At 36.9% G+C, this 72,089-nt stretch overlaps 4 protein-coding genes across 4 annotated transcripts; 3 read left to right on the top strand and 1 right to left on the bottom strand.

The window, feature by feature from the left end:
- The first annotated feature begins 12,259 nt into the window (after positions 1–12,259).
- Positions 12,260–16,921, top strand: LOC148847964 (RING-H2 finger protein ATL2-like). Its single transcript, XM_088947951.1, has 3 exons — positions 12,260–13,079; positions 15,552–15,649; positions 16,080–16,921. The coding sequence occupies exons 1-3, from the start codon at positions 12,921–12,923 to the stop codon at positions 16,432–16,434; spliced, it is 612 nt and encodes a 203-aa protein (XP_088804077.1). The 5' UTR covers positions 12,260–12,920; the 3' UTR covers positions 16,435–16,921.
- Positions 16,922–18,898: 1,977 nt separating this feature from the next.
- Positions 18,899–22,658, bottom strand: LOC148847963 (TraB family protein). Its single transcript, XM_088950707.1, has 7 exons — positions 22,091–22,658; positions 21,394–21,509; positions 21,167–21,255; positions 20,970–21,044; positions 20,518–20,625; positions 19,617–19,712; positions 18,899–19,291 (listed from the first exon to the last, which is right to left on the bottom strand). The coding sequence occupies exons 1-7, from the start codon at positions 22,510–22,512 to the stop codon at positions 19,025–19,027; spliced, it is 1,173 nt and encodes a 390-aa protein (XP_088806833.1). The 5' UTR covers positions 22,513–22,658; the 3' UTR covers positions 18,899–19,024.
- Positions 22,659–35,286: 12,628 nt separating this feature from the next.
- On the top strand, positions 35,287–36,303 carry LOC148847962 (ethylene-responsive transcription factor ERF027-like). The gene has a single exon (XM_088948255.1). The coding sequence runs from the start codon at positions 35,347–35,349 to the stop codon at positions 36,043–36,045; it is 699 nt and encodes a 232-aa protein (XP_088804381.1). The 5' UTR covers positions 35,287–35,346; the 3' UTR covers positions 36,046–36,303.
- Positions 36,304–69,753: 33,450 nt separating this feature from the next.
- CBF4 (C-repeat-binding factor 4) lies at positions 69,754–71,015 on the top strand. The gene has a single exon (XM_088950055.1). It carries the CDS (start codon positions 70,142–70,144, stop codon positions 70,826–70,828), a length of 687 nt encoding a protein of 228 aa, XP_088806181.1. The 5' UTR covers positions 69,754–70,141; the 3' UTR covers positions 70,829–71,015.
- The last annotated feature ends 1,074 nt before the right edge of the window (positions 71,016–72,089 follow it).

Here is a 72,089-nt window from a genome sequence, read left to right as displayed (position 1 = left end):
CCTGGTAATTTATTTCCAAAATAGGCTTTACACATCCTAGCGCAAGGCATTATTAATGAGGGAACTGTTGTATTGATGTGTTAGAGGGAGTCATTCCAATACAAAGTGGTCAGACAAACCTGTTGACTGTGAAGTGTTGTATAGTTTGATCTGAAGAAGAGAATTTGAATTAAGTATGTGGAACTGTAGAAAATATTCTTCTGCTAATGGTAAAGGTGCTAATGATGGCAAGTAGACTGAAATGTGCTTTCTTTGATGTTATTGTCGCCCCCTCCCCTGAAAACAGCTTTGAGCATTAATGGTTCTAACTTCTGACATGGAAGCAACTCTACCCTCCACCTCCACTTTCAGCGTCATTGTCATCAGCATCAGCATCTGTATCACAGTTGGCCGAGCAGAACATATGATAAAATAAAAAGATAACAAAGGTAAAAGACTAAAAGGCATACGCTAGCATTTTTTTTTTTTTTTTGAGAAAATAAGTGGATACATGAACCTGAAGAGCCAACTTCTGCTCATTTGATATTTGGAATCTGGTCTTACATACTACCCTATTGAATATAACCATGGTTAAGCAATTACCAGTAAGCAGAATTTACTATCAACTATCGAAATCTTCCATTTCAATGGAAACTGTGTCTTAGGCCTTCGCTTAATTCATGCTCATTTTATGACTGCTATTAAAAATAGCATTTTAAGAACTATCTTTGTTGGTAATTAAGAAGATCAATATTAAGCAGGTATCTTTTGAGTGGACCACGAGGACTGTCAATACAAAAGAAGCAGGTGCATGGAAGAACACTACTCTATAGATCCCACCTAAGCTAGATGAAAAGTGGAACTGGTCTCATTACAACCTTTTTCTCCTACAAACCTTGTCTTGAACATCTCCCATGCATAAAAAGGATAGTATTCAATCATATGATGAAATTGATTTTAAGCATGAATCTCTCATATCAGCCTCATTGATTGGTGGGCCAAGTATGGCAAGTTGGCAACAAGTTATAATTTTGATGTTTGTGGTTCTTGATCTTGGTAATTTTATCTACCTTTTGAACTAATTAATCAATGAGGTGAATCCTTTCATTGATGAATATATATGACGGGTTCACAACTAGAAACCCAAAGAGGTCTTCTCACAACCTTTTCAGCTTTGCAAATCTACGGCTATCACTGAAAATAGTTTCTTGGGGGCAATTCCAAGTTCAAAGACTGAATGAGCACCTGTTCCAATCATGCAAAGCAAGCAATATATGCTTAATACAATATCAAAATAGTTTACAATTAACTAAAACTGTAAATTAAGGGACTAACAACCAAGCTTCAGATCCTGCAGTTTTATGGTTTTCTGCACTGAAGATAGATGACATGGGCAATTTATACCATTGATCTGATACTTTCTTTTCCACACCCTCTGTGTTTTACATTTCTCCATATTGCCCATATCCCTTGAATTATTTCACTGTCCATTATGTTTGGGATTTAAAATCTAAATATTATTCCTTACACAATTTTTGTTTGTTGTCTGTTTTTTTACATAATGTTTATACATGTATTATTCCCCTTCGTTAATTTGAAAATATCTGCACCATTGCTTTGGCTATGGTACCAATTATCAATCTCAGTTTCATGCCTATAATGTCTTGATGAAAACATGGAATGTCTTTGCATTTTGGGTGTTCTTTTATTTGGTCTACTGCTTATGAGGAGTGCTTGTGCATGAATTGATTCCCCTCCAAAAAGAAGGAAAGAAAGAAAACAAAAGATCATAGGGAAAGAGTGTGTTATTTGCTCTTTAACCATTGTACAAGGATAATTTGACTTGACAAACACTACAAGCAAAATTCCAGTTGTGTTCAACTCTTGCTTATGATTGCATGTGATACTCACTAGTGCACAGTTTATTCATTTCTATTCCCAATGGTAATTAATCATATGTGACTTGGTGATGGACTGTCAGATTTCCAATAATGGTTACAGTGCTTCCATGCGAAGGTTTTGTTGATATTAAAATTTCTTAAGATAATTTATATGGAAGTTGATGCGATTGTATGGTTTTTCACATTTTACAGGAGCAAGTTGCTTCTCAGCAACTTACCAAGTAACCATTCCTTTTCCTTTCAGAAATGCTTAGACATTTGGAGGAGGAGAAGGTACCATATCTGAATCAATGAAACCTATGTCATCTCCATTATGTTGTTACCATTGCACAAAATTATGCTTTCATTGATTTCTTCTCAAAACTTAGATGAGCTTCAAATGTAATGTAATGAGAATTAGACATGGGAGTAGGTGAATGATGCATATATGGCACTGCTGAGGGAGGATTTGAGACAAAGGCATAGAGATTTGAAACTAGAAAATAGAGGATTTCAGGTTGGTTAGTTGTCTGGAAATCAACTATAACTATGTTTCCATATAACTATATAAATCAGTACTTACACATGTGCCATTGTAAATTGTTTCTCTCAATAAGCTAGTATTTTCCCCTTGTATATGATTTGGATAATGCAGTACAAGAGGTCAGACATCACTTCCTTTGTATGATCTTGGTTCATGAGTGAGAGAGGGGGGGGGGATGTATGTATGTATGCATGCGTGGCATGGTTTACAAGGTCATTAAGGAACTAAAAGGCCTTGTATATGGGTTTTCTGTGAGACTAGGCAACCTATATTCACTTGTTCTCTCAGTACTCTGTATGTGTTTCTCTATAGTTACTTAAGTGGTGAGTGATATTGAAGCTAAAACGTCATCTCGCATTGGAATGTAAAGAGATGCATACAGGGGCAGATTACTGGTGTTGAGTGAATCAATTTATGCCATCTTTGACAATTGTTGACTTAAGACTGCACCAGCAAAACAGCCAATTGTCTGGCCTTCTAATAATCGATGCTGATGCTAAGCCTTCTTTGTTACAGGCAAGAGATTAATTAAGGCTTGTGTGGCATATCATTCCTGTTAATGTCCCATTAGCAGCAAATGATTTCTGGGCAAGAGTTACATGGACAAATTGTGGTGCCAGTGTTTGATTGCACGGATTCTTTTTTGGGTAAAGACTTTGGTGGGGGATTTTAATGTTTTGGGCAGGTGGGTAAGCAATTTATCCACCCCCATGAGAGTATCGGTTTTCCGGAAAATCCGGAAATTCATCTTTCCAAGGACCCATTATACTGGCACTCAAACATAGAGAAATTGGTGAATTGCCCATTTGATCAACTTACCCCCATGAGATAATCTCCTAGGTAGACGAATGAGGCCTAAGTGCGAGGTTCTGCAGAAAAGTTTGACTATCATGCATGCTGATTATTGATGCAGGTAATCTCCTAGGTAAGGTGATACATTTTAACTTCAATGCAGAAACAGAGTGTATCAATGGCTATGACCTATGAGGTGAGAGATAATCCTTTCTTCAGTACTTTTTTCCTATTAATTAGCAGAACAAAGAATAAAAGATCTCTTTTAATGATGCCAGATAAGAGAGGAATAGGAGACCAACAAAGATTTTTTGAGTTATCTGAACTTTTGTTTAGGTAAATGAGTTGACCTGAATGGGGGACATAACACTCCTCTAATGAGGGCATAGAAATTTCTTAAGCTGTAGTTAGTTAAATCCAGTATCAAAATAAGCCAGTAAATTTCTTCCTGATGATAGGGATAGATTTGAGACATACATTTAAACACAAAGAAGAAAGAAGATTCAGTAACATACAAAGGTAGAGAGTACGTTTCTTGCTTATAACCTTCCTGGACTTTCTCTATATCATTCCTTCTCGACCTATTGACAGTTATTATATTCCTCGTGGGAGTTTTTTTTTTTTTTTTTCAATTAAGGAGTTAAAGCAGTTTGGTTTCGAATATTTAGTTCGTTTGATTAGTTTCTACTAAAATCTTGGAACTGGTGGCACTGAATTTCAAAACTCACTCAGAAAACATGTCTCAGGTTAAAACAAAACAGTTCATACATGTAAATTGAGCAAAACTTACCATGAGGTCTTGCTAGTGAGTGTTATATTCCATGGTAGAGTTAGCATTAACTCTTAAATTATTCCCATCACAGAGAGGCTTTGGAACCATTTTGAGGTGGGCATACATGAGACCGACCTGCATTTCATGAATGAAAAAGGATTGGATGTGTGCACAAGCTTGGCCCTGCTCTGTCGTTATTTGTGGATCATGTTATTCAACCCATATTTACCTGCAATTTCTAGCCTCCACAAGCTGTCAGCCTCGTTATTGAATTTCCATAACCATTTTCCTAAAAGTCCCGTGTTTACTTCTTTTTAATCTTCTCACACCTAGGCCATCAGATCATCTGTCAGCCTCGTTATTGAATTTCCATAACCATTTTCCTAAAAGTCCCGTGTTTACTTCTTTTTAATCTTCTCACACCTAGGCCATCAGATCATTTTGGGTAGCAGATTTTGTTCCAATTTACCAAGTGAAACTTGAATTTCTCTTCATCCAACCCAAAGAGGGAATACAACACTTTTTATTAATGTGAGTTTCCACTTTTCCTCCTTTTGTTAACTTTTGATGTAGCCAGTCTTATATCAGATTTTTTGGTCTTTGGATCTTATATTTTGCGTCAAATGGCGGCCCTAAGTATTTGGTTGGAAGTCTTCCAATTCTGCACCCCATTTCATCAGCTAGTTTTCTGCCATTTCTCTTGACCCATCATCATCATTTCACTTGCTACTTCAAACCACCTTAGCACATTTCCTAGATGAGTTACTCCACAAAGGTTTTACAAAAAAAGGTGTCATCAGCAAATTGTAACAAAGGAATTGGGTTTCATCTGCTGGAAGTGGAAAGGGACTCCCATCCAATTAGCTTTCTTAAGAAGATCCCTGTAGCCCCAGAAAACTGTTTCTGAATTTGATAGCCAACCCACTACCACCTTAGAATCTCCCTCAAACTATCAAAATTTCCACTCCTAGTTGATTGGAAACTTGTATTCCTTGTACTGATGCCAGTATCTCAGCCCTTGTAGAATCACCAATTCCCACTGGTCCTGAAAATAAGGATAGAATGTTGCTATCCTTATCTCTTAAGATCTCTCCTACACCCGAAGGTCCTGGATTACCTTGACTGCTACCATCAAAGTTCAGCTTTACTGCCCCCTCTTTAGGAGGTCTCCAATCTACTTGTTGTCTATTCTTTGTAGGGGCTGTGGAGGTCACCTCTGCCCAACTTTTCCAAAGATCATCAAAGGAGTAATCTCTAAACAAATATGAAGTTTTCAGCCAATGAATTGTCCTTGTTAAAATACACTTCTTTACTTCATTGATTCTTCTTTCCTTTTTCTTGGAATATTCTAACATTCCTCTCCTCCTAGATAGTCCAAAAAAAGGCTGCTCTGATGCACTTCCACGTTAATTTCCCTCTCTTAGTTGGCCACCCAAAAGTAGATGGGTCAGAAAGCAAGTTACTTCAGAGGTAAGTTCCACTTGCACCCAAACAACATAAATACCCAATTCCAAATATTAGCAGCAAATGCACAAGATGACAACAAGTGGTGGGAGTCCTTATTATGCACTTTACACAAAATACACCAGTTTGGGGAGAGACAAAGATAAGGTCTCTTCTTTTGCAGGTCATCAATTGAAGATAGGAAAGTATGTTATGAGAGAAATATAACCTGGGGATGGACTGCTAAATAAAATTCTTCTCTGGTTTTTGAATTTATAGGATCAATTACCTGCAGAGAGAACTTATCAAAAAAAAAAAAAAAAGACCTGCAGAGAAAAAAGTGTCACTGAGATCACGTGGAAGATGGAAAATCTTGGAAAACCAGTGTGTAATGGGATCCTAGAGAGAAATAAATAACAAGGGCAGGACCACTGGTCTTGTTCGTAGGATATTTGTGAGAGCAAGGGAATCTGTTCTGTTGGGGGAGCCTTATTGCCCCAGGCTGTCGTACTTAGTAATTTTTTTTTTCTGTTCCATGAGCTTAAATCTGATGACTACAGTAAGCCTCTTGTCAACTTCTTGTGCAACTTTCCAAGTACCAAAATGCTAGTTCTTGGTCCTTCCCCTTCATCTTCCATCTCAAAACCCTTGATTTTTTTGATAATAAAATAAAAATTGCATCAAAGAAAAAAGAGAGTGCAAGGTGACCAGAAGTCACCTGAGAAATAAAGAAACCAACTCTTCTCTCAAAGAACTTCCCAGTCAAACCCTCAATTACCTCTACTAAAAAAAAAAAAAAAGAAAACAGCTCTTCAACATCAACAAGAACTACAACCACCCAACCGATAAGAGCACCAAAATCCCCTAAAATTGACACAAAATCTCAACTAAACTTCATCATGAACTATGCTTGGTTATCCAACAACTTCATAATCTTGTAAATGATTCCCTTTAAATTTTTTACAAACTTTTCTTAACTTTCTTCACCTTTTCGATATGTCCAACCACAAACCAGGCAAAAGCTTTTGAAATCCAAACAGTTTATTTTTCTGATTCCTGAAACACCTAACAGCATTGGGAAGCTTCTCAGAAATCTTCCACTCCTTGCAACTAGCACTGCTTCTCTCTAACTCCAAGACCAAATTCTTCTTAAAGGTCTGATCTGCACCTGACACTCCACCATCAGGATCAGGATCCCCACTATTGCCACTGAAAGAGCTCACTCTGTCCTGATCAGTTTCAGAACTTGAATTAAAACCAACTGCAACAGGATAAAGTTTATCTATTTATCTGTCCTTAGATGGCAAACCATAATTTTCCTTCAGTTATTTATTTTCCTTGCAAATTCCTCATCCAAAGGAAATACAAGCCCAGAGATGCGCGACTTCAGTATCAACCACTGTCTCCAAATCAATTTATCTTTCAATCACATGAGTCTCGTCAATAACTAAAACTTCCTCATTTGAATTGAAACCTTTATCTGCTTCATTTTTGGCCTCAACAACTTATTGAACTGGCTTAGCTCTCTACTTTTTCTTCCTTTTATAGACTTTCGAACTCAGAGTCTCACATTCAGTTTGAAGTAAAGGATTGTGGTGGGTCTGAGATTGATATACAGAGGGGGTTCAAGACAACCCATCTCTTCTCCTACACTCTTACTACCCTCCTCTGATTCTTTCTGACTCCCAACAGTTAAAAGTTTAAACTCCATCCCCCAACAACACACATTGACCTCCCTCTCTCAACTCCAGCACCCAACCCTTCTGGAATTGCATGAAACCCACCCCTTAGACCACCATACTTCACAAAACTCTCCTATTTTTCTTCCCCAACCCCCTCTCATCCTCTCCACTTCTTCCTGGTTTCCTACACTTAACACCCCTCTTTCCCCTTGCTTATTCACACAACATTCCGAAGAACCTCTTACCTCAGTGGTCACAACATTGAAGTTGACAGCTTGACCAGGGTTTCAGAACGAATAACACCTCCTTTATCTCCTCCCTCTGCTGAACATTCATAGCACAGAAAGGAGCTTGACCGCCCTCTTCAACATGATCAGCTTGCTCTTTAATGGTAGAAACCTTCATACCCTCATCACCTCCATCAGAATATGTCCCTGCACGGTTGTACCTTGTTACAACCCAGATCCACTCATCTGTGTTACGCAAAAACTTCGACCTATAATCCTTTGCAGATCACGATCTGTGAATGACCTCATTCTTTGATTCTTGAACACCAAATTTAAGGATTCATCTCTCCCTTTGATTCCTCAACAGCTATGCCCTTTTTTCATCTCTTTTGATAATGAACCTCAAATCAAGGAAACGAAAGTGTTAAGACTGTCATTATATATGTGTAGTTAATAGGTCTGTGTTGACAATTTAAAGCATAGGCCATCAACAGTTAGGCACCTGCCTTGTGGTTTGCCATGCCTAGCAGGCCCTGGACACCAGGCAGGTGCCACATAAATGTTAATCATCCAGGCGTCCATGTGAGGTTACCCTAAGGAAGTGCCTTATTGCTTTTGTCAGCTAAAAGTACAAGGCACTCACTGTTTTAACCATGAAGGCATCTGGATACCAAATAGACTAAGGATCTATGAATACAAGACACTTACTGTTTTGACCATTAAGGCGTCTGGAACTCTTGATACCAAATAGACTAATGATCTTGTCTATCTGTTTCACAATCAGTGGACTGTCGCTGCTTATGTTTTTTCCCCTACTTGGTAGAATCTGCTTTATGAGATCCCTCCTGTCCCCTCATTCATGGAGCTTGGTCTTGCCCCTCTTTTGCCTGTGTCACTATTCTTTCATGTGCTTTCCTTCAAGCAGGCAGCAGAGGTCCTGTACTAAGAATATGATAAAGTATTTTGAATATTAGACCAAGCATCAAACCAGAAATGTCCTTAGTTCAGGGTTTTCAGTTTTACTGGTGGTTCAACCTCAAAATTCTCTGTTTTCCAGTTTTCAATGAACAGGAAAGGGGGTTCAGTTCTGGTTCAACCTGGCTCAAAATAAGGTTAGGTCCAGTTTTAGAACATCGATGTGATCCCTTTTATACTACTGTTGGAGTATTTGGAAGGAATCATAGAATTTTGAAAAGAAAGGTAAAGTGCAAGCAAGTGCTGATGCAGGCAATTTCTGAGGGATTGATCTTATCTCTGGAAGATCTTAGTGGGTTGAATTGGAGGGATACTGTAATGGCCCTAAAACATGCAGTTTAAAGGCCTTTTATGGGCTTCAGCCCCTTTATGTACATCTTTTTATTTCTAAATGTTTATAAGACCTTTTATTGTTGTGAAAAAGAAAACCTATCTAATTGCATGGGATTGACTTTATGGGCTTCACTTCCCCTTTCTGCACACCTTTCATTTTAACTTAAACTGTTCTGTTCTGACTTCTGATAAATATCGTATCATTGTTTTGGTAGGCCAAGTGGTTTATTGTTGACAACGTATAGTAATTTTCTAAGCACTTGTGGTTTAGGTAGTGAAAAGCTTCTCATCTGGTAAGAGAGAAGGTGGAGACTGTTGCAGCCTGTGTCTCACCGAAAGGAGAATGGATTTACTGTGTTGGTGAAGACAGGTTTGCGATACCCTCATGTTAGGCGTGGTTTTGATATATAATATATCCCTTTTTTGGTAGTTAAAAAGAATTTTGTTAAAACAGAAAATTGATTACAAGCTGTTGGTCATAGGATTTCAGCAAACCAAGTGCTACAAAAACAATGTTACAGAAGAACCTGAGGATCAAAATTTTTTTATAAAGCTACCATAAAAATGCATTTTATAAAATCCCCGATATCATCCCAAAAGGCTAAGCTTGCTATAATGCGTGGAGCGTGGTATAAACCTTCATGTGGTTTACACTTCATTCTTCCTCCATGTCTGGTGTATTTACATGATGTTGGGTACTTTGGTTGGTCTGGAGTAGGGTGCAAGTTAGGAACAATTTAAAGAACCTACATAGCATCATTTGGGCCCATTATTTAAAGAACTTCATTCTTCCTCCATGTTTGCTTGATACATGTTTTGTGGGCAAGCTTTTATAAGACTTAGTATAGTTGTTGATTCCCTTGCTTGCAGATGACTGGTTTGCTTGTCTAGCATTCCAAAATTTGAGCATGAACCATATAACTACATCTTCAAATGTTTTCTGTTTATTGGCAGGTAATGTGGTGGTTACATACAGTGAAGACTGCACAATGAAAATATGGAAGCCGTGAACCTGGTTCTCTGATTCCCCAAACTTGATCCTCTTCTGCAAAACTAAGTATAGGCTCATTTTTACTATACGTTTTTATTATAACCATGGGGCTTTGCTTGTTAATGGAGAGCCAACGGCCAACCACTATGCACTTTCTGAAGTTTAGGAAAGAGTTTCTATTGGCTGTACCATATAGAGAGGTAGGCTGGTAATTTGCCTTCATTGAATTGGTAGAAAAGCAGAGCTTTTGAACATATTATATCATATGTTTGGAAGGGCCATTTCCATGAGGAACCAGTCACAACAAAAACCAAATGCCATCAGAATCAGCAATCTGAATTCTGACATAGCAACCAAAAAGACTGGATGATTGGCAAGCCCAATACATTACTTTATATATTAAAGTTATCAACTATCTTAAGTCATTGCTTTGAACTATATTGAACTGTGATGTAATCCAGAAATCGTGTTGCTTTGAGCGTCAGGCTGTCGGCACTCTCAAACCTTAGTGGATTGTGGGATCCATCATCCATGGCAGATATGGGACTGGAGTGGATGCCTATCCAGAATTTATTTGGCAATGTTACAAGTTAGAACAATTCGCGATTGTGAGTCGTGACCATGCATTATATTGTGCAGGTTTGCATAAATATTTTTGTCCCGTAGAGTATGTAAACTTGTAAGCGTCTAATATAGTTTCCAGATCCAACCTCTTTTCTAAAAGCGACGCCTGCTATTTGTTTATTCTTTAATCATCAGCACTCAGCAGTGAAGCTGTTTTTGCTTAGACGCTAATGTTTAAATTTAGAGTTTCTTCTTGCATGTTGGAGCCTGAATCATGCCACTTTATTTATTTTGGATTGCTTAGGGTAAAAGCATTTAATAACATCTTATTAAATTATGTAAACAAAGCTGTCAGACTTGGACCTGACAGTGACAGACCCAGAAGGCTCACTGTCACTGGGGTCATGGTTTTACTTTTACCAAATAACTGGACGATCAGATACGGTGAAAATAGTTAAATAACTGGGATCTGGAAACTAAACGAGATGATCGGGTCATTGCTTCAATTCAATTGTTTGGTCCGTTCTCACTTCTGAGTTTAACCACTGTTATTGACGCTCGATCTTCACGAATCATGATTGATCGAGTGATTCACTCCAACTATTAACCTGTCTGTTTCTGGTCCAGATAGGTCCGTCCAATGCTGAATCTTGTATTGGATATGGTGACGCACTGATCTTGAGTTATTATTCGTTTCGTAATGGTACCTCTGAACTGTGATTGATTAACTACGGATGGCGAAAACTATGTTAGCTAAGCTTTAAGTGCCCAACATCACTGGAGTTGGTACTTGAACAATTTGGCCTTGGGCCAAGGTTGTTAGTTGGGGTCGGCCTGTAATCGGGAATAGCTTCTGACTTTGTCAATATAGAATATACGAATTGGCAGTTGTCCGTGGCCTTTCTATAAAAAAAAAAAAGAAAAAAAAAAGAAAGAAAAGATATCGTATTTACAGGAAAAAAATCAAGCAGTTTTTGCCAGGCAGGTAGTTAGAACCCAGAAAGATACAATTGTAATTACTGACCCACTCTTCCTTCCTTTTTTTTAATGCTCTCTAAAACTAAAAGTAGAAAAAAGTGAGAATCAAGATATTTCATATTCTGAGTAGAAGAATATGAAAAGAAATAGCATAGAATGATAGAATGTAGAAAAGTGAGAATCAAGATATGTCATATTCTTTATCGGGTCATGCATGACTGGATTGCCCCTCTGTGAGTGCAATTGCCACCCTTTTCTGACGTGGCTAGATCCCAATCCTTTAGTTTCTTTTTAAACTTGTTCTTTGAATATTCCTCTTATTAAATTTGTGTCCAATTTGTAGTCATCCAAAAGTTGATAAGTTTCTGTTTAGAAGGAATGGAGTTGGATTGGAGGGAGATATTTTAGTATTATTTGCGCTTTCACCTTTCAGCTTATTTCATCAAAAAAAAAAAAAAAAAAAAAAGTCTTTCAGCTTCAGGTCAACGTTTTTGATGTGCCACGGTTTCAGGTAGGGTGCAATCAAATTTGAGCTTTCATGGGATGTTGAACAGTTTCGCCTCCCAAGCCTGACTCGAACTTTCAAGCAAAACTTGAACTCATAGATCGAGCTCAAACTGGAAAATACTTTAATCGAGCTGAACATGTTGAAGTTTGGCTTGTCTCGGTTTGATTACACCCTTAATTTCAAGTCAATGCTTTTAATTTGTGACATGTAGAAGTGGATAGGAACCTAGATTTTTACAAAATATTTCAGTTTGGCTTGTGAAAAGCTTGATTTGACTCAGAATGTTAATAATCAAATTGAATTTGAACCTAATGAAATAAATTTTTATATGACCACCATCAAGCTCAGCCTAGCTGGAGCATATGGCGTTTGAATTGAATTCAATACAAACACGTGTCTACCTCTCGAATCAAGTTTGAGCATTATGTTATTTTGGCGAGTTGAACTTGAATAGAAAAATATTCCGCTCATTCAGCCCTATTACTTATATGCGTGACAAGGCCATCTCCTTTGCCACGTCGGACCATCGGTGACTCATCGGTGGGGGCCGGGGAGGCTCCCATTTTACCTCTTCGTTTCTTTCGTTTGTTTAAGAGAAATAGAGACAGAGACGGTGAAGTAAATTCGGAAAAAACAGATGCAGCAGCACCTCCTAAATTTAAATCTTATCCAAAAGAAAATAAAAGCTGAAAAAGGAGGAGGCATGAAGAGCAGCTGGGCTGGGCAATGGGTTGATCGGTGAGAGGAATCTTGTAAATTCTTTCTCTGTTTATTTTATCTTAATTCTTTTGTTCATTTTCTTCTTTCGAGTTGTCCTTTGCCGCCAAGGTTGCAACCTTTCATGGCCGTCTGATTCTAATCCCAAGTTGGTGGGTCCCTCTGATTGTGACCGCACCTATGCGAGGCTGCAAGAAGAACAGGAAAACGAGACCAGAGAGTTTCCCCCCCTCTCTCTCGCATTTCTCTTCTCATCCACTCCTTCTGTTCCTGGCCCCCTCCAGAATCAACTTTGAGTCCCTGCAAAGCGATTTGGATTCCAAATGGGTTGTTGGTGTATGATTAGTTCCCGTATTCTTGAATTGAAGCCTTTTGACCCCTTGAAGAATTCTGATCTGGGTTAGTTGCAGTTATTGCTGTTGTTGGTGTCTTCCTATTGATTTATTCTTCGTCTTGTTCTTCGTCTTCAAGTGGCGGACGGTCTTTGTTCTCCTGGGTTTGGACTTCTGAAGTGAGCTAAGCTTAGCGAATAGCGATGTCGACTGCTAGTATGAACCTTATTACAACTGTAATCGGGTTTGGGATGAGCGCGACTTTTATTGTGTTTGTATGCACAAGACTAATATGTGGAAGGATCCGCGCAGTTGAATCTCGCCCAGTATTCGAAATGGACTCCAGGACTGATATTGAGCAGGTATGCTGGATTCTGGTATTGCTATCTTCTTTCTCATGATTTATGGTGGTGGTCTCTGATCTGCGTATCCTCCTTTTGATCTCAAGATTTAAGGTTACGGTTTTCATTGGATATGGCCTACTCAGTTGTGTTTGAGCGGACTCTGTTCTTATTTGTAGATCGATTAATTTGATGGGTTACTCTGCAAATCATATCGTTGCTACATGGTGGCATTTGCTCTTCGCTAGAGTTCTGTTGGTGTGATAGTATCACAGGTCATGTCTTTGTTATGAAAAACGGTTCGAAATATAAGAAAAAGATACAACAGCATTATAACATTTCCCTTTGTTTAAGATAAAGTAGTTTCTTTCTTTGTTAATATTTAGTTTTTTTTTGGTGCTTCTTTGTTCTACATTTTTAAACTTTTCTTGCTACTGTAACTTTTTCATTTTATTATTTGCATGAATCTAATCTTATGACTATTTCCATTTTCTTAGAAATTTATCAAAGCTTAAAATAGAAAAAAGATCTTGATTTTACATCAATATCCTACATCTAAGCAATTGATACCGCCAAACTTACCACTTCTAGGTTATGATTTATGATCTATAGCTGTTATAATCTCTCTTCAAAGTCGATTAACCCTCATGCTGATGCTGAAAAAAAGTCTCTGAATAGGTTTGGTGATGTAAGGGTAATCTCTCTCCAAATAAATCTTTAGTTTAGTAAGAGTAATGTAAAAAGGAAAGAAAACTATAAGGTATGGAAATGGGTTCCAGTCAATTTAATTTGATTCGTATGAATTGACAAAATTGAAACATTTATGAATTGAATAATGAAATTTGAACTATAGTTTGTGGTTTTTCCCCAATACAAGGATTTTGAAGTAAGATTTGAATCAGAACTCTGGGGATTCACTAATTGAATTGTGAATCTTTTCATTGATTGCAAGATTTCAACAACATTGCTGCCCATCCACCATGGTATGAATTTGAAGTATCCATGCATCATTGAACTGCTTGTTTGATACATGATGTCAAGCATAAATAAGGTTGAAAGGTAAGACTGCAGTTCAAACGTAAAAGTTGTGATCTGATAATGAGGTTTTTGTTGCTTACAAAGATATGTGATCAGTGATTGCTTGTGTAAGTGGTTCTTATTCAATAAACATTCAATGCATTCTTATGTAATAAAGGAAAGTTTCATTAACATAAAAAGGAGTATTCAAGTAATAAGAAATCACCATGGAAAAAGAGGAAGTATAAGGTAACATGTACATCAATCACAGCCAAATGAAAGAATCAAGTCTCCCTACAAATAAAAAAAAAAGTCCATCACCCATGCTGGTTTCAGTTATTTGGGGTTCAAGACCCAAGATCAACATTTGATGCAGTTCTAGAGGTTGACGTAGAAATTTGTTATCTCCATGCAAAATGAAGTGTCCAATGCTGCCATCTTTACAACACATACTCCACTATAGAGCTTCATTAACAGTCAAAGCCAATAGAATCCAGGATTAAGAATATGGAAATTCTGGTTAAAGCAGTGGCTCTTAGCAACAAATTGAGTTTTTTTTCCTCTTCCATGGTGATGATGCTAGATCTAAAGATCATTCCATAATGCTTGAGGATAAGGGATGCCAGGAAGAAAGGGAATGCCAGGAAGGGGAGCATCAGGATTTTGGCCAAGTTGTTAGCAACCCTGTTCAGGTAATTGGTAAGGAACATCCCTCTGAAATTACTCAAAGTGGGAAAGAGGATGATGGTGAAACCATGCTCAATTGATGCTTCAGGATATCTTGGTTCTTGGAAGAATTGATAGATAAGTGGAAAGAGAAAGGGGGACAGGGAAAAGAAGCTAAAAATGTTTCTTGAGATCAAGGGAGAAACTGCAAGGGGAAAATTTTCATCTCAATTAATTTGCTACTTCTGAATCTTATTTTTTCTGGTTGGTCTAATTGTTGGGAAGGCTTAATGTGGAGGTGTTATCCAGAGGTTGAGCAGAATCTATGGTTGTAAATATTATCTTTTATTGGTGGAGATGGGTAATTGCAGTCAAAGTTTTGTAAAAGGTGGTTGTAGGGATTTATTTTTCTTTGATGGAATCTGCCTTAGGTTTTGGTTTTTTGTTGGAGGCAGGGGGTGTTTATATCAAGTGTTCTGCAGATGGTTGAGAGGGAAGCTTTTGTTTCTTTCTCTTTTTCTCCTTTTGGGCTTTGGGAGTGTAAGTTTGGGGCCCTTTTATTTTGCTAAGGATATTCTATTTTTATAGTGCCGAGTAGCCATTACCAACAAAAATGTGATTAGAGTACCTCCATGTTCCAGGGATGGCTTCTTTATGTATGAAAATGTATTCCTTACCATTGTTTGTTTCAGAACCCATAAATACAGTGGGTTGGCTTGACTGAGATCATACAAGTTTCCATCTTTCTCTTATTACATTTAGAATTTCTTTTGGGTCTTATAGTTTTAATCCTTTGGAATTTGTTGACAGCCAGAACATAGGATCAGTGGGCTTGAACCTGTTGTGGTTGCTGCCATCCCCACAATGAAGTTTGACAGGAAGGCTTTCCGTTCTGTTGAAGATGCACAGTAAGTTTATATTGTATATCCAGGAACTCTCTCTCTCTCTCTCTCTCTCTCAAGTTTCACATGGTCTTCTGTAGGCAGAGTTTTATTCTTTCTCAAGCGCAGAGTAAATGAGTTTGCAATAGGGAGGCCTGAAAGGCAAAGGTTGTAGGGAATACATGCATTTAAATTTAATTATCTTGTACTGTCTTCTACTTAATGTTTTCTGCAATTGGAATGAAAGTTTTATTTACTTTTGGTAAACTTAGTATTATCATACAAGGTGGTATTCAGTGAATATGAAGAAAGGCTTTAAATGGCCAAAACCATGTTAAATATGGCTCATCAATAGATGTTATATAGAATATATACATTCCTGGTTCCTGATTTTTATCCTTTATATTTGTAATTTTAATCTAGATGTTAAGAATTCATTATGCTTATGCTACTGCAGGTGTTCGATATGTTTGGCTGAGTATGAAGAGAAGGAGATATTGCGAATTATGCCCAACTGTGGCCACAATTTTCATTTAACCTGCATAGATATCTGGCTACAGAAACAATCAACATGCCCAGTTTGCCGATTTCCTTTAAAAGAATCATTTGAGTCAAAATATGAGGGATCACCAACTTTCAATGTACTCCATGAATCAATTGATGGTCCTGAGGTTGTGAGTGACAATTCTAACGGCTGGCTGCTACCTGACCATGGGCATCCATTGGGAACTGGAAGTAACCAAGGTAATCATGAATCAATGTCCAGAAACCTAGAACTTGCTCCTATTGGAGAACTAGAAACAAGGCGATAGCGAAAGTGAGGAGATAAGTGGATTGGTTTGGGAATGGGTTATTACTTTGCTTCTTGGAAGCAACGTATGCATATAAAGAAAATTTTACATACTGATGGAAGTGTTCTGAATCCTGATCATGGTCTTGAGGTGTAGAAAGTTCCATGAAGTGAATGTGCAGTTGAGATATCTTAAAACTTCATGGGCACTCCATTCTTTACAATTTCTTACAATGAACTATTTGAGATTTTCTGAATACTAAATAGTTGCATGCAATGTTTTAGAAGATATGCTTTAGGCACACAGGCGAGATTCAGTTTGTGGCCTCATGTGAACCAAGGTGTGCCTCAGCAGGCTTGTAGTTGTATTTAATGAGTTAATCTTGTATTTGATGTTGTACTTATGATGCTTAGAGTTTAAACAATTTGTGTTAATAACATGGAATTCTAACCAACTGAACTAACAAGTTTTCTGAAATATTTGATTTGTTTCAGACTTTAGATTTGCATATATTTATATGTTGGAACTTTTCTTTGATTTTTCTTTTTTGAAGTGGTGCCTAATTTTGTTCAAGCAGGCGCCCTACAATATGTGTTACACTTCAAGCTCTAGAACCTAGGGATGCTCACGGTTTGGTTAGCCGAACCATGAGCAATTTTCGGAAACCGAATTGGTCTTATCGGTTTTTGCATTTCTCCGAACTGGTTCCACCGGTTAACTGGTTGACTGGTTTCAGTTTTTGATCGGTTCGGTTCTTTGGTTTTTTATATTTATAACATATTATATTAACCGCTGAACATAGCATAGATTTAATAATTGAACATGCTCTTTAACCCATAAATACAGTGGGTTGAAAATCTCTGATGCAATCGGTAGCGATTTGTGAACTGAACATAACATTCACAAGAATCAGGTTCTAATTCGATTAGGTGTTGCCCACATTGTGTGCAAGCTCAAAATGCCTAAATTTCTACAAGTTGCAAGGAGTAGTTACAAGGCTGCACCAGTCTTGATGGGCATGTTCTTTATGAAGGCCAATGCATTATTGTACAAAGAAAGAATATAGTCAATTACATTATAATACTCTTTCTATATGAATAACAAACCTTTATTTTTATAATGATATGTTAAAAATAAAGCAATAGCCAAATTTGTATTTGATGCATCTTATCTTTTATCTTACCAATCTTCAAATTTCCTTTTTAGAAATCAGTCATTCATCATTTATTGTGACAAAATAGTACAAGGATATACACCACCAAGATTCATGGAATGTCATAAAAATTCTATATTTTTCAACTTTTCTTCTTAACCCTTTCTTGCAAAAATAAGAAAATTCTGCAAGAAGCATGTAAAGACAGCAATACCCAGTCAGATGTGGTAGTTGTCCAATATTATTATGTAATGAGACAGAGAGAGTAAAGAGGGATTAAAATGGAGAGATTTTAGGTACAAATGTAGATACAAGGTAGTTTAGAGAGAGTGTTCCTCTACTTATTCAATATCTATACATTTCAGATTGGAAATTTAGACCCACCTCATGCAAACCATTGGCTATACGTAGGAGTCCTATGGGCGCTAATTCATAATTATTTAACAAAAAATTCAAACACACACACAAGCAAAACTAGAGGGAGCGTGGGGTGACTTCGTTTTATATATAAGGGCAACATATAAGAGCAATGCTTCAAAGTATATGGGTTCCATCAATCATCATCAACCACAAGGAATGCTATCACAACCCTCAGCCCCATGTATATATTCTTCCCTTGGTGACAGTGATATCTGTAAACTTGAACTCTTGCATTTGCTTAGATGTGATAGAGGAAAATATATCATTTTTGGCATTGATACTTCAAACATGGACCACTCTATCAACCAAGAATGTCCCTTTTCTTTTATGCATTGATGTATTGATTAATCATGCATGGGTTAGAGGGTAGTGATACATCATCATCATCATCGTTATCATTGTCATTATCATCTAAGCCTATACCAACCATATGGGATCGACTACATGAATCATGTTTCACCAATGCATTCCACTTGTACCATATCCATTGTTAAATTATGGGTGTTTAAACTATCTCTTATTACTTCTAATTAAGTCTTTTTTTGACCCCACCAACTTGTAGAAAGACAATTACCCGAATGTGATAGCTGTTCAGCAGGCTGTATAACCAATTATAACACTTTACATCGGTCATAAAATATATGGGGCCCACAATCATTCAATCCTTAAGTATGGACCCATGTGTTTTATTACTGGTATGGGGCATTATCATTGGTTCCACATGTCAGTTAATTCAAATTTATTTTGTGGGCTGTATTCCTCCGGCCGTAAAGGAGCCGGTTTTTTTTTTCAAACAATGGGGTTCGATAAATCTTATATCAAGGTAAAAAATTGCATACTTAGAATTTTGTTAGTGACATATGCTGGCTGTAGAATTGAAAACTATTCCACCATTGCAAAAAAAAAAAGGAATAAAATCTGCAATTATTTCTACCTTTTTCTTTCCTCCTTCCCTTTTCAATTACCATGTTTCCATGTAACTGTGCACTTAAATCATACATAAATTAAGACATGTTACCGGGATCTGATGTCTATATTCTATAATCCAGTCTTTAGCTGTTCAAATAAAGCCCACAACAGAATACCAATTATAGTGTCTCTTATCAAACTTTTAAAAAGTGTGTTGAGCCATCCATTATTACTGCTACCAGGTTGCCTCTTGCCCACAAGGTCACGGAACCGCAAGTCTCCCAGATCTGATACTAATGCATATATGACTCCATTCATGTGGCCTTTCCCAATAACTCCTACTACTCTCTTGCTACTATTTACAGCTTTGCTCCGCTTCAGGGACCATGCTAGATACTAAAAGAACAATAGTCAGTTGAGGTATGCAACATAAATTGAGATGCCACGATAAAGTTAGAAAAAATTGCATTACTTCAACTACATACAGAATCCACAGAAAACCAAAACAGTAACAACTGCAATGGGATGATTTCAAGTAAAAAGGAGTTTCATATAGCAAGAGAATTTTCTTAACTCTTACAAACACTTCAATTTTATAGAAATGTATTAAATACCTGGAAGGCTGAACTCTTTGATCACTAATGGCGTATTATTCAGTGCCAACAGAAAAAACTTTGATTTTTAGTAGTTACTTTATTCCAGAAGAAGAAGAACTACTAACCGTATCACGCTCATGTATGAGAGGTTGCAGGAGCGATGGATATGAAAAACTTAGCTGCTCATACAGCTGAAATGGACCATCATCAGTTTCTGATCCCTGCCACAGAACACAATTTTTAAGTGTAAAAGAAGTTAATGTAGGAGAATCTGGGTATGCTATTATGCTGCAAAGATAGTTCTACGAGCATAGAAACTTTGCACATCACATTCAAACTAGTTCTCTCTCTACTCTATGGAAGTTAGTTGTGTTTCCAATTTCCAATTCCTTTAATGGTGTTATTATACATGGAAATGATCAATCTGAGTTATCCTTTATGGCTTATATTATATTTGAGGTTGCTGGTTTGCAATGTTAACACTGATGTAACTCCTTGAGAAACTAATTAAGAAGATCTCGCAACAAAAATTGGATATGAAATGTATAACTATATATTCAAAATACTACATTCTGTAAAAGTGAAGTCCTAAAATACATTAGATATCATGACCTTGACATGGTCTTTTTTCCTCTGTTGAGAACTGTTGACTAAGTTAGTTAGGACTTTACTATGATCTCACAACTGTGATGTAGACATCTTTCCGGTTGACATACAAATTTGAAGCTTTTGAACCAAAACACAATACCAAGAGAAAATATAGAACAAGGTATTGCACCATAATTTGGACTTTACATACACCAGAAAAAAAGTTCCAAACATCACTATATGAATTAGAAAAAAGACAGAAACAATCTAAGAAATGCACAATGGAAGATTCTTCAAGAAAATATAAACATGCTTAAAAACACATTTCAGCTTCTATTTTTTTTTTTTTTTTTTGTAGAAATTTCATCTGCAATTCTTGAAAAATTAAATGCGGGCAATTTTTTGAAATAATAGAAATAAACATCAGTAAAAGTTGACCTTCAATTTGTTCCCTGATATCTCAGATGGTGAAGTGATTCCACGAAGAACCGAGGTTACCAAACTTAGCTTCTCATTCAATTTGAGAGAATTCCAAGCCCTTTCAAGCTGTAACAGAAGAAATTAATCAATCAACAATTAACTTATGAGAAAAGAAGATAAGGACTTAATATAAAGTTCATATCTGAAGAACTTCCTTGCTGACCCTCCAATTAAACACAGACCTGCGATGGAAATAAAATTCAAGACATCATTTGATCTGTTTTGTTTTTTTCCTTCACTGGCGTGTCCGTGTTTATTTGGGGGGTCTCAAGGAATTTATACAACTGTGGTTGCAGCAGATGTGCCTTCTTTAATAATTAATATAGCCTATAATCACTCAATATATCAAAACCCATTTAACCAGAATGGATGAGATAACCACATTTAACTTGGACGAGGAAGTAACATACAGTTATTTCAATAGGTCGATCCCCCAACACTAATTGAGCTCCAACCACCTCAGATGCTCTCCGAGCAGAACGAAACTGGTCATTAGGAAGAAAATGCCTTTAATGGAAATTAATAAGGAATAGCATTCCATTTTTTTGTTTAATATATCATTGTATATGCTACTTCAGATAATTTTCTTTCTAATCTAATCTTTAACCTCATCCCCAAAAGGTCTGTCCACTTTTGAAGAGATTTTGGAGGAGAAAACCGCCAAAAGCAGCCGTAGTGCGAGAGCAGTTTGACCCCCTGCCAGTGTAAAGACAGCTGCTTGTAACTTCGGTATTCAGAAGCAGCTTGATGGAATTCTTTCTAACATGTTAAGAAGAAAAGGAAGGAAAAAAAGTACATTCTAAAAGCATACTTTAGCCTAAAGTTGGCACTTACCCAAATTTATGCTCCGACCAACAGCTCCAAAAAAGCCAGCCCCACTCAGGGAAAACATATTCGATCTTAATTGCGTACTAGGCTCATCCTCATTGGAAGTATACATGATTCCAGCTCTGAAAATGAGCTCTGCAACAATTGAAGTTAAGCTGCGGGATTGAATCTGAACAAAAACTGCAGAAGAGATTGAATTCGAGGGACTTAACAATCTCTACTGAGTACATACACATCATCAAATTGTTTGGCATCATTTTTATTAGTGGAATTGTTAAGCATTTGAACCGTTGAGCAAAAATATAATTTGCTTGTTGAAAGAATATATTTTTTGATGGGTATGATGGGTACCACTGTATCAGAACAATCACCTCAGATTACAACATGACTCCTTTAAATACAAGAAATTACTATTTCAGTTCAGCAGACGTCAGGCTCTCTAATTCAACACAAATGCAAGAAATAATATAATTATCAATTATTGTTCATCTAGGTTTCCCCCCTTTTTCTTCCTGAAACATACAGAGTGTTAAATCCGGTATTAATGAATCAAATTCGAGCAATTGTCATGGCACCATCAAATCTTCCTTGCCATCTGTCTAACAATTTTTAGTTTTTGGAAGACTACCTAAGTTGTAATGTTGCATCCAAAATTGCTCATATTCTCAGAAGAATAGAAAAGTTAAAATTGAACCGTTCTTGCCTGCTCCTGCAGAGTTCCACTACGACATTGTCCGGCTTAACAGCTCTCACAACACGCTCAACATCAGTGGCGGATTCTCGCGAGATATGTGTCGTCCCAATTAACCAAATCACCTCCGGCTCCACGAATTCAGTTCTCCATTTTGGCACAGGACCGAAACGCCTCTTCTCAATGAGGACCAGGCTTCCGTTCTCGACCAAGTCCAGCAGCTCCGGATACATTTCAGCAACGACGTTTCGGGAGTCCTCCAGAACTTCTGTTCTGAAATCGAATTCTGGTGGAGGAGCTTTGATGGAAACCCTAGGGATTTTAGAAGTTGGGACTCTGGGAAGACTACAGTGTTGGCGAGGTTTGAAAAACGAGAAGCGCAGGAGATCAGGATTCATGGGGAAGGGAGAGGAAGGAAAGATTAAGCTTTCCATGGAAGGATAGATAGAAAGATTGACAACTTTGTGTGGTTGGTCTGCGGAATTCTCTGCTCCTTCGAAAATAAGAACATGGATTTCGTCCTCATCAGAAAATCCCTGCTCACACCGCTCACACCGTCCTCACAATAAAAGAAGTTTGTGGCTTCGGATAACAAGTACCACTCTTTTTAACGGTTTTAACGACTGCTATAACGGTTTTGTTCTTCTTCCGTACCATAGCCGGTAACCATACTCTTGAGAAGCGTAAAATAAAGGCTTTTAGCTACTGATGGTTAAAAAGCCATTATCTTTCTGAAATTTACACAGATTAATTCTTGCACATATTAGTGTTAAATGTGTTTTTATTGATCATATTTTATAGATTATATAATTGTTTTGTATTCAAAATTTTGATTTTCTTGTAGAAGTCATTATTTTGACGGTTTTAAAAAACAAGGATAATTTTTTAAACAAAACTGATAACTCTGCTTCTTAATTAAAATAAAAACATAAAAACATTCATGTGGGCACCCTCTTGATAGGCCAAGAAATTTTGAGTTCCAATTCTTTAACTAAGTGATTATATTCTATATATCTTGAACATCAAACCAGTAGTTGATATCTTGGAGGGGTTGTAATTGGTTACTTCTCCCAGCAACTAAACTATTAGGCTGTGTTTGGTTGCAGTACAAATTTATTTGAACTGATGCAAAACTATTCTAATGCAACTGTGCAAATAATTTGGGTGCAAATTTTGATTTATTTTTATTTCAAATTTTACTTTATTTTGTTTGATTGCAATACAAATGAAGTAAAGTAAAATATGAAGTAGAATAAAATAAAATCCAAAACAAAATTAAATCAAAATTTGTATTATTTTCCTTTGCACTCCCATGCAATTGCACTACAACCAAAACTATTCTAATTAGCTTTTTTTAACTCCAATTTTACTTGCAATAGGGGTTTCTTAGCTTATATTATTTTCTTTGTTTCTATCTTGGGCTTGTTAGATCAAGATGGATAGATGGATGGGCTAAACTTTCACAAGTCTTGACGCATGGATATTTAAAGAAAATTAACCAATTAAAAGAAAGTGATTATTTAAGAGATAAGATACCAAGTTTGTGAGCCTGGAGTCCAAATACTTAAAATCATGATTTTCGAATCGCCGTTGATGTAGACGATCGGACCATTCGGGCAATCAGTTCTGTTTTACCCCAAATTAGTCCCTGACCAAAAATTGTTGAATCAAGTAATGATCCGTTGACTTGGGGAATTGAACCGTCAACCTGTTCAACGGTCTTTGGCTGTTTTTTATTTTAATTACTTTTTTAAAATTTTTATTTTTTTTATTAGAATGGGCTGTCTATTCGAATTGGATGGTCAAACTGTTGACTCAAAAACCGGTGGCCAGAACAATTCTGATTCTGGGTTATCTTTTAAAACATTGCTGAAAATCCACCCTAAGTGTGCCTGTTTGTTTGAATTTGCTCAGACAGAAATGTTAAAACATTAAAAAACAAGTAAATAGTTTCAAATTATTATTTTTTTAAACTATGTGGCTTTATCACATCCGAACGAGATTAAAACAACAGTAGATAAAATAGATTATAAAACCAAATAATACATGTACTTGAGGTAAGTTGGACTTTGAGAATAGGGTAAACCTAAAAATTGTTTTGGCTGTTAGATTTTGGTCCAAATGGTTAAACCATCTGATTGGGTCTGAGCCTAATAACATTACATCGAAGTTTATGCATAATTACATACAAGGACTACAAAATTTAGAATTTGTTGTTTGTTTTCTTGTTATTAGTGCCAAATTCCAACAAATAACAGCTGCTATCATTCTTTATGGTGCACATAATTTGTAGTCATTATAAAGGCCCGTTTGGGAGAACAGAAGCATTGATTGGGCTGCTTTGGAGATAAAAGAAGCTTCAGCGGAAAGCCACGTTTTGGGCTCTCCGGGATTTTCACCAGACATGGGTTATGTGCTTTAAGCTTTCTTTATTTTCATCTTGTTTTGTGCAGCTTTTTCATTCATGGAAATGGATAAACTAACGTTATTTTCACCAGTTTGGGCTTGGACTGGGCCAAGCAAAAATTAGATGTATTGTGCAGGCCCAGCCCATATCTCAGATACAAATGGGGGGAGGGGGGGGGGGGGGGGCTGCACTAGAATTCACAGTCACACCAACTTTTTTGCTTGCGTAGCTTTGCTCATACTTAGGGTGTCAATGGATCAGTTTTGTATTTTCGTCCAAATCAAAATAAATTGGATAAACCAATAAGATATATGTTGAATTGGATCAGTCTAGACTTAATGGTTCAAAGTATTTATTAGATTGGACCTGATCCATACCCATCAGTAATGGATTTATATTAGATTGGATTGGATTGAACCAATATGCAGGCCATTGATAGAAGATAAGAATACAAATGTTAATGGACCAATTTGGGGTTAGAACCAATCTGAACAGATTGGACGGTCCAGAAATTGAATTGAATTGGTCCAAAATGGTTCAAAGTAGTCATCAGATTGGATTAGACCTGGTCCATCTATAATAGGCACATACTGGACCGGATCAGATTGGACCAAATCCGGTCCAATCGACACCTCTACACGTACTATTATTACACTTCAGATGTCTTTTGGTTTCAAATAAAATTTTGTTTTGAAGTTTGAAATGGATACTTATCTTTCTCCATCTATCCATTTATTTTATATACGTACATGCACAAATCATTCAATTCAGCCACTTCAGCAATATCAAACGGATTGCAATTCAGTCAATTAATACAAAGCATTTCATTGATACCCATGCGGCCATACCGCGGCCACTCTATTAACAAGAAGCCCATGAAATCCAATGCTTAGTTGCTTACAGCATGTGCCCGCCTTATTCTTGACCTTTTGCAAATTGCAATATACATAATAGAAAGAAAGAAGGGAAAGAGCCTATTTTGGCTTTTGCAAGCAAGAGAAGGGAAAAAAAAAGTCTCTTTTGGCTTTTTGCAATAAAGCTTTTTTTTAAAGCTTTTATCGAAGGAAGAGTTTTCTTTTGGCTTTTGCACTATACACAACGTTTTTATTTTTATTTTTTTTTTGGATTTTTGGATACAGATAAGACAAAGTGGCAGAAGAACCTAGTTTTTGCATTATAAACACAAGGATAAGAAGAGCTGACTGACCTGGCCACTCCTTTAGGTTGATCTTCATTGATGTAACAACCCTCACTTGTTCAATCTTTAGCCTCAATATTCTTTCCTTATCCTTTTATTAAGTAGAACTGTAGAAGTATTGTTTTGCCCAATATATAATCCAATAAACATCCAAATAGGGGTGCAACTGAATCAAGGTTTAATCAAACAGTTCGAGTTCAAGCTTGATTAGGCTTGATTCGAATTCGATTTCAATCAAGTTGAATGCAGTTCCAAGTCTCAGGTAAATTCGATTAATTATTCAAACTCAAATTCGACCAATAAAATGTTGAGCTCAAACGCTCAGTTGCCTATATTTTGAGCTTTCAGGCCAAATTTAGTCGAAACCGAGTCAATACATGCCAAACCAAGACATTCCCTCAGCTTGATTCAATTGCACCTCCTACATGTATGAAATGCATCAAAATTCCAGCAAAATCACAACCATCGATTATAATATTTGTTCAACTGAAACAAAACCAAAATTTGGCCTCTGCCATGTGGCGGCAAAGAAGCATGTAGCTCATCCATTTACAACACCCGTAAGAAGAAGCAATCTGTTAAAAGAAAGACATGGATTGAAACAGTAAGAGAGACAATTTATGCATTCATAATTTAAAAATGAAAATGACACTAAACCTAGTGAAATGGTGAAAACAAGATTCATGTAGCTGCTGTTACTGATGATTTAAAAAGAAAAAAAAAAAACAAATTAATTCAGAAATTTGAAGGTAACTGTTAAGGCTCAGTTTGGAAGGAATACAAATACAAACTATGTAGAGCGCAAAACCCTGTATTTTATATATATTTATGCTGTATATATTTATATTTGTACTCCTATTTGTGCTCTACATATTTTGTATTTATACTCCATCCCAAATCCCAACTGAGCCTAAAAGAAGTACAACTACAATAAATACATAGTGGTTTACAGGTATGAATTTGACAAGCACAGGATGCAAGACTGTCTAATGATATGTTCATTATTATCAGTGGTGTTCTAACTTCTAACCAGCTACTATCAAAGTATCAATGGCAGAAAATGACTGTCACTTCAGGCATGATGGACCCAATAGACCATTCACCACCAACCTAGTTGGCTAGCATCTTAGTTCTGTGGATTCCATTCTCCATTCCCCAACTGAGTGAAGATCAGATAGTGATGCTCACATGGCAAGAGCTATATGGAGCCCAATAAACTCCGTGATTCATGGGCCAGAACACAGAAGTAAAGGGCAATCAGAAATATGAGTTAGCTTGCAAATTTTCCAGCCAATGAGCAATAGACACGAGGGGGCTCCAAAATAAGGTCGTTACCATGTAAGCATTCCCATCTCATCTTCACTCTTCTCTCAGAGAAGAACAACAATTAATGGATATTATTCTTCTGAATCATCTAAACTCATGAAAATGGTTTAGGCCAGGCTTTGACTCACAAAGTACTCAACAATTGGGGCTATGTTTGGCCCACAAAGTACTGGATAAGATGCTCCACCAATTGCACTGTAAAATGTGTCCAGCCCCACCATGTACGTTTGAGAATGCTTCCTGGCAAATTAGGTGGGTGGGGGCCAGCCCAGCGCCACTCGACGTGTCTGAGCCTCAGCCTCTCATTTGTTGCTTGCAAATTTAAGAGACTTCATAATAAAACAGCTGACATTGTTAGAGGAAGGGTCAGAAGACATGGCCAAAACGAACTGATGGATCTAATCAAATACAGAACCAAACCAAAATTGCCGAAATTTGCTATTTGGCCAACAAACTTATTTATTTATTTATTTTTTCATTTCTCTTTTTTTTTTATACCAAATTGATTTCAATAGGTCAGATTTGGTATGGGTTGGGTTTAATCTAAACCCATCACCGAAACCGATCCGGTTGACATGATGAGTTGATGACGTCCCTATTTGAAGTGAAGTGCAGTGTTCTACTTGTTAGCTTAGTTGGTTGGTGATGACAAGTATATTATAGAAATCAGAGTTTATCATCATTAATGAAAAAAGGATAGTTTCTCGTTTAGACACGTGGCCAGCCCTCTATTAAAAAAATGTTTCAACTTTTTTCTAATTCAAGACAGAATTATTGAGAGTGCTGATATGGGTCTCCTCTCTCATGGCCAATCTCTTAAAAAAATAATATTTATTTCACAGATTATTGAGGGAAACCCTACAACTCTTTATCCCCTGAATCAAGTATTTTCAACTCCAATCAAATAAAAAAAAGAAAAGAAATTGAAGATATAAAATCATGCTGGTGTTGTAATTGACCAAATAATTTTCAGACAATAAGCATGGCATCAATTATGCTGGTGATAGATTTTTTTAGTTCTTAAGAGAAAATTGAAGAGGGAGCCCTAAAAATTCAATAGCAATAATTAATATCGGTAGGTTGACGGATAAGATAAGAGGGAGCCTAGAAGGAAAGGCTTATGTGGTCCACTTTGTGATACGATCTTGAAAAGAAAACAATACTATCGTGGCCCAAACCCGTTGGAAATTCGAGATGGGTCATGGAATTAGGGAGGGCCCGGCCCAGCTGCATCTTCGTACGGAACCATCCTGAGCTGTTTTGAAGCTTCATGTATACGACACGTTATCATAGGTGTGGGGGCAAAAGAGTAATTATAATCAACATTGTTTTGAATCAAACAGACAAATAGATAAATAAGTGGGGTAACGTGTCATGTGTATGAAACTTCAGCACAGTTCTCACTTTTCTTTTTTCTTTTTCATACAGCCAATTACCCTCTGACTATCTACTTCAGAGATCTGATAAAGTATAAACTGCATCCTGTCCGTAGATTATCAGGATTCATCTCACTTTTACGGCGGGGTTAAGATTTCTGGGATGGACTGACTAATAAAAACCCCTAAATTATACTATCGTCTGACGAACCATTTGCTGTGTGGAATGTTCAATGTTTCAGATAGGTCTTGTGTGAATTTCAGACATAATTAATAATTATTAATATAGAAAAAAAGAAAAAAAATCTATAACATCCTTATAATCCTAATAATAAGTTGATCAAAAGGAAGAAGAAAAAAAAAAAAAAAAACCCTAACTAGCTCCAAGGATCCTTAACGGAGATGTATATTCAACTTGTAATCTTATATATCCTCATCATACAACTTTGGTATATAGGGTTTCCAATCTCCATCATTAATAAATATGACATTTGTCCAAACGAATGTGTCCGTTCCATCATCCGATAGGCTTTGATCGTATTTGGCTTCAGGCATACATAAGACGTATGGAATATGGATTGGATGGTTTTTAAAAGAAGGAATGGAAAATGCAGGGTTGGCCGCATGAAGGAATCTTGGGGTCAGGAAAGGACAAATCATTCATTAGATAGTGAACCCTTTGAATTAAGATCGTATTTAGTCCTATAATCCATACGGTTAAACCTATCCCAAAAAGATGGATAAAGTCATAAACATTGTGAAGCTCAATTACTTTGTTCAGCATAGTCAATGCATGGACACCCATATCGGCCCACAAGTCTGACTGACTCCTGTTTGGTTCTTCAAAATATAAATTGAGTTCACATATCTTGTGACCGTGGTTGCATGTGACCTTTAATGAAATATGAATACACCATCAAAATAATACGTTGGTGTATTCTCATTCATTGCAGATTTTTTTTTGTCAAAATGTGTCTATTGTGTTGATTCTCAAAATTTACGAATCCTCACTTCAATTGCCTCTATGTATATAATACACTGGTTCAACCATTTCACTATCTCCATTCTCCGCCGTGTATATAATATTTATATTTTAACCCACACATCCATGTTTAACCCATAAACTCCCCCTACCCCTGGGTTTTGCAACAGAGACCTTTTATGCTTAACGAATACTTTATGCCTCGTTTGCTTTTTGGTAAGTTATTTATCTGGATATATGTAATTATTTAGTCAAATTTTTCTAGAAAATAATTATCCAGGTAAGTGCATTTATCTATATTCTTTTATTTATCAGGTAAATAAGGTAATGACCATTTTAATCATAAAAATCCATTATTAAAATAGGCAATTTTTGCCTCACTCAAGGTTAGCAACTTTTCTCCTAAGTGAGAAAGTTATTTACCCATCTAGGAGATGGGTATCACTTACTACCTAAGAAAATAAACCTTTCCTGGTTCCCACATTAATCTGAAAAATGAATGTGGGATTTTTGATCAATGGGAACCAAAATCCCATTGACCAACTTTCCCCCCTCTCAAAATCCAAAAAAAGAACACTCCCTTAAAATATCCTCAGATTTTCTAAAAATAAGACATAGCCGTTATGAAATTATCTTTTGATAGAAGTATATAAATGCTTATTTTACCCTTTATTACCTTTCAAACTTTCGAAACATGTCTTGACATTTGCCCAACCAACCGACATAAAAAATGGTAATCAATCATGTGGGTTTTTTTATCAAAATTCACAGAGGGAGGTAGTGATTGTTCGCCTTTCTAATATTATATCTTTAATATTGCCTACATTACCTGTTAGAGATCCTCATTGCCTTTGCCTTTGTAGAAATTGTCTATTCTGATTTTATCTTTACTCTTTCTTTTTGTCTTGTTTTCACCAAAATTCCAAGTTTTTCTCTTTGTTGCCTCCAAGTTTTCTCTTTGTTCCTTGTTTCCTTCTCAAGACCAAGTGCATGAAACTTTCTATCTCAAAATACGAATAAGAGGTTTTTATCATTCATTCAAATTCATGGAAGAATCACATCCGAGTTCCAGACACCATTTGTAAATGATGCTGGGAATGTCAAAGATTCCCATAATTGGATCTTGATCAAATCTTATTGAGGGTGTTTGGTTATTCAGTAAATGTTTATTGACGGTGCCACATAGGTGCCACTTCAGCATTTTCTCTTTCTTGCTCTTTTGCATACATTGAAAATGAAAAAAAGTCAATTTTGATTTTGTGCATGTCAACCATTTGTAGAACCTAGTGGTGCTTAATTGTCATAAACGATTGTAATTATTGCATTTCTCGGTTTTACCAATAAATAAAATACAGATATTTATTCAATAAATATAGGCAGAACCAAACACATACATTATTATCTCCCAGAATGGCACATTAGTATAAGGCAAATTGTGCATATTACAGAGGTCCCTTACAAATGGGGCGATCCTCCTGAATGAGAGTGGTTTTGGTATTGCTGGAGGCTTTAACCAATTCATTGCTTTTCTTGTTCACTGAAAGTTTTACTTTTATGTGTTAGAGAATGGGGGAGTTTTTAGGCTAAGATAAACCTTCGGATGGTAAAGAAGAAAAGAGGGCAAAATTGGATTTTTAAATATGAATACAGTCACGTGCTGTAACATGTAAGCATGAAATGGCATTCTAACGGAAGGGTGTATTTGTCCTATTCAACCCTTTTTTTTGTTGGATAAAGTATTGAAGTTGTTACACATATATAATTCTATAATTTAGGAATATTGTTTAATATAAATAAAATATTATTCTATTTTTGATTTAACAAGTCAAATTTCTTGAGACATGTCAGATTCCAATTTCCTTGTCGTGCCCATACAGCATCGATTAGAATGTTATAGACTTTGGACCATACCAGGAGATTGAATTGTCAAATTGGGAACAAATAGCCAAATTGGTTTTTAGTTGCTTTGTTGTTGTCTTAGCCAAATTTGTTATGCTACGAGTCGCCAAATTAGAAGGTTCATTTGCGCTAAAAATCATCACTGGTATTCAAAGTATTAGAAAATATAGAGAATATTGAAGAGGCAATTTAAAGAAATGTATCTAGTTTATATATATATATATATAATATGATTTTTTTTTATTTTAAATAAATTTATTTTTCAAAAATATTGTTAAGTAAAAAATTTTGAAGATTCGGGACTCTATGTGGAATCTGTCCCTATCAGAAATGGGGATAGAAGACAAATTTTATCTTTGATGGAGATTAAGGTTAGGGATAGAGATTTAATTCAGAATCGGGATCGGAAATGAGAAATATAATCCCCACCCTGAACCTGCCCCATTGCTATTCTTATTTGGGAGATTAGGACGAAAAGTTAAATTGATTTGAGACACGTTTGAGATCAAGGGTATCAGGTGGGTTGAGAAATGGGAAGGGCAATACCTTACCCATTGCTATTCTTAGTTCGTTAGATGGTGCTAATTGGAGAACCTCTTACTTTTACCCATAAATCAACTATTTGAATTTACTACAATAGCTTTTATTCGTTTTATAACAATATGGAATATGCCATGCACCGGATAACCTCATTTGTTGTACAAAGGAACTATCGACATGCCACTATTAAATTTTTTTCCTTTTAATTCTTGATTTGTACGTTATAATCATTATTCATTCACCGATCAAGTCATTTCGACTTTAACATTTAGACAAATATTTGATAAATTAATAAGAGATTAACCCATTAGAATAAAAAATGAACACAATTAAATAGTTATTTAATTATGTAATTTAAAATAATAATAATTATTTTTATTTAAGATAAGTATTATTAAATAATTTTATAATTTTTGTTTTTTTTTACTTCTACGAGAGTCATAAGGGGTTCAATCTGTGGGGGCTGCTCCACTATCTATAGATTGTCAAATCACATGGGAGCTTCGAAAGACTTAACCCGTCTGTTAGCTGCCAATTCCCATAGTGCCACTGAACGACCCCCTTAATCAAACTAACCCTGTTAAATATGTTAATAGGTGTTGTAGTTTTAACTTAGTTTGATGTAAAATATATTTATAAATCATAATCTTAAATCATTTAAAGTTTTTCTACTATATATATATTTTTTTACTAGTAGAGGGCACGCGCATATGAGGTTGAAAATATGATGAAATTATTCTTGAAACAAAAATAAAAAATAAAATAAGCAAAGGGGTGTCTTTGGGATTTAAAAGTTTGATCATGGAAGAAGGGGCCAATGGGGGAGAAAACTGAAACTCTCTCTTTTGGTTGTGTTTGGTTGTAGTGCAATTTTACTTACACTAGTATAAATGTATAGGAGTGCAAATGGAAAAAAAAAATACAAATTCTCATTTAATTTTATTTTGGATTTTACTCTATTCTGCTTTATGTTTTAATTTATTTCATTTATAATGCAATCAAACAAAATAAACATGTGTCTTTTTAAAATTTGTTAATGGTACTATGTACGAATCAAGTCAGACAACATTTGTTCATTATTCATTGGTTCAATATTTAAGGTACTGAAAAAAAACATGTGTCTTTTTAAAATTTTCCAATGAGTGATGAACACAACAGGGTTTATAGTCTCACACAGTTTTCATTTTAGGCTTTGGTTGTTTTGAAAGAAAAGGTAGGGACTCAGGTTTCCTACCTTTCCCTTCCTTTCCTTACATTTTGTTTCAAATCAAACACAAAGGTTTGAAAAAAAAAAAAAAAAAAAAAGTTACCTAAAACATATCACAAGGTTTTCTTTGAGCCAAAGCTTTTTCTATGGACTTATGAAAGAAGCAATAACTGTATGAATATCACAATGGAGTGTGGGAAGGGAAATTTTACTATGTTTGAAATATATTTTATTAATATGCTTAAAAAATGTATGGATACAGAGTGATTTAGGATAAACATGGATATGCTATGAATCACATAAATACATCAATAACATTAAATATAAAGCTCAAATAATAATCCATAGATTGAGATGATTACTTGGTGTGACCGCCCAAGAAAAGAAAAAGAAAAACAGAGATGCAGGATCGAACCCACAAAACCACAGGCGCTTTGCTTTGTGATATATGACCAATGGGCCTCTGCTTTATCTACAGCTACAAGTCCCTACTAGTGTATTCTATGTAATGCCAAAAGATGACTATTAAGAAAGGTATAAGCACTTAAGAACAAGTATTTTAATAGTTTATGTGAAGCAATATAAATGTTACATGTTAACTTCAATTCTGCATTTACTAAAAATTCGAGAAATCACCCTAAATATGATGCCAAATTATTAATTATAAGTTAAAAACTTAGAACACCAAAAACCATGAAACAATTTTAAACTAATTTATATGAAATAAATTAATATATTATATGCCATTAAAATAATGAAACAGTTAGTAAATAATGCATTTAATTATCAAATTGGAATATAAAAAGCTAATTCAAATTAATCTTAATAAGCTTACTAATATATATATATATATATATATATATATATATAACTTTTTATGAATTATTACATTTATACTGAACCATTAAGATAGAGATAGATAGATAGATAGAGAGAGAGAGAGAGAGAGAGAGAGAGGTTCATGAGAATGGTACAAGATTTATAAATAATAAATTTAAAATACCAAATGTGCAAGTGCAACTAATAAAATTTAATAACTAAAATAGTTATTTTGTATTGTATTTTATTTGCTTTTATTTCTATAAATTATGAAATTAAGAAAAATTATACAAATTTTTGAATTGATCTAGATCATCTATAGATCCATTAATTATGTGATTTTTTTCTTACCATCAAAATCATATAAAATATCATGAAAAATAAATTGTTTTTTGCAATTCTTATTTTTCTTAATTTTTAGAAAAATCCATAGATATACAAACAAAAAACTTCGTAGTTTCAACAGAAAATCGGCATATCCATGCATTTGAAACACCAAAGGCATGTAAATTTAGTGAAACCTCAATAACTAGAAGTAATTGAAGGAAGAAGAAGAAGAAGAAAAAGAAGAAGAAAAGAATAATAAGAATAAGAACAATGATAAAAGGAGACAACGACAAAAGTAAAAATAATAAGGGAGCTCCTCTATACAAGCCCGTGTCTTGCATATAGTCAAAATAATTCCCTTTTTAAGATAAATTTATTAAATTAAAATACTAAAAAGTTCAAGTGCGAATAAGAGGAAGACAAGTGGACGACACTAACAAATTGTGGACCAGAGAGAGGTGCAAGTTGGACAGGGTCCGGTCAAGCATTAAAGGGGCCGGGGGGACATGCACAGAAATTCGTTAAATCTCAGTACCCACCCAATTTGCATTTTTCACCCTTTAATTTCCCTCAGTCCTCCCCCACAACTGAATTGGAGGAGATTGTACAGGTGATTGATTAATCCAATTCCACCATACTCCTCACTCCTCACTCCTCAGGAATATAGAAATCTGATAAATGAACCATGAGTAGTACCTACCAATTACCATGCATACACAAGAGCTGACGGAGGGACGGATCAGGACTCAGGAGCGTTGCATGTCGACCATCTCACTCAAAGTCTCCAAGTCGCAGTCATTGAAGCAAACAGACGAAAGTGATCCTTTTTTGTTAGAGCTAGCCACGAGCATAGCAAGCAGAGAGAGAGAGAGAGAAGATGGGTGACAGATGACGGGTGATAGGTCATAGATTTTGATAGAGTGATGGTTAGATAGGTAACAGCTCATTGCTAGCTTGCGCCTAATGCGCGTACACAATTCGTACTCCCAGTCCCACGGTCTCTCACCCGTTAAAAGACAAAAACACTAGAATCCCAAACGCCAGGATGGAATCCGCGAACTACCCACGCATTTGCGATTTGCATCTCTCACTCCTCACTCCTATATAAATTGCTAGCAACTTCCTCTCGTTAATTAATTCCCTTAACCTTCACACCCTCTCCCGCCCCCCGTGTGTATTGTTGTTGTATGGCCAAACCCTCTGCTAACCTGCGCCAGGAAGACCAACTAACACCAGTGCTTACCCCTGTGGCTGTGGCCTTTTCTTCCACCATAGACTCTCCTATCTGTCCCACGTGTGACTCTCCGTCGCCCTCGCCCAGAATGATCGTGACATCGACCGCTCCCGGCGCCTCTTCTCACCAACCAATCGCCGGCAAACACCCAATTTATCGAGGAATCCGCTGCCGCAGCGGCAAATGGGTTTCCGAAATCCGGGAGCCGCGGAAGTCTACTCGGATATGGCTCGGCACGTTCCCCACACCGGAGATGGCAGCCACCGCCTACGACGTGGCAGCACTTGCTCTCAAGGGTAGTGACGCCGTCCTCAACTTCCCCGAGACTGTCAGCTCATACCCAATTCCAGCGTCTGCATCACCGTCCGACATACGCGCTGCAGCCGCTGCAGCAGCCGCTTCAAGGCTACCCAAGACGGAATCCATCGACGACCAGCCATTCAGCCACTTGGGGAATGTGGAGCTCGACACCGACTCCAATCCTCCCACGTCGAGGGAAGAATTTATTGACGAGGAGGCACTGTTTGACATGCCTAAGCTGCTGGTGAACATGGCAGAAGGAATGCTGTTAAGCCCGCCGAGGATGAATCCACGAACCAGTGATGACTCGCCGGAAAATTCAGATGGAGAAAGCCTATGGAGCTACACTTGATCTTGATAGAACTCCTGCACCACTCACTCATCAAATAAAAAATAGAAAAAAAATATAGTAATAAATAAATAATGGGTGGTTCAGGTGATATGGGTACATATATAATCAGATGATTCAGTCCTCAGATTGTCTTGTTTTTCCACTTTGTGGTTTTTGAAGCTAAGAGGATCGATCTCGCGTAGATCCTACTTACTGACTTTATTAAATGCGTGTACAATGCTTTTGTAATATATATTTTCTTGTTTTCACGCAGTTACACTTCCTTGTGTTTCGCCATTAATTTCAGCAGCTTTCTTTCTGAGTTTTTGTTCTTTGTTTCCTGCACATTCATTAGATCATTAGTGTGAAGTGAATTTTATTTATATTAAGAGTTTAGGTTGATTGTTTCCTGTCCAAGAAGAACTTCTTCTTCTTCGGTTTCATGTACAAGAGGAAGAGGTTCTGTACTGTAGGGGGTACGAGTTGATGGTTTCCAGCCCAAGAAGAAGAGGTTTTCACAAAAAAAGAACTAGTTCTGGAGTAGGTTCAGATTCCTTCATCCCTGGTTGAATCCAATATTGAATCCATATCAGTACCCAAATCCTACTAGATTTGCAATGTAGGACCAAAAAAACATGGGTACTTATGAACTGGTTCTGGGTTTTATCATGTTTCTGTGGCTGATCAGTTTTCCACATTTCAGTGTTTTATAAGATTCCTGGGCGAGAGAACCTGGAGCCGACCTTGCCTTGTTTATTGAATGACATTCAACTTTTTAATATTATAAAGAACAAGAGGGTCTACCTTTTAGCAAGTAAGCAAACTTACCTCCCTCTCTCCTTATCTTGTCTACCTCTCTAAGAATCAAACCAACCCCTTCTCTCTCTCTCTCTCTCTCTCAAAACTATTTCTGAGAAGTTGTGTTGTGGGTATTGATTAACGTGTGGAATGATGTAAACCTCATTGAAGGAAAACAAGATCAATTCAAAGTTTAAATTATACTTAATTGCTTTCAAATTTTAAATATATAATAAGCTTTATGAAGCTTATCAAAGCTTCTAAGAAAGTTAATAAAGGGAACCTTTTTTCTGTGATATTTCCTTCTTTTTCCTTCAAGGATTTTGAACTTTGAATTTGATGGGTCCCAAAAATAATAACCTCTCCCGCCCATGGCCCCCAATAATAAATATATTTTTTGATGGTACAGTTGAACCACCAAAGAACACCATGAACCTTCTTCAACTTGCATTAGTTTTCTGCTTAGATAGATATAACAGAGAGTATGCATGAGTGGCAATATATATGTATGGCACTCCATGTTCTATATCACTTGTTGTCCTCAGATCACATTGACACACACACACACACGAATGCATCTTGAAACCCTAATAAGCAACCCTTTATGGCTCGACTAGAAAAGAGAAAAGATTAATGGGGTGCTGGTTGCCACGTGAAGTGAAATCATTTCATTGTAGTTCTCACTAGCATTCGAGGAACATGGATTGCCTCAATTTCGAATGAACTTCCTCAGTCATAGTTAAGAAAAGAGATGAAATTGCTTTTGTTTCTTGAAAACCTGAGATGACATGATTCCCTTTTTCTTGCTTTACAAACCACAACCCAAAATTGCTCCATCTAGACTGTGTTGGTTAGACAGAAACGCAGATTTATGACCAGATTCTTATTTTCTACTTTATCATCAAGTCTCGAATTGGATACAGTATAAGTTGTCCAATACTTTCATTCAACGACCCTTTTGATTTTGTGCTTTTCAACGCAACTGAAATAGAAAAATATTAGTGCTGATTAAGATCCATCAGATCAGTTTTTCTTTTCTTTTGTTTTTCTACTTCATGGAGCTAAGGGGTAGTTGGCATCGTCAACGTTTGAATCTAATACATCTGTTCACATACTTATAAACACACACGTACGTAATTTTATAAAACGTTGGTAAAAGAAAAAGGGTTTCTTCGATCGAGAGTTCAGAAGTCGGAAAAGAGGAACAGTAGTTGGAAGTCGGCCATGAGAGGGAGAGCATACATCTGTTCACATACTTATAAACACACACGTACGTAATTTTATAAAACGTTGGTAAAAGAAAAAGGGTTTCTTCGATCGAGAGTTCAGAAGTCGGAAAAGGGGAATAGTAGTTGGAAGTCGGCCATGAGAGGGAGAGCTGAAAGCTTTCAGCTGAGATGGACCAGGAAAGCTAAAAAGGTGATGAGAGGTTGGTTGTTAGATTTTTCTGATGATGAAAAGAAGTTATAATGAAACAAATGAAAAGTGGGTTTCAGGCATATGGTGGGATATGGATTCGATATGAAGAGCCGAAAATCCTGAATGGAGAAAGTTTGACTGTCGTATGACAACCATGGCCGACATCGCCCCACTCATTCTTATTCGGTTGTTGATACGTCTGCCTCTCTCTCTCTCTCTCTGTGTGTGTGTGTGTTCAACTCTGAAATCTGAATACCAACTCAACCCTAGCAATATTGAGTCGCTGTGAAGTTAAATGATTCTCTTAAACATGACCGACGTCGCCCATGTTATATATTATGTGAGGTCTAAGATTCTTTTAACTAAATGACCATTTGATTGACTGAACTGAATGACTGATTTACTTTGTCTCTTAGAGAATAAGTCATCAAGTCATGAGACTCATATCAATGGCTTAATGGCTTGTTCAGTTAATTACTTAATTTGTCCCCTAAATATTCTATTTTATCCGCAAGATGACAAAGCAATAAATCATTCACTCCAGCCGGAATACTAATTTACTTGGAGAAATTATTGAAGGAAAAGATTCCATTAAACCGGCTTCAGGTCATCGATGTAGCTATCCACTCTTTTGAGCCATGCCCCACCAAAAGCAATGATATATCATTAACATTTACATTAATTAACAACTTATATATAGTTACAGTGAATAGAGGCACCAAGAACGACCCTCCAATAAAATAAAATATAAGGGTAAATATTCAAATTAAGCAAGATATAATTCATACATTATATAGAAAACGAAAGGAAGGAGAAGTTTCCAAGAGGATCAACTACATAATCTTGTTAGACCGACCTCTTCTATATGCTATTCACAGATTAAGGGGGACCCTTTATGCTTTTCATCTACTCTGAGTTGAGGAAAATTTGTTGCAGATGAGATTGTTCTTTATTTCTTTGTTAAGATTTGTTAGATTGATTTTTACTTCTTATAACAAATCTGTATGTGCATTATTCACCTTTTTCATAAATTTGATTAGCAAAAAGAATTAATATATTCATTATCATCATTCAAACCTTATCCCAACTATAGGTATCAGCTATATGAATCTTGTTTTGTTATTCCATTCTATTTAAATTGTATACAAGCACTTTAATCATTTCTTACTGCCGCCCATGTCTCTTTTGATCTACCCTTGATCAATTTATCTCTTCAACTTGTAATGGATCTCTTCTTAAGGATGCTATTGATGGTTTTCTACATAAGGGTAGAAATGAAAATCCCTTGGAATCAGAATTGGAATGGTCTACTACCATAGTTTGTTTGGTTCAGGTAGGAATGGGAATGAGAATATGAATCAGCAGGAATGGGATTTCATTCCCAAAGAAAGGGGCAAGGAGTAACATTCCCTCAAATGGGATTCCAAAACCGTACAACCAAACAATTAAAATCGGAATAACTTATTTTGATTCCAATTCCAAACCCCTATCCCAACTAACCAAACGGGGCCTTAGAAATAAACAGTATTCATTTTTAAGTATTAATAATTAAGAATAAGCTCTCCAAAATATCTGATAGGTCAGCAAATTGGTCCCACAATTAAACCTAATAAATCAAAGTTACTGTGTCCAACGAATTAAATGTTGAATCAAATCTTGGTGCCTTGATGGTTCAGCAGCCACGTACAGATGGTGAACTGTGAATAACAAAATTATTAAAGCTGGCAACTGTTGTGAGAGTCAAATTGAAGCATTCAATATATATTATATGCATAAACTCTATTTAATACTTATTGGGTTATATTTTGAGAGTACCAAAAAAGAGGAATGTATGAGCTAAGCTCTTTGGAACCTGCAAATAAAAGTTTGCTGAGTGGTTCAAGATTGTCATTGTTATTTCTGTTTGAAATGTTATATGTTTATCAATATAAATCGGCACACGGTTGAAGTAATTTATAATTTAATCAAATATATATATATATAGTTATAAAGCAGATATTATATTTATTTTGATTTTGGTGTAAGTCATAAAAATTAAATTTAAATATTTTTACTCTTTATTTACATATATACGTAACGCTTACACTTGTATTACGTGATGCAGATACTTGATTTTGGTTGTATGTAGTTCATAAAAAGTAAAATCCAAATACCATTAGATAATATTGCCTATAGTTAATATAAAATTGTAATATATATACAAGTTAATATAACTACATATCTCTCACCAATTTATATTGTATTGATGGCAGCTAGTACATGATAAAAACAGCAATGATAAGTGATAGTACCAAATACAACCTAAATCTCTGTGCTAATTGGTACAACAAACAGGTGCCATTTTGTCTGATTCTATAAAAGAAACTCAATTGAGACTGACGTCAATAACAGGGTGCCCCTTCCAGAAAGGACAGGAATTAAGACCGAGGTCAATAAGTGGGGGTGCCCTTTCAATGAAGGATTGCGTATAAGTAATCCCCCTTTGAGCAGTGGAGGTTTTGGCATGGAATTCAAACATTCACCTAACTAATTATATAATAGGTCAGGTAATTGATTTTTTTTTTCTTCTCACTTTAATGAATTGAATTAAAACATTCCACAGGTTTCAGGATTCTGCCATTTGGGTATTTCAAATTCTAAAATTTTGCATTATTTTTTACCCAATTGAATAGATGATTTGTTCCAGCAGTGACTTGCTATCAATAAATATTGGTGTAATGTTATACTGTTTGTTTACTTAAGAGAATAAGGACTCGTGATTAATACCCAAAAAAGAATTTCAATATTTTTGCAATTCGAAATTCTGAGGGGGTGGGGGTCATTTGTCTAAACCCGTTCGAACAATAGTCTGGCAAGCTGAGCTATGATGACCCAACATCGCAAATTAATGTTTTCTTTGAGTTTCTTTAATGGAAAGAAGCTCTCTAAGTCAGCCTAGGGGCCTACCCTTTCTATGTCGAGATGTTGATCTTGTAATCCGTCGCCACCCCCTTGGTTGCCACGTGTTGACAATAATACAATTCAATTTCAACTTGGTTTTTTGGCAAATTCAAATTCAATTCCATTTTCATTGAAAGAAATTTCAATTCCCTCTATTTTTTTACAAGGTATCCATCCAACCATGTAAATGGAGGGGGAAGGGAATTAGGTGGCGTTGCTTTCTTGCTCTTGCCGTGTAAATTAAGGTATAGGGGCCATTGCCTGATGTCAGGGTAAGATCTTGGAGTGACAAGAAAAACATGGGGTCTTAATCTGAGAGCGGTGACTTTGTACAAACATCAAATTTTGATGAGTCGCAGACTCTATTTCTCATGTAAGGCCTCGACCGAATAGCTGGAATCAACATTGGGTAATGACTTTTATGAAAAAAAAAACCATGACAAACCTTGTATAAGTTGTCCTATCTTTCCCTTTTTTTCTCTATTTTTTCCTTCAAACCAAATGCAGCCTTATAGTATCGTCGAGACTATGTGAAACATCGAAATTTTCGCTGTCATTCCAAACTGGGGTCGTCTATCTTGGAGGGACTGTCATTCCAAACTGGGGTCGTCTAACTTGGAGGGGACTGATCCAGCAGGCCAAATTAAGGCGCAACTATTAACAGGTTTGGTTGCAGCCAGACTGAGCCAAGTGAGGGAACTGGCTAGGCAATCCAGGTTAGAAGTGGGAAATCTATTTTAGTACAAAAATTGCAGTTTGAGAGTGGAAATTAAGTGCTAAATCCATTGCAGCCGAACAGGAATTAATGCAAATCCTGGCATAAAGCAAACATGATATTCTTTAATTCTTCAGATTTGCCTATTAGGGGACATAATATTAAATTACAACATACAGAGAGAGATAGATTGCTGATGAGGGATAATTTGGCAGGACTTAATAAGTGATGAGGGGTAATTTGGCATGACCTAGTAAGTAAAGGTCATATGGATGCGATTTGCCCGTAAAATGACAACTCAACAAAGGGAATCTAATCAGCAGTTTTCAGAATTCGGATGTTCGGCCACCTCAGCATAGAGCCACCTCGGCGCCTAAGCCAATTTGGGGTCTAGGAACCGAGGTGACATGTAATCGATTCCAGAAGTTTCCTAGCGGACTTTGAATGTCACAGGATCACATTGCGTAACGACAGGACTCATCCTCTCCCCGCCCGATTCGGGCGGCAACAATAAACTTCATTGATTAGTAGGTTACCCCCCGACTAAAGCGGAAACGGTTCTCATCCACTCAGGTCGAAGATCCCGGAACTGTTGTGCGAGACCCATGATTGCTCAGCTATATAAGGGCATCAACCCCTCAATTACTCACATTCAAGCTCTTTACCATCCATACTAATTCGCAAACACACAGGATACTGACTTAAGCATCGGAGCAACCTCACCAGGTCTTCCACCCCGGTCCCTCTGAGCACTATTTTGTAGATTGATCCAGCACACCACGTAAGTACGTCCAGGCAATTCTCCAGCTAGGGGCTTCCAGATCGCGCATTATCAATTGGCGTCGTCTATGGGAAATGATCAAAAGGTCGTCCTGATCCTAGTTATAGTTCCAGTTTTCTTTCCAACCTCAATGGATTCTTCCAGCAACACCGAAAAAAGCATCGAGTTGAATGCCACTGAGGGGCAAGGTCAACAATCACCCTTCCCCCAAGGCCCCACGGTATGTATTGGCCAGTTTACTATTCCCCTTATAGCTTCAGGGATCCCGTCACTGTCTGTACCACAAGGCACCACGCAGGTGAGCGTCCCTCTCCCCCTAATGGGCATGACTTTCTCTAACCCATCCGTGGTCCCTCTCGGAGTCGAACACTCCCAATTTCATGATCTTGTTTAGTGTGTCCAAACAATATAGATCCAAATGCAACAGGTCCAACTCTTTCAACAATATCAACAGTACTACCTATACCAACAGTATCAGTAGTAGTTCCCACCACTACAGCCAAACTAGCAGCCGATTCCACCTCGGCACCCAGGATTATGCCAGAGCTAGAACCAGCCAGAACGTCCGTCGATCCCCCCTTCGGGGTGAGGGGACCTCGCAGGTGCCAGTCCCTCCTAGGGGTCAGACTCCACAGGGGCAACCAACATACTCCCCTAGTATCCCAAGGAAACCTTAGAAATAGGCCTGCGGATAACCAGCTCCACAGGTCCAACCCATCGCGACACTCCCAACAAGAGAACAATGGATCGCGAGGAGATAAGAACCAGCCCGGAGCTAGAGGCGTGAACTTGAGGCCAGTCCCTTCCGTGCCTCGTGATAGCCGGTGTGAACTCCACAATCAGGAGAACTCGGCAAGAAGGAACCAAGACCCACCTCGCGACAATGTTCATGACAATGTCGAGATGCTAGACCAGACCGAGGTCAGCAGCACCAACGTCGAGCCAGTGAAGAAGCAAAAACGGTGACGCTGCAAGACTCATCACTCCTCTACCAAAAATAACCCACCAACAAAGCCAAGCCAACAAGTAGAACAAGTTAAGGAAAGGGAAGAAGTGATCTCGGTAATAACGAAGACTACGCCTCCCTTGCTTAGTCAGTCATCTCCTTTGTCTCCCGAGCTCCTAGCAACACCAATGCCGAAAGACTTCAAGGTTCCACCACTGGACAAGTATTACAGGTCATTCGACCCCAATGATCGCGTAGGTTCTTTCCAGTCTCAGATGCACCTAGTCGGGGCTGACGAAGCCTGCATGTGTGTGGCCTTCTCCACCACATTCAGGGGAGTAGTTCGGACCCGGTATAGGAACCTTGCACTGGACTCCATCAAGAGTTGGGCGCAGTTTGCCGAGCTATTCACTACGCATTTCATTACCATTAAGAAATGCCCAAAATCATAAGAGAGCCTCCTGAACGTGGTTCAGGGGGAAGGGGAGTCAATCAGAAGCTACATCAAGTGCTTCAACGACATCTGCCAACGGTACATCTCACAGCAACGAAGAAGGGGATCACCCACAAAGAGTTCAAGTGGAATGTGGCAGCCAACAAACCAAAAGGTATCACCGAATTTCTTAAACTGGTAGACCAGTTCATCAATACCAAGGAGGAGATTAACCAAAAGACTGATAATCCATTGGCTGAAAAGATGAAAAGAGAGGATGAAGGGATGAGCAAAAACAGGCAGAAAAGGAAGAAAAGTAAGTCCTCGAACAGAGGAAGAAGCAAGAGGCCACAAGTTAGGTCAGCGTTCTAGGACTTCGCCAGTAGAGAGAACAAACTACACACCTCTGAATGCTAAGCGAGGAGAGATCTTAATGGCCATTAAGGACTCCTCCTTTGTCAGATGGTCGCGTAGGTTAAGGGGAGACACGGCAACAAAAAACCAGAATGCCTATTTTCCATTTCCACCGAGATCACGGACACAACACGAAAAATTACAAGAATCTCCGCGACGAGATCGAAGAGCTTATCCGCCGCGGGTACCTGAAGAATTACATCCTGCAAGAGGAGAGAAGGTAGGCAGACTGACAGGGGATCGACAGGATGACCATAGGAGAAATGCCCCCAAGACTAGCAGGCATAATGAGTAGCCACCTCGGCAGCTACCAGAGGAGAGGCTAGTTCATGGAGTGATCAATATGATAACCAGCGGGTCCATCATCGCAAGATGTACATTAGCAGCTAGGAGGACTTTAGTCCGCAAATTGAAGAACGAAGGCGAAAACCCGCCAAAGCGACCTCGGCTTGAAGGCCCTATCTACTTCACTAAGGATGACGCGCACGACATCCAATACCCGCATGATGATGATGCTTTAGTAGTGCAGCTAAGGATCAACGACTTTGAGGTGAAATGCATTCTAGTGGACTCGGGCAGTTCAACAGACATACCCTTCAAGGAGGCTTTCGACAAATTGCAGTTACAACATAGCAATCTGAAGGCGGCAAATACACCCCTGATAGGGTTCTCCGGCGAAGAGGTCATGCCTCTTGGTCGAGTCACAGTACCCGTGGAGGTAGGCACGTGGCCGAACATTGTACGATTTGAGCACACATTCCTAGTGGTCACGACTCTGTCCCCTTACTATGCGATAGTAGGTCGGCCTATCACGCACGTTTTACATGCGGTAGTATTCACTACTTAGCGATGAAGTTTCCAACTAACTATGGCACGGGGGTTGTGCGAGGTGACCAACTCGAATCCCGTAAATGTTACATGGCCACTCTGAAAGGAAAAGTAAAGCTAGTGAAAGACGTCGAACTAGAGCAACCAGCGGAGTACACCAAAGAGCGAGCTACCCCGAAAGAAGAAACAGTCCACATACCGGTCTCTAACGCCGAACCAACTAGAACTCTTCAAATCATTGCCTCGATTAGTGAGCCACTTCAAACTCAAATAGTAAGTTTTTTACTTAAAAATTTAGATGTTTTTGCTTGGTACGTTGTAGAGATGTTTGGGATTGACCCAAAAAATAATAACTCACAAGCTTAATGTCGACACTTTAGTCAAGCTAGTAAGACAAAAGAAACACAACCTCACCCCAAAACGATGGAGAGTAGTCGATGAGGAGGTCAGGAAGCTCCTCGCGGCAAACTTCATCAGAGAAGTCCATTACCCGAGCTGGGTGGCCAACCTGGTTCTAGTGAAGAAGGCCAAAAACAAGTGGAGCATGTGCGTCGACTATACTGACCTGAACAGAGCCTACCCGAAAGACTACTTCCCACTGCCCAAGATTGACCGCCTAGTGGACACGACCTCAAGGCACGAGTTGCTGAGTTTTCTGGATGCCTATTCCTGTTACAACTATATTATGATGAATCCTGCTAACCAGGACAATACCACATTTGTAACTGAGCTCGGGCTATACTGTTATAAGGTTATGCCCTTCGGATTGGAAAATGTTGGGGAAACATTCCAGCGCCTTGTAAATAAAGTTTTTTAGCCATTGATTGGCAATAAAGTAGAATGTTATGTTGATGACATGGTCGTGAAGACCCAGTTTTTGAATTCTTTGTTAATCGATTTAAATGATGTTTTTCAAAATTTAAGAAAATAAAATATAAAATTAAATCCGAATAAGTGTATTTTCGGAGTCACTTCGAGTAAATTCCTATGCTACATAGTCAACTGATGTGGTATTGAAGCCAACCCTAAAAAAATAAAGGCAATCCTATCCTAGATATGGGACCACCTCGAAAAATAAAAGAAGTCCAGAGGCTGACTGGCTAGGTTGCAGCCCTAAGTCGTTTCATGTCTAAATCAACAAGCCGATGCCTCTCATTTCTTAAAGTAATAAAAAAGAGCAAGGATTTAAAATGGACCGAAGAGTGCCAGCTCACCTTTGACGAGCTGAAATAGTACCTAAGTACCACACTGGTTTTAACTCGACCTGAGGAAGGGGACGAGTTAAAACTATACATCTCCGCGAGTGATGAAGTAGTTATTTTGGAACTAATCAAAGAAGTAGATCGGGTCCAACGACCCATCTACTATATTAGTAAAATTTTGTAGGATGCAGAGACTAGGTATCCAGAGATCGAGAAACTAGCATATGCACTAGTCATAGCAGCTCGGAAACTACGCCCATACTTATAGGCCCACACAATCGTTGTTCTCACCAACAAACCCCTAAGGCAGATTTTGCTCAAGCTCGAGGTGTCTGGAAGATTAACGAAGTGGTCCATCGAGCTGAGCGAATACGATATGCGGTTTGAGCCACGACCGGCAATCAAAGCTCAGGCCTTGGCAGACTTCGTAGTAGAGTGCACATTGGATGCACCAACCACTGATTTGACCAAGCTCACTCACATGTCAAAGGCGTCAACCAATGCGGCACTGGACCCGGTCAATGTAATACCGACTTGGGAGGGGGAGCCCTGGATCTTTCACATTGACGGCTTGTCCAACCAATAAGGAAGTGGTGCGGGACTGCTACTGTATGGCCCAAGGGAGGTGAAGCTGGAGTATGCTCTCCGATTCGGATTCGAGCACTCAATCCAACATCACGGGGCCTAGGCATAAAGTCACCTCGACACCTAAGCCAGTTCGGGGCCTAGGAACCGAGGTGACACGTAATCGATTCCAGAAGCTTCCTAGTTGACTCTGAACGTCACGGGATCACGCCGCGTAACGGCAAGCCTTATCCGCTCCCCACCCAGATCGGGCGGCGACGATAAACTACATTGACTGGTACATTACCCCTGACTAAAGTGGAAACGGATCTCATCCACTCGAGCCAAAGAGCCTGGAGCTGTTTCGCGAGACCCATGATTGCCCAGCTATATAAGGGCATCAACCCCTCTAGGGTCTAGGTACGCACGATTACTCACAGTCAAGCTCTTTAGCATCCATACTAGCTCGCAAACACACAGAATACTAACTTAAGCATTGGAGCGACCTCACTGGGTCTTCCACCCCGGCTCCTCTAAGCATTATTTTGTAGATTGATCCTGTTCACCACGCAAATACGTTCAGACAGTTTTCCAGTTAGGAGCTTCCAGATCGCGCATCATCAATAACCATTGGAATTTGGACAAAATAAACAAAGCAGAAATCCAATCAATAGAAACATTGAACAGAATTATTATAAGCAAAAATGATAAGCAATGGAGATTATTAAATTAATCTACATTTCTCCATTGTGGGGGAAGCCACCAGAATATCTTATTAAAAAGACAGAACGTCGGATTTTACAATTGCAAATGGATTTTCAAAAAATAAAAGCAACCAATCTGCAAAACACACGATACCTACTCTCTTATTCAAGCACAGTGTGTGGGTCTTATGATACATATTAGGAAAGTAATCTTTCCTTTCTGAAAAAGACCTTTTATTGTTTTTCTAAGGGCTATGATGATTCAATAAGGCCTTACCCATGTGGGGGATGATGGGATTCCATTTCGTATTCATACAAATTCACAAACTCTACTGAAATCTCTGAAATCTGAAATCCATATCCAGTACTGGTGGAGATACAGAAAGCACAATCTAATGGGCTTCTAATGTGGGGGCTGGCATCATCATCAGGAACCATGAAGGAGAGAATTCATCATGGGCCGAGTTGTTAGATTATTCCCAATTGGTTCTTCTGAAAAGTTAGTCTTTTGCAATGCTTTATGCTTTGCAATTTGAATGTGAATTGGGCCTTACCCAAGTCTCAGTGGAAAGTGATTGCCTAAGCCTGGTTAAAATCCTATTTGGTGGATCACTTCACATCACCTTGGTGTGTTGCCATTGTTGTTGGTAATTGCAGGAGTTTATCTTCTTTCTTTAATTTCCTTTTTGAAATTTCATGCATACATGAAGAAATCCAAATCAAGTTGCACACTCATTTGGGAATTTTGTTTGTAATATTCAAAGCATCTATACATGTTCATGATCTTGTAAACGATTCTCTTTGATATAATCTCTCTCTCTCTCTGGTTTGTCCCTCAATGTAACACTCAGGCCAGATCCATTAGTAATTTATGTTCATAAATATATGTGTGTACATGAATTTATTATTTTCCATAAATGCCATAACAAACTTTATCTTTGGGAACAAATATTTAATTTCTTAATTTGTTTTTTACTATTAATCATTAGAATCCTAAATATACCAGGATCCAGCTAATTGCTACAGCTATTAGTTCATCTAAAGAAGGAAAGATTTAAGATAAAATTTCTACAGAATTTAATTTGTTGCCTCCATGAATTAAAGATGTGTGACAGGATCACAGGAACTTTATGTAAAAAGTTAAGAAATTAAAGCTTATACTTTGGTTGAGAAATGATCAAGGTTATATGAGGGAAGGAAATATGAGAATAAGTTACCTTTATCATTAAAAATTGGAATTCGTTAAACAACCCATTTGACCAATTGGTGTCAAAGTAGACTAATTGAGAGGCATGTTATGTTTGCATTCATATTTAGCCCCATTTGGTTCGTGGGAATAGGGGTCTGGAATTAGAATCAGAATGGGCTATTCCAATTCTAACTATTTGGTTGAGCAGAATTAGAATTCCATTCCCATTCCTGCTGGAATGGTCATTCCCTGTCCTTCCATTAGAAATGAATTCTCATTTCTGCTAATTCCAAATCTTATTTCCATTCTATCTGAACCAAATAGACTACGGGAATAGACCATTTCAATTTCGATTCTGAAGGATTCCAGTTCCGGCTGCAAACCAACGGACCCTTAATTTGGTTGTACAACACCCCAAGAGTGAAATTGTTGTTTGATGATTATTTGAGTCAGCAATCTATGGTTCTAAAACCAGTAAAATGATTTTTTTTTTATTAACACAAGATTTTATAGCTTTCTCTCAACTACACAACATGCATGGTTTGCAATGAAATGATGGTACGATCAAATGTAAATACTGAGGTACATATACTGATATACACATTCAAAGCTCTCATGCAATCATTCAAAACATGAACCATATATAGAACAATCACTTTTGTATTGTTTGGTTCATAAAATGTATTTTATTGATACACCAGATACCCAATTTAACTTGGGTTAGGTGTGTATCAATATGGCTGATATTCATAATTTTTTTATTATTTTTTGGTTTTTATTTTATAATAATCAGGGGATTGGAAAAGATGATTGAAACCTTTTAAATATTACAAAAAGTCTATGTATCAATCTATCTAAATATGTTTGGTTGCACCAATACCAATACGATATACTCCAAATGGAAAATATAGTATTGATATTTTAATCCTTCAACAAATACAACCTAAGAGAGCATAAATGTATTTTAAAACTATAAACTTCATCTTCATGTCTTATGACTTTATGTAGCGATGTAAATAGAGATAATAGAGGGGAGGAAAAGGAACATGTAGGCATCCTATGCCATAGAGAAATGAAACCTTTCCTACAAAAGATGACTCTTGAAATTAATTAGATTTGAGGTTTCTACGTTGAGCTTTCTTGTTAGATCATCCTTACCATTCACATTCTTAATCTATGAGATAGTCTCTTTCATCTATTATTCATTGTCCTGAATTTTGGGTGGAAGAAGCAGACCTTTATAAAACTCACTCTAAGGACTTCTTGAGAGTTTGCACCAATAACAATAAGGCATGTCATCATTCATCATCTACGGTCATGGATGTATCTTACGTGTTTTTTCTTTTCCATTTTCTTCTTTTGTTGATAAATATTCTTTCCATTTTCATGGTCATGATTCAAGGTACGTTTGAATTTGTGTATCCAAGGCCGGAGTTGTTGCTTAAACAAAGCAGGTGTAGAATCCTTTTTCCTACATGACAGATGATATATAGAGTGATTTATAAAAGGAGAAAGAAAAGGTATGCAAATAAGCCGGTACTCATTAGGGGTATAAGCGGATCGGACTTAAATTAGATCAAGCAATATCTTAATTTGAATCTGATTAGAAAATTTGAATATTCAATTCAATTTGATTCAAATTCAACTAATTAATTATTTTAAGTAATTAATAAATATTTTATGAAGTATATAAATATATAAATTACTTATATAATTTAATTATTATATAAATTATATAAGACATTTAAATATTTTATATATTATATATAAGAATTAAATAATCGGCCGAATTTAGATATTTATCAAATCGAATCAGGTCATATCAGAATTCGAATCCGATTAATTATTCGGTATGAATAGGATATCCAAATTTGACCAATTAGATATTCAAATTATCCGAATTCGATTCGATTATGTCGAATCTTGAATTCAAAATTGGATTTTTTAATACCATTGACACCCCTAGTCCTTATGATGGAATAGACATTCCCTCCCTCTCCCTTGAGAACGAAATCTCATTCCAGCTGATTCTAAATCTCATTCTAATTCTTGTCTGAATCAAACAAATTATGGGAATAGAACATTCTGATTCTAATTTCAACTAAGAACCAAATGGGCTCTAAATCAATTGCAAATTGAAGGATTAGAAGAAATAAGGGCAACAAAAAGGGACTTAGGTAGAAGTAACAAGTAATAAGTGCCCATAGTTTAAAGACCGACAAAGCAAACATAACAGATATAGTGAAACAAGATTCATGATAATGATATAAAATAAATAGTATAAATATAAAAATGTTATAAAATATAAAAAAGATTTATTCAAAATTTCTTTGATGCAAGGTAAATGAAATTTCTAAAATTGAAAAGGAGTTGCCCTTTTGGAAGGTGGGCCTTCATGCATGAACTCTAAGGCAACTTTATCTCACAAACGTGTCCAGCAGTGGTTCCAGTAAATTCCTTTATCACCTTTCAAAACAAGAAAGGGCTGAGTATATGCATAAAGAGGCAATTGCTTTTCGTCTGATTCGGGGATTGAGAAACAGGAAACTGCATCATCCCAGCTCCCATATGGGTTGTTTGCCACAACAGATCCCTAAGAAATCAGAAATTCCATTGCCTATAGTCTATAGTGAAGGAAGAATTATTTGTTGATGGCTCTTACCTTTATTCGCTAAGCACAGCTGCCAAATCATGTGTACATAATTGCAGGGTAATAGCAGCAGTAGGTCTCAGGGTATCAGCTCAACAACCATCCTGAACGGAGTGCGATCATTTGGAGTTGGAGGGGAGCGGTGTCAATTGGAATGGATTTGGTCCATTCCAATCCAGTCCAATGTGAGTCTATTGTAGATGGATCAGGTCTAATCCAATCTAATGTATATTTTAGACTATTTTGGGTTGGTTCAATTCAATGTGTGGACTGTCAAATCTATTCAAATTCGTTGATTTAAATTGGTTTCAATTCAAACCCGATTTATTGATATTTATATTCTTATCTTATATCAATAGATCAGATATTGGCTTAATCCAACCTAATCCAATATAAGTTTATTACGGACCGATCAGGTCTAATCCAATATAATAAATATTTTAGATTGAATTGATTCAATCCAATATCTTATTGGTCCATCCAAATTAATTTTGGACCAAACGGGGTCTAATCTAAAACCGGTCTATTAACACCTTTATTAGAAGGAACAGGATGCAGTAGGGGAGAAATATCCAAAAGCTCGTACTATTTTCTTTTGCACTGTCTATATTTCATACTATAAACAGCAATACATTGATATATAAGTGGATGGATAAGTTGTATAGGGACCAAGTGTCACATCTTCATCAGCAATGTTTTGCTATGTGTAAAATATGCTGATTGTAAATAGATATTAGACAATACAATGTGATAGCACATGACCTAATTGTTAAATCATGTAAGAGGCGGATATAATTTCAGTATCAGCTATTCCTTACTGTTACAGAGTTTATTAATAGATTAAGCTTTTAGGCTGAACTGTTCCTTAAATGATATTAAAGCGTATGATTTGATCAAGTGATACTTGGCTCCTACCATATTTGAGGGTAGGCGTCCTATCAATTCCTAATTTTTAGATCTAAACCCTAAACTTTAAAATCACTCTTAAACACTTCAATCCTAAACTTTAAGCCCCTAAAATCTAAACCCTAATCTTAAAACTTTAAAGTCTAAATTCTAAACTCTAAACACTAATCCTAAATTTAAAACCCTAAAATCTAAAGTCTAAACCCTAAGCCCCTAATCCTAAATCTTAACCCTAAAACCATAAAATTTAAAACTCAATTTTATTTCCTTAAATTTTAAACCCTACACCCTAAAATCTAAAGTATAAATTCTAAACCCCTACAGCCTAAAATTAGTGTGTAAAATGGCCATGGTAGGATGTATATCCTCCAACATGGTAGGAGCCAAGTATTTTCCCAGCACAATATATGAATAGGCCTGTGTTTGTCCATGCTTCAAGCCCAATGAGCTATGACATAAGGGGGCATACTAAAACACAAAAACCTATTCAAAGACCTCATCTAACATCTTAAATTCTTATATCATCTTTCAAGGCTATAATATAATTGTCCTTATGTTGGTTATTTAAGAAAAATCAAACTATTGGTGGAAGTCATCAAATTGGATGTCTCCACCCTCTAAAAGTGCATATACATACCAAAACAAGAAAAACACGTTCTCCCTCACCACTGATATAAATTAATAATAAACTCAAGCTTTTAATACAATTTGCATTTTCAATATTTGAATGAAGAAGGGAAGGAACTAATCATTCAGACCTAGCTTTCAAGAAATATTGCTAAATGCAATGCTATAAAGTTAACGGACAAGTACGGATACACACCATGCATAATTCTGAATTTCAGCCCCCTCCCCCCTTACTATTATTCCTCTCCCCCCTATAAACCACATCCTGTCCATAAATTTGACATTAATTCACGGTCAGTATGCATTTCCCTGGTAATTTGGGGCTATAAAATTCTGATCTGGGCTGATTGGTCATTCTCCCTAAAGTTAATTACATGATAATTGATAAAATCTTCCTTTTCAATAATTGACTATGGAGTGCTTTAGGCAAAGAAAATCAAGACCCCTACTTTTTTCCTTCAAATCAAACAGTCTTAAAGAATTCTTGTCATTTGTCAGAATAACCCCATTTTTCATATATTCTTCAAATAATTCAAGAAATTGAATGGATAAGATTATTACTTTCAAAAATACAGGTTGAGATTGAACGAACTGTCAATCAAGAAGGTTCCATCTCTGGTAGACAGTCCAAAAAAGCCACATCACCTCCACATGGCATAAATTGGGTAGGTCCTGTAGGGGACAACCCTACTAGACCTAGTTAGAAAACCTTTCTTGATGTCATATCTATTATGTATACATAAAACGTAACTGCCCAGGTCAGTTATTGTCTCTTCTCCTGCTTCCCAACCCTTAGAATTTTGTAATTTCTGAATTTAAAAAAAATGAAAAAAAAAATCAAACATGGGACTATTTCAATTCAGCACCCAAACCTTCAAAACATGTCAATCCAATACCTACCTTTAACCAGTTGCTAACTAACCACTAAATAGCCTTTGTAAAAAAACACAAATGCCCTTCGAGTGTCATCTAATTTTTTTTATCAACCATCGAAACATTGAAAAAAAATTAACAGTCCTAAATCTTTGCCTCTTTTATTCAAGAAAGTTGGAGTCCAGAATACCCACTAAATTAACATATTTTGAAAATTCGGATATTAGATTGTCGCATTTTAAAGTTTGGGGACTAAAATGGCACTAGGCCCAATAATCAAAAATTTTCTCCTATAAATTAGTATAACTAATTGCTATTTTTTCTATTTAAAGGCATTATTGTTTTAGGATAAATAATTAATATTTCATCTAATAAATATAAATCTTGCAACTTAATTAATTCCATTTCTTCTCTTTATAGATATCAGTTTCAGGCCTCAGTTCGTGGATTTAAGCTTGTAATGGGCCAGAGACAAGCCTAACTTGTGTTCAGCTTCAGGCTTAAGCATATGTTAAGGCTAGTCGAGCCTCTAGCTAGCTTGCCACCATAAGATGGAAATAGCCAGCTAGGCAAAGCTTTATAGCAGTAACAAGCTAGTAGTTCAGCACCAAAGTATAGAAAATCAAGAACCACCACCTGATAGGGCCCACTTAAAAAGATTGGCTAGGCTAAAGTCAGCATGCTTACTTGTGACAAAATGCCACGTGTATGGCAGGAATAGGCTACAAAAAATTGTAAGATATTAGTGAGTGACACACTAGGTGGTGGATCTCGATGCTGTGGTTTCCCGATGGAGAACAAATTGAAAGAGAAAGAAAAAGTAAATCTGCCTGTCGCGTGTCCCCATAACCTGAGGTGGCTTCTCCCCCTCCGTCCAAATATTATATAAATTACTTCTCGGGTTTGCTTTTGCCGGTGTCTAACAATCAAGGTTCGAATATCAGTATGGAGTATCGTTTCAAAATTGAATGGATATACGATGGAAAGCTACCAAAGCTTTCCAAATTGAATGGTTTTAGTTCCAAAAACCTGGAATCAATTCGTTCCAGACATGCATGATGCTATTATTATATTATTATTTATGTTTATCCTTAATAATTACTATAACGAGATATATAAAAATCATACAATTTTATTGATGATGTATCAATAAAGAGTTCAAGACATGCATGATGCTATTATTATATTATTATTTATTTAAGTCCGAGATATAAATATTTTATTTTATATTTTATTATTTTTACTTTTTAATCTTAATGAAAAGGTCAATTTAATATTAAATTCTCAAATGTTTGGTAAACAATGTTTTTGTTTTTTTAAATAATAAATATATTGTTATTTAATGTAAACTATAATATCATTTAATAATATATACAAACATATGACCTTAACTTAAAATATATCAGATCTATTAAAATTTCTAAGATACATATCATATGCAAATTTATAAATTTTAATTACTAAAATAATTATTTCATTATTAGTATTTTCATTTCTATAAATTTCTTGAAATTAAAAAATATTTTTTGATATAAATATAGATTAGTGGATTTGATAGTTATTCGGTATTCACTTTATTAACATTTATAATATATATATATATATATATATATATATATATATATATATATATATATATATATATATATATATATATATATATCCAATTTACTTGAATTACATGTGGACACTAAATTAAATAAAATTACATTGAAAAAATAAATTTGATTTAGTTTAGCATAAATAAAATTGATGCATCATGGCATTTTTAATCAAATTCTGCAAATAATATCACATTGTATGTACACACCTTTCTGAAACCAATATGATACGCCCCATATCGAGCATATCTATTGATATGTCTCGTAAAAGAGCTGGGGAATCAATTTTTGGGAGGTTAAGGGCTGTTTGGGTGGGCTGAAGTCATGATTGAAGTGATTTTACTGAGCCACATTGAAGAAGCCACCGAAGGAAGGCTTACTCGAAAAAACTTTTGTTTTGTTTCTTTCTTAAAATTTTCACCAAATATTGCTTATAAGCTGTTCAGTTCGAACCCAACTCACAAAGTCAAAAGCTGCCACGTGAAAATCCACCTAAATAGTCTAAAAAGCCAAAAATTTTGAGAGATGGCGAAGTGAAAATTATATATCAAGAAACCAATGTGGTTTTTTGCCAGAGAAATCAACCATGGAAAACATTCTTTACTCAGGAAATTAATAGAAAATAGCCCTGGGAAAGGAATTTACGTTTCACAAAATGTATTCGTTGATTTGGATCAAACAACAACTATGGAGTTGTTTTATTATGAAAATCAAGAGAAAATTCTTGGCAGGCAGACAATCCTTAGATTCCAAACTATAGCAGGCAAAAGAAAATCAAGCCAACCGAGAACCCTAATATAATAAAGCCTAATTCTGGTCTATCTCTACAGCCACGAGGCCCACGACCAATGTATGACAAGGTCCATGTCTAGTCAAATGGTTGTATAAATGGGCTTCAATGGGCCAATATTATTTAGAAAATACTCTAGCCTGGGCCCAGAGCTTGGATTTTTGAAGTGTCAAGCCCAGTGCAAGATGGACGACGTCACCAAAATAGGATCATATTTTACCTGCTCTCCCTCAAAATAGGATCATAAACTAGCGGTTGATTGTGTGTTTTTGTTTTAACTTTCATCCGATCCACTTAAGTCCATTACATCATGGACTTGAGCACGTAAGTACAGCCCATTTTGAGTTTGGACCAGGGTTGGATTTCCTCGGTACGACCGTTTGGGGATGTCAACGGTTCGGGTTCAGCATGGATTTGGCTCAACGCAGACCCAACCTGAAGTAAGCACAACTCGGGCTCAATTGAACCCAACCAAGCGAAAAGGGAATATTGAATCCAATCCTACCGCCTCATATATAGCAAATCCATAATCAAGCTTATATATGCAAATGTTTCAATGCCACAATGTCAATGAATCAGAATCAGTATAGGTCTGCCCCAATCCAAACCTGATCTAAAAACCCGATAAAAGCAGACCCGACATTAACCCAATAGGACTGGGTCAGTGCGAATTTACCACTTAACCCAACCCACAGACATCCCTTCGGCTTTAAGAGTTGCAACATCAACCAAAGACCAACGTTAATGCTGAGGATTGAGCTCAGCTTCCGTCAGGGCAAAGCCCATTAGAGCAGCCTTTACAGCCTTACATTAAGAATATCTCATACTTATATGTTTTATTTCATGGGAAAGATATTCCCAATGCAAGGTTACAAATGGTGGTTGGAACAGTGTGGGCACGGGCTCCTGAGGATTAGGAATGTCAACGTATCAGGTGCAGTATAGGTTTGCCTCCACACTAATGCAATCCTCCAATGCGAGACCAGCTTCAGTAAGTGCAAATTCTGTTTGAACAGCCTTGCATTAGGAATGTCTCCATATATATGTGCTTTATTTCATAGAAAGATATTCCCAATGCAAGATTGCCAGAGGCTGTTTGAATGGTGTGAGCATGGGCTTTTTCCAAACCCAACCTGACTTGATTTACTAACATGTGTTTTTCCAAACCCCACCCAATCCACCTCCTAGCCTTTTCTATTGTATTTTTATAACATATTTTGCAAACCAAGAGTAAAAGCAAATTGTCACTCCGCTTGTTGTAACTTGTAATTACGGGTGGATTCGAGCCGAGTCGAGCTGAGCCGAATAGTACGAGGCTCGAGTTTGGCTCGCCAAGATAGTACAAGGCTTGAGCTCGGTTCAACTCGAGTCAAAAACTCGTAAGCTCGAGCTCAATTTGATTTTAAAAATAAAAAATTATATATACAAATATTTTTATTTGATATGTAAAAAATTAAGAATCATAATAATTAGTTATTATTATATATAAAAATAAAAATATTATATATATAATATTTTTATTGTATATTGTTTTGTATAATTTTATATTATTATTATTAACTATTCGAGCTTAGCTCGATTATTAAACCAGCCTTTAAATTGGGCTTGAAGCTCGGGTGAAACTAAGCCAAGCCGAGCTTGAGTATCTCATGAAGAGCTTGGCTCGTGGCCACCCTTAGTTGTAAAAGAAAAAAAGCAGGCAAACATAAAAATAAATCATACCAAATTATAAAAATATCCTCTTTATATGTAGAGGCACATGGAATTGGGATCTGCTCGTCCTCATAGAGCGCTAGTCATTCATGGGGAGATGTTCCCAATACACACGGTGGAATGTGGCTATGAGGAGCCCAAGCTCAGATCTCCTACCTATAGGATACTACAGCTGTGCATTCGGAACATCTTCTGTATTTACATGTTACCATTCATGGAGAGATGTTCCCAATACACAATTGTAGGAATTGGGATCTGTTCCTCATAGAGTGTTTTTCACACCAACTTCATAGCTACATCTCACTGTGTTGTGTATCGGGAAACATCTCTCCATTTATAATAAATATAAGTACGGAAAATGTTTACAATACACGGAGGGGATGGGCTGTGGGGCGCGCTCAATGGGCAGCCCATCCCGTCTCTTTACAGGCGAACCTTCCCCCTGGTTGACAGAGTAAAAAACACGGATATCTAATGTTTGAGTACTTGGGACCTGGAGAAGAGGAAGCTGAGAAAGAAGCATCGTTCGTCAATTCTGTAGGTGTTGTGGCTGTTGTCTACCATGATGTTTCATTTAAAGTAGAGCAGGTGCAGGGTCCCCCAACTCCCATTGATTCATTGAATAGACTCCCCAACTCCAATCCTAACGTCAGGACAGGAGAGAGAGAGAGAGAGAAAGAGCATCCTGATTCTGCGTGAGTGGAGCCAGAAAGAAAACCACTAGGCTCTAGCTCCTCTATTTTATCTTTTTGTCTGAGAACCAATGGATGAATAGTGTTTGTGGGCCCCCTTCTCCCACAGACTTGCCTTGTGGTCACCACACACCATGCAATCTAGATAAATATCCCAATTCTAGTAGGTTGTCATCCTCCAACGATATAATCTAGATTCCGAACCCGTGCTTGTTAGACTGAGAGAGATCACTGGAGTTGGATGTCGCTGTCTTCTGCAATTTTCAGCTGAGCCTGGATACCAATACTGGTGGACGATTGATTGACACAACACACAAGTCAGTCAGGAGAGCAAACCCTAAGATAATTCCGTGGAAAGAGAAGGGACACATATTATCAAACAAGTGGTGGGCACCATCAAACCAATGTACTAACCTCGTTATCTCTATACGTACTGACGACAAATTAAAATCATGTTTTGCTTTTATTTTCTAAAAGATGCTAGTCGGGTGGAGAGCAAGTGGATTGGACGTTGTTTTGTATTTAGAATTTTGGAGAGAAGTTGCATTGACGTGAAGCCGCTTCCTTTTGATCAACTGTACACATTATTAACATTTTATTTTTGGCACATGGTTGATAGAAGGGCAATTTTTCATTTTTATGATACTGGAAAATCCTTGCCAAATCAGAAACCCGTGTGAATATTCGGCATCATAGCCGTGACTCATATTTTCCGTATCATATAACCTGATTCAAAATTAAGTAAAAGTTATATTGCGCTCCACCTCAGAATTTTAAACCCTATCAATACCTCTTCGTGTATTAGCATCGATTTGGAATTATCACCTATTCCAATTATACAGTCGAGCTAAGATTTATTGGGATGTATTGAATAATAAAAACACCCAAAATAAAAGACGTTTCACATCATGTTACTACTCCACGCCAATATTTGAAAATTTCATATGCAGTTGCAATTACTTTGGCCACTGGTTTTCAATTTAGTGGTTTGACCGTTCGGTTTAAATGAATAATTCGTGATGTTTTGAAAAAAATAAAAGATAATTAAAATAAAAATTTGGTTAAAAAATCGTTGTCCGGCTTCAATGGGTTGATGGCTCAACTGCTTCGATCAATGGGTTGTTGATCAATTCAACTATTTTCGGGAAAATGGTGGTTTGTGGTGAAACAAAAATGGCATTACACACCCTCAATGGTTTTCAGGCTGAATGGTCCAACCATCTATCTAGATCAACAATGGTTTGAAAACATGCTTCACATTTCTTAAAGGTGCAACTTGGGCCGGGCCAGGTTAGGGTTAGTATTGAAAAGTATCAACCCAATTTGACTTTAGTGACTTCTTGGGTTATTTAATCTGACTGAAACTATATATGTCTTCATATATGCATCATTAAGGCTGAACAAATGGGTAGGTTCTACCTAGAACCGAGTGGAATCGACCTCAAATCGGCCTTGAACCAACCCTATCCAACCTGTTACAACTAGACTTGTTCATGGGTCGGGTCGGGTCGGGCTTTCATTCTATACTAACAGAATTTTCTAAGGCCCGAGCCCGAAATTTAGCCCATAATGTTAGCAGCTGAATATATATATATATATATATATAAAGCCCAAAGCCCAGGCCTTGGCCCGAGCCCAAAATTTAGCCCATACTATTAGCGGCTGAATATATATTAATAAATATTATATTATTTATATATTCTATATAATATATAAAATACATATTATATATTTTATAAAATATATAATGCTGAGTCGGGACGAGCCAGGCTTTTTTGACAAATCCTGAGCTTGGCCCGAAACACAGTCGGGCTTACTGTGTTAGGCCCGAGGTCAGGCCCGTGGGCCTAATTACATGACCAAGCACGATCGGGGTGCGGGTGGGGCTGGACTTGGCCATCGGGCTACCCAGCCCATGAACAGGTCTAGTTACAACTTACAAGGTAGGGTCTGCTCCCAAATTCTTGGAACCGACCCCCACCTAGGCTAGTTCTAGGGTCTAGGGGTTTACCCTACCTAAACTGACCCGATAAACCAGCCCTTGGTGGGCCTTGGTGAACCTACATTGGAACTGAACTTGGCTTGAAATAAATCCCAAAATACTTTTGGAGATATGAAGATTTGAACCCAAACACTCATGGTTACAAATACCTTGGTCTCACTTGACTGTGATTTGATCATTTTTTTTTCATGTTAATATTTGAATGTGTATAATAGTTAATGTAAAAGGTAATATTTACAAAATTTAAATTATAATTATAATATTTGAGCCATATATTAATAACTTACATATTAATTTACTCATTTTAATCAATAAAGGTAACATAAGTTTTAAACTATATATATTATATTTATTAAAAATCAAGTTTTTAAAGAAAAAAAATTGAAGGGGAGAGGAAACAAATAGCAGGTTCCACAGGAAGACCTTGGAACTGACCCCGGAACCACTAAGGCCAGAACCGACCCTTATAGGGTAGGTTCTAGGTTTTGCCATTGAACCAAACCAGACCAACCCGTGCTCACCCTACGCATCATATATAACATATATAATAAAAGCAAAATGGGTACAAATGGAGTGCCCATTCTACTTGAAATGAATTCTAGCGTGTAAAGATTATATGGGCTTGTGTAAAATATTTTGCTATTTTAGCATAAATGGTTCGTCTGATGTTTATGAGCATTTTAATGCCATTATTTATCTCATTAAATTTTCTACTAATTATAAGAGTGTCATTATTTGTAGCTTTGAGTTTTTTATTAATTACAAGAGTACCATTGAAAGCAATCATCGTCTCTTTTTTGTTGTGTATAAGACATTGAATTTTCATGTAATTACAAGACAGTCAACAACATAATTACAATCGGGCAGTTAATGGGTCGGGTTAGACCTTATGGACCCAAACCAATTGGGTTAATTCGGTTTATATATATATATATATATATATATATATATATTAAATAAATTAATATTATATATATGATACCTAGACCCAACCTGTTGACAACCCTATCTCTCTCTCACTCCCACTATAATACTATTTTTTAATTTTTATTTCTCTTTACTTTTTCTTCAACCACTCTCTCCATGAACTTTTACAAGATAATAAATGTTTTTAATATATATTTCAATTAATCAATATAATTAATTAATTAAGTCTTCTAATTATGATTCATCTAGGCAAGCCTCGAGTTGGAATTGAAGTATTGGATGAACTTTTAATATTATTTACAGGATAATAAGTGTATTTAATATATTTTTTAATTAATTAATTAAGTCTTCTAATTATGCTTCATTTGGGCAAGCCTCAAGTTGGAGTTGAAGTATTGGAAACAACCCCAACTTGGAAACTTGTGGGCCTAATGTACACTCAAGCTCGAGGCTAGGCTTGAACAAAAAACCTAGGCCTAAGGCTTGAATTTTGAGTTAAGTGGGCTTAGGTTGGTTGGGCCCAAGCTTGACTTGGAAATTTGTGAGACCAATGTGAGCTCAAGCTGGGATCAAGTATTGGGCCAAATCTTTGGCTAAAAATTTGTAGGGCTAGGCCCATATCAAGTCTAAACACAAAACTTATGACTGAGCCTGGAATTCTTGGGCCAAGTTGGGCCTATTCATCTACATCTCTTTAATGTCTCAATTAGGGGTGTCCATAAAAACTGAAAAACCGAACCGAACCACAAAATGTGGTTAATCGAACCGATCGGTTCGGTTTTGGTTCGGGATTTTTGAAAAACCGAAGGACCGGTTCGGTTTTCGGTTAACCTACAAAAAAATCGACGATCAACCGAACCAACCGGTATATATATTTTTATGTATATTTTATATATTCTTAATATGTCACATATTTTCTATGTATTATATATAAATATATTGATGTTTTCTATGTATTATATATAAATATATATTCATTATATATATAAATATATACTTATATTATATTTATAATGATCTATTTATAAATATATTATATATATTTTATATTTTTCAAATATTTATAATATATTATATATTATATATTATTTATTATATAATATTATACATATATTTGTATAATATATATATTATAAATATAAAAAACCGGAAAACCGAAGAACCAAACCGCTCAAAAACCGAAACTGGCGGACCGGTTAACCGGTGGTATAGTTACGTTTCGATTTGGAGAATTAAAAAAACTGGTACCTCCAGTTCGGTTTACAAAAAAGTGCCATGGTTTGGTTAACCGAACCGTGGACACCCCTAGTCTCAATCGAATTCCACGAAACAAAAGAAAAGTATCATTTTAAAATGTTCTCTCTCTCTCTCTCTCTCTCTCCAACAGTTAAAATGTCTTGGTGCATATCTTATGTTAAGTTACTTAATTTCACTTAAATGCATTTTTTAAGATTTTATTAATTATTTTAAAATTATAAATTATAATTATAAAATTATTTGTTTTAAAATTTGATTAATTAATGTAATTTAGGTGTTTAATTAGATTAATTAAATTAGTAATTAATTAATTTACCATATTTAATCAATTAAGTTAAATTAACTTATTAAATTTGCCTATTTAATGTATTGCCTGTTAAATTAACTAATTAAATTTTATTATTCTTATTAGCCCCACTCGTATATATAAATATCATAGGAATATATATGCATACATCCATATTCTTGTTTTTCTTGTTGAGAGCTCAAAAAACAAATTAAATCATTTGGTTTGAAAACAAATTGATTTTTAAAACAAAAACATCGCAAACATGTTTTTGATTTAAAGAGCATGATTTCATCTCTCATCATCGTTCATAAATCATACAGTATCTATACTCCAAATTTTGTTTTTGTTTTAAACTTGATGGTTTCAAGAGCATGAATTGTTTTTTGAAACAAAACCGAAATGTTTTTGACTCTCAAAACAAAATTGCAGTTCAAGAACATGAGTTGGTTTCTTTCTAGTATGGCAATTTCAAAACACAAATGGAAACAAAAAAAAAAGAAAAATAATCTGATTCTTTTATACATGTTTGTTAGACACAAGTCATTATCTTGGAGGTTTTAAATATAGCAACATCGTTAGGCTTGTAGGGGACCAAAACCTCCCTCTGTTTTAGTGTTTACTCCACCCTATTTTTATGGGGCAAATTTCAGCCCAAAAGCCCCAGCCACCTGGCAAAGTGTCCAAGTCAGAAACCACTATTTGGGGATTGTATGAAAGGGAGGGAAAAGGGAAAACCAGGTCTCAGTGACTAGAATTGAGCAACTAGGGGGTTGTGTGGATTGGAGAAACAGGGAAATGGTCAATCCTGGAGGTCCCCTATTTAGTGAACAACTTGATGGGCTACACAGTTGGCCATCTAGAGAACAAGCAATTCTGGATATCTTGCAAGTTGTGGGGTGGGGGGCAACCCAACCCAACCAAAACTAAATTGGCTGTATGTTGGGTCTGGGCTCATAGAATATGACCAAATCAAGCAATTCCCCCCGTCAAACATGGGTGTGGCTAGGTCAGATGGAAAAGTGGATATATACAAGGAAATTCCAGAAACAAAATAGCCACGAGCAATTCATTGGGGGCAAATTAAAGGGCATGCATAATTCAGTGCCTTTAAGCCGCCAGCACAATCTGATGGAGACATAATACATATATCCTGGTTTAAACTTTAAGCTGAACACCAGAAATCTTTCTCTATCTTATGAAGTGAGTGACTCACTCGTGTACTAAACAAAACAAATAATAAGAATAAAATAATTCTAAAAGTTGAGTTGAATACAGAGGCCCTGATGGATGTTGCTCACAGCTGGGCTGGGAAGAGAAAAGTTGGGTGGTGACTGGTGACTGGTGACTGGTGAGAGTGAGAGGCCAGGGACAGGGAAGGAGGGAGGGAATCACAACCTGGCCCACTGGACCAAGAAAAAGACAAGAGAGAGAACACGGGATTGGATGGTGGATCTGGTCCATCTGGAATTGAAACTTTCAGCTCGTACACGCGATGTGTACGCTCAGTCGGTCCATCTGGGTCCAGTCATATCTTGGACTTGGAGAGAGCTAATGCATGCTTCGTGGTAAGTGAGAGTGCGGCGGGGGATTGAAATATTGAATAGCTGGACTGGAGTGGAGAGTCCCCACTCCCCAGAGAGACACATTAATAGTCACGTTGGTTGAAGAACGAAGAAAGACGCGGATCCGCGTTGCAACTGAAATCAGCGATACTAACTCCCAATTAAGTAATTGTCACGGTCAAAGGGAGTGCTTTTTATATATATATATTAACTGTAATTAACCGACTCTTTCTGAATTGTGATTTCTGAGTGTGAGAGATCGAGTCACCTCCCTCCAACTCCCAAAAAGCTATTTCTTGTCTTATTCTCATCGTCTTAACTCTGAACCTTATCTTCTCCTCCCTCCACCACCTCTTTCTTTGACGGTTCCGGCATCTGTCAATTATCAGTCAACCCTTTTCCTCGCAGCGATTCATCTCTATGCAAGCTGTTGCCAGTAGATTCTAGATTTAATTATTCAACATCTTCACTTTTTATTCATGGTTTAGAATACGCGTGTTATATTTCGCCTCTTAAATAATTCCACTTACATACTCATAAAAACCCGAACAACTGAACCAAATCAACGAAATTTAACCGAATCGATCGGTTTGGTTTCGGTTAATCAATATAATTAATCATCAATTAATCATATATATATATATATATATATATATAAGAAATTCTCAACCTAACCCGAGCTAAGTTGCATCGTTATATTATATGTATCTTAAACCCTAAGTTTTTCAAGGTTAGGCAATTAATACACACGTTTTCGAATCATTATTGACCCAGATGGTTGAACCGTGCAATTCGAGAATCCATTGCTTAAATTTGCACCTAACCCAGAATTTTCAAAAAAAAAAAAAAAAGCCATTGACTCAGACAACAAACTGCTAACTCATATAGCCAAACTACTTAAAGTGTTCGATTCGAAGAATGGTTTTTGAGTCGATTTTATATCTTAATTAATTATTATTTTATTAAACATTAACTGGCTGATATACCAAAGTGGTTCTATTTCTAGGTTGGTTCTTAAATCCTTGCTAATACATGAATAATGTGGATTTTAAAAATATAGGTGTTTTTAGAAATGCTTTCTTAATATATTTTATAATATAAAAATATGATCATGGTAAACGTAATATATGAACATGTAAAATACTATTTTTAGTTAAAAAACAATAAAAATAAAAACTTTCCTCCCCCTCTATAGACAGAGAGACACCTACAACACATGATCTATTAAGATCAAGATTGATCAATCAATCGCTACCATCAAGGTACTATACCAAGATTTCAACTGATCTTATGTTATGGGCCCGGGTGTAGGATCTCGTCATGGGTCGGTCCACGGGGAAAACTCCTAGCCTTCCCTTGCCCTTCCCTTTGCGTGCTGACCTTATTGTGGCGAACTAGGGGGTGATTTGTCCAAGAGATCACCCTAACTCTCCTAAGCTCTTTCTTGATCGAAATTTCCATGCCTTTATTCCAATTCCAAGCTCCTTTAAATAGGAGATTACAAGAGGGTTTTCTTGTTGTATTCGGCTAGGATAATCCATCTCTTATCGAAACTCAAACTCCTACTTCTAATGGTAATTAACTTCCTATTTCTACTGGTAACACAACCCCTACTAAGAACAGGGGATAAGTAGATGGGATAAGGGATAAGGTACACTGGCAGTGAGTTGGCTAGAGTGGCAAGCTAAGTGGGCCCCTAATGAGCTGTCATGTGGGGCCCCCTTCAATGCTGCAGCTCAGTGCTGCTGCCCTTCACTGCTGCTGCCGGCCGCGATGGTTAACCTCACCTACGAGTGTGTCTACTGCTTCTGTGTCTACAACATCTTAGCCATTCAAATAATGCACAAAGGTTTCCAAAAATTCTAAGTGAATTAATGTCAACCATCCAAGTGATGTGTCAATATTTCAATTAATGCACATCACCACCATCTCTAATTTTTCTATGTTTGGTTGCAATGTAAATAAATTTATATTGATGCAAAATTATGGTAGTATGAATGATTTGAATATAAATTCTGATCTATTTTTATTTCAAACTTTAGTTTATTTTGTTTGATTGCAGTACAAATGAAGTAAATTAAGACATGAAACATTATAAAGTAAAACCCAAAACAAAATTAAATGAAAATTTGTATTTTTTAGTGCATCCTATGCATTTGTATTAATGCAAATAAAATTGCACTGCAACCAAACACAGCCTATAATATTCAAAGTATCTATATGAAATTCTTCATCTTATCAAGCAAATCTTATGGTTTTGGAAAGTTATCGAAACGCTTATTGGAGGTCGTATTCCATCATGGCAAAGCCCATTCAAGCAAATCTTGCATTGGAAAAGGCTGTTAGAATGGTGTGGGCACAGATTTGCCTTGATAGAAGCCGATCTCCGCTTATTGAGGCTTCTGAGAATTATGATTTTTTAAATGTTAAATAATAGTATTCTAGCCCCCTATGAACCTATAAAACCAAAAACTAAAAAGATAGTATATGATTCACTTGAAACACCTTATCCAGTGTATCACACTTTGAACTATGTTCAACTATCATTCTACCACTAATTTACCCAAGGTTCAAAATATCAATACACCCTATACACAAGAAGGGATGAATAATTACTTGAAACCTTGCATTTTTTTTCTCAAAATTTCAGGTTGGCCTAGCCAATTTTATGTATTTTAATTATTAAAAAAAGGTTTCTTAAAAACACCTTTAAATAAATGTATCTTAACCTAAAAGATACGATGCGATACACCTGATATTTCGAACCTCAAATTTATCCATTATTTCCATTGCTTCCCCTCACCATTTCGGCATTTCCCCTAAAACCATAATCAATCTTGTTCTTTTTTGGTATTTTAATCCAATGCAGTAATAACTCTGTAAGGTAACTGTAACAGGTAGCAGGACTCGAATCCACATCTCCGTTGGGACTACCCAACTAACAACCAATTGAGCCACCACTCGATTAAGTTCTATCAATCTCAAGCATCAAAATAATGAGATACCAAGATTAATATCACCTTATTTGCCACCATTGTCCCGACATATCCAGCTGTTTCAGCTTGCCCTTCCCTTCACCCCCCCCCCCCATCCCCCCACACCACCCCACCATCTTTCTCAACCATAACTTCTCTCTACACAGTTGATTCACTCACCTCAACTTCCACCTTTGTCTTTGCCTTTGTCTCCACCATCATTTCTTTATTTTAATTCATCACTCTTACCTACCACCCATCCTTAGCTTTCCTATCAGGCTATCATCTCCACCACCAAACTCTCTACCCCACTTATCTTTTAATTTTTCCTTTAAAGTGACTTGTGGATAAGTTGATAATTTCTAACTAATTGTTAATATGTATAAACTAATATTATAAGTTACTAATATTTTAAGCAAGGCTCAAAGTGTCAATACATTTGATAATCGATAATATTAGTTAACCCCCATTACACTATAATTATTACTCATCTTCCATATCATATAACACATTTTGATACTTTGAACCTTGATTATAAGTACAGTTTCCTATAATATATCTTCAAATAAAATAGAAATATCCTTCATGTTATATATCAATAACAAAATAATTAAGGTTGCATTTGGATAAATTTCTGGATTTCTGCTTTTAAAGTCCAAAATAAACTTTGTGTTTTGGGGCTTTAAAATATTTTGGCTTTTAGATCATAATGTCTTTAAGCAATTCTTACCAAATGCTCAAAACACTTTTTGGCTCAATAATAGGGGGCTGAAAACCAATCAACTGAATTCAAATAAGCATAAATCTATATAATGAATCCGATATTAATAAACCTATATAAAATTAAACATAAGGCAAAAAATATAAGTATATCCAGTCTCAATTCCTACTTAATTCTAAAGAATTTTAATACTAAAAAAATGATATACATATCTAATTGGATCAGATTGGATCCTAGAAGATGGAATCAGATAATATTCGAATTCGATTAAATTATCAGGGGTGTCAATTGGAGAGGATTTGGTACAATCTGATCCAGGCCAATATGAATTTATTACAAATGGACTAGGTCTAATTCGGTCCAATGAATATTTTGGACCATTTTGAACCGGTCTAGAGACTGTCTAATTTGTTTAAATTCATGTTAATTTTAATTGGTTCCAACTCAAACCTGGTCCATTGACATCTATGTTCTTATCTTTTATTAATGGATCAGATATTAGCTCAATCCATTATAAATCCACTATGATCGAACCAAATTTAATCCAATATGGCATATTGGTCCATCCAATCTGTCCAAATTCAATGTCTTATTGGTTCATCCAATCTATTCAAATTGATTTTGATTTGAACGGAATCCAACCCAAAACCAATCCATTAACACTCCTAATCCCGAACAGACAAGAAGATCATGATCATGAGGAAACATGCTAAATGGTCCCACCAGTGGGTCTGCAAACGGATCAAATTGGATTTATATATGGTATCTTTTCTATGAACCCTTGAAATTTATGTTGTTTGTATCAATAATGCTATATTTTTGTTAAATTAACATAGTTTTAAGTCTCAAACAAGTTATTTTGGAATCATTTTGATAAAGAATACAATATTAAAGATAAATTTAATTCATTTAAATAATAATATAAATATTTTAATCATTCTTAATAAATTTTATTAATACCAGTGAATATCCGATTGGAATCCAATATTCATAGGATGGATAAGATAAGATTCTAATTCGAATAAAATGATTAAAATTTGGATATTCCTATATCGGATTCGATCCGATCCGTTTGCAGCAGCCGTGGATTCAAGTACACGAGCGTGACGCGCACGTCCCTCCTTATCCACGACACAAGACTTCCCATACCATATATTTTCGCATCATAGATTTTTTCCTTTATAATTAATCGCCGAGGATTTGGTCTCCTTTTAAAGCTGCACGAGTCAAAGCTGCCACTAAAAGGGCTCAACTCAACGACAATTCCAGAAGCAAAGAATAAGAAAGTCGTACCAAGGAAAAGAGGACACGTGTAGAAAAAATGTTCAAGTTTCAATTTTCAAATGGCTGGGCTGGGCTGGGCCCGGGCAGCTGTTTAGAAGTCATCCCCAAAATCCAAACTCCAGACAGCCTGGCGCCTCCGAAGATTCCGTGTTCGCGTCCTTTGCGCATCGTCCCTCCCCCCTCCCATATAAACCCCCCATTCTCATTCCTTTTGTGGCAATTCCGATATACCAGTCAAATCTCTTCCACTTCTCACCTCAGTCCAAGCTTTTAGTCAACTAAACCAGAAGCAGAGAAAAGCTCAACTCAACTTATATGGATATCTTTCACCGATTCTCTGATCAATACACTTTCCTATCAAATCCTTACTCGTTCAACGTGCCGGATTCTTCTTCCTCGATGTCGGACTCCTTTAGTCGTCGAGCTGCTCACTCAGACGAGGAGGTCATGCTGGCTTCCAGCCACCCCAAGAAGCGCGCCGGTCGGAAGAAGTTCCGGGAGACTCGGCACCCGGTTTACAGGGGCGTCAGGAGAAGGAACTCCAATAAGTGGGTGTGCGAGGTCAGGGAGCCCAACAAGAAGTCGCGGATATGGCTGGGAACGTTCCCCACTGCGGAAATGGCTGCCAGGGCTCATGACGTCGCTGCATTGGCTCTCAGGGGGCGGTCCGCTTGTCTCAACTTCGCTGATTCCGCGTGGCGTTTGCCCGTTCCCGTCTCCGCCGACCCCAAGGACATTCAGAAGGCGGCAGCGGAGGCTGCGGAGGCGTTCCGGCCTCAGGAGTCGGATGCGATGTCGTCCGCTGATGATGTGAAGCCGGAGAATGCAACGGCGACGTCGTCGGAAAACGTGTTGTACATGGACGAGGAAGCAATTTTCGGGATGCCGGGATTGCTTACCAACATGGCAGAAGGGTTGCTACTCTCTCCGCCTCACTGTTTACAAGGTTGGGATGACGTGGAAAGTGATGCTGACGTGTCGCTATGGAGTTACTCAATATGATTGCGCCAGTAGCAAACAGAAGAGTCTGCTTTATAATTTTATATATAAAGTGGGATAGTGGTGGGCCCCCTTCTATTTTTTTCTGACAGGGGACAGAAATGGAAAAGGGATTGGGTTTGCTTTTGCTTTGCTTGGTAGGAATGTAGGATGCAAATATCTATCTATACAGTGCAATTTCTTTGTAAAATTTTGCCTCAATTACGATGTCTGTTGCTCTCAAATTCGAGTTCGAGTCAAAGGTTCAAAGTATGGAAGCGAAGGTTCAAAGTATCGATTACTAGGAATTAGGATATGTGGTCATGTTCAATGTTCAGTGGCAGGCAACTTCGCTTCGGCTTCTATGGTCGATGGATGCTTTCTACTGCATCGAGCTTGGAAACAGGTAGAGCTGTTTCCCCGAGGGAAGAAACCTGGAGACCGCTCAAGTCTGAACTTGGTATTTTGGTAGTATGGCCAAACCTTGGACTCTTTTCAAGTCTGGACCGGAACAGTTGGTCGTTGGGGAGTAGCTGCTCATGCTCAGAAATAATTGTTATAGAATGGAATCCCACTAGATTTGCTCGTTTAGGTTGGAGCTGTCTTCATCTAAAAGTCCTTCAGAGCCACTGCTTTGATTTATGTCGCATAGAATCAGATGGATAGAGACAGAATTCTTTTGACCAGCATCATCTTCGCTTAATTAGGCTATAAAACAAAACGGGACGGAGTAACTGCTCCAACTAACATGCAGAAGCAATTTATAAATGAGAAACCTGCACTGAGCCAAAAAAAAAATAGCTTTCTGATTTCAGCAAAAGAAAAAAGAACAAGGGCATATATTATAAACAAAGAGTGACAATCTCCTCCTCCACCCTCGCAATTTCTCTTAATTACAAATCATCAGAGCCACTGCTTTGATTTATGTCGCATAGAATCAGATGGATAGAGACAGAATTCTTTTGAACAGCATCATCTTCGCTTAATTAGGCTATAAAACAAAACGGGACGGAGTAACTGCTCCAACTAACATGCAGAAGCAATTTATAAATGAGAAACCTGCACTGAGCCAAAAAAAAAATAGCTTTCTGATTTCAGCAAAAGAAAAAAGAACAAGGGCATATATTATAAACAAAGAGTGACAATCTCCTCCTCCACCCTCGCAATTTCTCTTAATTACAAATCATCAGAGCCACTGCTTTGATTTATGTCGCATAGAATCAGATGGATAGAGACAGAATTCTTTTGACCAGCATCATCTTCGCTTAATTAGGCTATAAAACAA

This window comes from Nelumbo lutea, chromosome 6, assembly GCF_056320005.1.
Source record: "Nelumbo lutea isolate HS-2025 chromosome 6, American lotus-T2T, whole genome shotgun sequence".
In the NCBI taxonomy this organism is placed as follows: Eukaryota; Viridiplantae; Streptophyta; class Magnoliopsida; order Proteales; family Nelumbonaceae; genus Nelumbo; species Nelumbo lutea.
The sequence above is the reverse complement of the archived record's forward strand: the minus strand, read 5'-3'. Positions and strand labels throughout refer to the sequence as shown.

Bases quoted from the DNA above. Each gene is read 5' to 3' on its own strand.
- LOC148847964 (XM_088947951.1), top strand. From the start codon at position 12,921: ATGTCGACTGCTAGTATGAACCTTATTACAACTGTAATCGGGTTTGGG. The intron at 13,080-15,551 runs GTATGCTGGATT...ATTTGTTGACAG, and splicing joins CCAGGACTGATATTGAGCAG to CCAGAACATAGGATCAGTGG. The intron at 15,650-16,079 runs GTAAGTTTATAT...ATGCTACTGCAG, and splicing joins CGTTCTGTTGAAGATGCACA to GTGTTCGATATGTTTGGCTG.
- CBF4 (XM_088950055.1), top strand. From the start codon at position 70,142: ATGGATATCTTTCACCGATTCTCTGATCAATACACTTTCCTATCAAAT.
- LOC148847962 (XM_088948255.1), top strand. From the start codon at position 35,347: ATGGCCAAACCCTCTGCTAACCTGCGCCAGGAAGACCAACTAACACCA.
- LOC148847963 (XM_088950707.1), bottom strand. From the start codon at position 22,512: ATGGAAAGCTTAATCTTTCCTTCCTCTCCCTTCCCCATGAATCCTGAT. The intron at 21,510-22,090 runs GCAAGAACGGTT...GCTCATTTTCAG, and splicing joins GTGGAACTCTGCAGGAGCAG to AGCTGGAATCATGTATACTT. The intron at 19,713-20,517 runs GTCAACTTTTAC...GTTCTGTGGCAG, and splicing joins TATCAGGGAACAAATTGAAG to GGATCAGAAACTGATGATGG.